A 72089-nucleotide genomic window follows, 5' to 3' on the forward strand; every position below is an offset into this window, starting at 1 on the left:
CCTATTCCTACCCTCAGTCGCTTGTAGCAGCGGGAGTAATCCAGATATTACTACCGGAGAGGACCTCCTTTCTAAATTCTTGCCTCTCTTCCTTATTCTTCCTTCGGAATCTCATCCCTTTCCCTTCTTCTGTAGCTAATTCCAATGTGTACGCCCCTTTGTGAATAGCCTGCACTGTCTCCGAGATATCCTTGATCCTGACACCAGGGAGGCAACACACTATTCTGATTTCACGCTATCGGTCAGAGAGACGTCTGTCTGTGCCGCTGACAAAGAGATGCAAGTTTTGTAATTTGTAATAGGAGGACCTTCGAAATCGCCACTATTTCCATCTAAAATGACAAAGGCAGCTGATGTCAGGGAACACCGCCTTGAAGTCGGACAAGTTCCCCTTGAAAGCACTCACCATGCTGACTTGGAAATAATCTTTGAGGAGATTCCTGAAGAAGGGCTTATGCCCGAAACGTCGATTCTCCTGTTCCCGGGATGCTGCCTGACCTGCTGCGCTTTTCCAGCAACACATTTCCAGCTCTGACTTGGAAATAAAACCGCTTTCTTTAACTGTCACGGGATCAAGACCCTGGAACTCCGTGTTCATGGCATTGTGGGCAGCACATGGACAACAGCTGTTCCAGAAGGTGGCTCAACACCGCCTTCTCAAAGGGATGGAGAATAAATGCTCGGCTCAGCCAGCGACATCCACGTTCCAGTCGTGAATAAACAAAAACAGCTGGGGTCTCTCGTTGTGGCATACAATATATCACAACGTTTCTGTCTGCAGCATACCTGACACTAAAATCTATCATCCACGACAAACTAAATCGAGTCCCAGAGATGTTGTTGCACACCCGGTCTGACTTTTGCATGGGCGTCCTGACCCAGAAATAAGCTCTGACACTGTGGTACAAGACTCTCTCCATCAGTTATTTTCTCCTTCGTAAGAATGGTCCACTTATTCCATCTCTCTGTATGTTACTTTGGGCAAGGAGTTAATATTTGTGGATGAGGGGTCAGCAGGATTAAATACCACAGTTAACATATGATCAGACGTGATGTTATCGAATGGGGGAGCACCGGGGATGGGCCCAGTGGCCGCCAGCTTCTCCGCCCCCTGATCAGATTGTGAGAGAGCCGGAGGGAGAAGTTATTAATATGACCCGGGAATGAACTCCATTGGAGCGTCATAAAGGAGCAATTCCCAGCTTAAAACCTTCTCTGCCCTTTCCCCCACAGCCCCAGTTCATTTGGTCAAACTGGGAGAAAAGGGAATTCGGGAAATGACCAATTAATGTTTGTTTCTGGGAATTTTTTGGAAAACATCGCATGCGCAAAGCCTCATCGCACGTTCGCCTCCGCCAATGCTGATTGTTACTGACCCTCCCCCAGCGCTGCCATTGAGGAGCATTTACTCAGTGAGTGCAGGAGGTTTGTTTGAAACAGACCGCAATGGAGAGATCAGCGCCCAGGGAAGCGAGGGAACAGCAGGCTCCTTCCAGCAGCACATCGGGATGGGAGCCTGGGACACAGAGGGGGCTCCGAGACCGGGATTGATTCGGGGTGAGTTCAGGGAGAACCGGGGGCTGTTTGTAAGAGGCCGAGCGGAGCAGGAACTGCTCCCGGAACTTGGAGTGAGCGGGCTGGGGGGAAGAGAGAGGCCTTTCTCGGGCTGTGTGTGGGCCTGCTGAGGGAGACAGAGCGGGAGGAAGCTGCTGTGGAACATTCTTGAGGTTTGCAATCCCCTAAACACGGATGGAAATTCATTGTTTGGCTTCTGTTTCACGCTGTTTATTGCGAATAGACATTGAAATAAAGGACAGTAGAAACAAATGTGATAATCCTGTGTAGGATAAATATAGCAGGCACAGGATAAACGTCTCCAGGTATGTGAAATCGTGCCCAGTATTTGTTTTTCAACAGTTAATGTATTGGGAGCTGGACACTGAACTGTGTAATCATTCCATTTGTGGAGATGTCCATACGTTGGTGAGTTTATTTTATCAAAGTGAAATGTTTTCGAATTTGGGAAACAGAAAAATACTGGAGGGAGCTCAGGGCTCGAGTGGAACCAGGATCTGCACTGTTCATCTTGCCCTGTTCCAAAACAAAGAATTATAATGATCATGACCTGAATATTGCATTGATAATTCGATGTCTTCCTACTCAGCTGCTAGTGATGTACAGGAGCTCTCTCTTTTGTCTTTCTCCAGGCAAATATTTGATGGATCAATCCGAGAGTGACTGGCTGCTTCTCACACCCAGCAGGTATGTTCCCACTGTCAGAGAGGAGAAGGTCCTTTCCACAGTCATAGTGGATTGAGTCAGACACATATTGAGCTCCATTTCCAGAAGTACACATTCAATCCAAGAGTTAAACACAACTGACAATATATAAATCTATATTATTTCACCCTTTTCTCAGTGCTTACCACCTCAGTGACAGTAAATTTCATTATTCAAAGCCAATTACCATTCATAAGATTAGAAGCAGGTTAGACTGTATGCTTATAATAAATATACATTTATGAGCTGCATTAAATTCATATGTAGATTTAGCATTTTTTAAAAGTTACAATCAATTAGAACAAACCAATGATGGTGTTACATGGTTATAACAAATATATATATATGAAGTGTATATTTGAGCACAGATATAGAAGCAATGTTGGACATTTGAGTAATTGAGCAGGACAAAATTCTTCTTTTGATAAACAGTTGTCCTGTACAAAGACAATAATCAAACAATGTAAATTTCAAATGAACTTCTTGGTCAAGCCTTATCTACAGAGGATGCTTCTAGAGAGAATACTTAATGCTCATTCACATATGTACATACACATCTGTGTCTGTCTCTGTCTCTCTCATTCTCACTCTCAGCCTAGTGTTGATGTAAACACACTTTATGCATGCTCCCATTCTGGTTGAGTGCCTCAGTAATGCAGAAGCATTTCCATACTTTTTTTTAATGTATGAAACACTGATAAGACTTAAAACCACCTCATAAAGTGTATCAGAACTGGAATCACACAGAGACATACAGACAATGTTGGTGTGATCTCGACCAGTAGCACTCTTTAAAGTGATACAGATTGGCAGCACAACAGAAAATTCACTCTCACTCAGCCAGTTAATGGTAAAAGGGAGAAAAAAAATGCAATTTAGGCCCACAACTACTTCCAGATATGGACAGTCATAAATTGACTGTCCACATTAGTAATCGCTTCAGAAGAAGTTCATATTCGATGTTACATTATTGCAGTGCCCAGCAGCAATTGCCAAAGACTACTGCACGCACAAAATGTAAAAGGAAAGCTGAGATTGAATACAATAAAATTCAGATTCTTGGCAAACATAAGTATTGAACCAACATTAATCCCTCAATCACACAGGTTTATCAAATATTGAACAGGTTTATCCTACACCCTGCTGAAAAAACACAACTGAACATAGAGAATGGCATCCATATACTCGACTTGTCACTGTTGCACACAGAGCAAAACTGGCACTCGAGGTATTCAAAGGTTACTAACTGCAGAACTAATCTCAAATTGGTATTTACACCGAGACACTGGCAGTGAGTGAATGAAGATTAGAATCCCAACAATTAGTGGAAACTAGTATGGAGAACAGATCAAGAATAGAATGTCCCAGTGCAGACACAACAGGCTGAATGGCTGTACCAATTCTGTGATTGAGTCATAAATCACAAAATGCATAAGAGATTAAGGCCCAATCTCAACACCCTAAACACTATTATCAGATTGAATCTCAGTCACATTTTTTTTTTCTAATTCATTCATGGGATGGGAGCATCACTGACTCGGCCAGGATTTATTGCCCATCCCTAACTACCCATGCAGCCTCATTGATGTGGGTCTGGAGTCACATGCAGGACAGACAAGGGAAGGATGGCAGTTTCCTTCATTCAAGGACATTACTGAACCAGATGAGTTTTTCTGGCAATCAACAATAGATTCATGGACGTCATTAGACTCTTAGAATATTATTGGCTGCCAGAGAATTGAGCAACTTTGCTATATAAGAGTTGAACATGACTGGAACTCATTGAGAACTTCACTCTCACAGTCACACAGAAGAAACTGGCATGTATAGATCAATTCCTAAATTCTCACATGGACACAGCAGAAATTGACATGTATACATCAAGTCCTAAACTCTCGTATGGACACAACCAAAGCTGACAGACATTGATTGATATCTGCTCTCACAATATTCACATTGTGGCAACTAAAAGGGAGAGAACAATAATCACGCGCACACACATATGACAGGTACAGGTTGATAACTAGACTAACACATTCGCATAGCAAAACCTGATAGGTACAGTATGATAAATGAATTTGCACATTTATAAACAAGAAGCTGATAGATACAGATTAATAACTGCACTCTCATTTGCACAGAGCAGAATCTGACAGGGACAGGTTGGTAAATTTCAGAGAAAGATTGATAACTACCCTCTCATATTCATAAAGCAGAAACTGACAGGAAGAGATTGATTATGCTCCCAATTTCAAATCACATAAATTGACTACACTTTGATAACATCACTCACATATTCACAGAGAAGAAACTGACAGGCAGAGATTGATAACAAAACAAAAATTAGTGGAAAATTCACAGGTCTGGCAGTGTTTCAGGTCTAGTGACCATTCCTCAGAACTGATGGTGGCAAGGAAAATGCACACAATGTGGTCTCCTCTATGTTGAGGAAACTGAGTGTAGATTGGATGTCCACAGTGCAGAGCACCTACATTCTGCCCAGACAAAAAGACCCTGAGCTTCCAGTTGCCTGCCACTTCAACACACCACCCTGTTCCCTGGCCAAGATCTCTGTCTCAGGCTTGCTGTAGTGCTCCAGTGAAGCTCAGTGCAAGCTGGAAGAACAGCATCTCATTTTCTGCTTGGGATCTCGACAGCCTTCTGGACTCAATATTGAGTTCAATAACTACAGGGCTTGATCTCTCCCAATGCATTACCTAAACACCCACATATCCGGCCTCGTTAACATTTAGTCTGCTATTATACGCTACCAATTGTTAGCCACGAACAGGCCCTGTTAATAGGCTACCCACCCACTTAGTCTAACAGTAAGATTAGATTACTTGCATTGTGGAAAGCGGCCCTTCGGCCCAACAAGTCCACACTGACCCTCCGAAGAGCAACCCACCCAGGCCCATTTCCCTACATTTGCCCTTTCACTTAACACTACGTTGCATGGCCAATTCACCTAATCTGCACATTTTTGGACTGTGGGAGGAAACCGGAGCGCCCGGAGGAAACCCACGTAGACACAGGGAGAATGTGCAAACTCCACACAGACAATTGCCTGAGGTGAGAATTGAACCCGGGTCCCTGATTCTGTGAGGCAGTAGTGCTAAACACTGTGCCATCATGTCACCCCACTCCTCTGTCTGACTGACTGTTCTTCTCTTTCTTTGGACTCTATCTCCATCTGTCTTTTACTCGTCACCCTTCCACCCAGCTTATCTTCTGTATAAAAACTAATATTTTCCTACCTATCACCATAAAATACAGAAGTCTGAATACATCACCCAACAAACTCAAGACAGCTTCTTCGCTGTCATCAGACTTTTGAATGGACTGCTCGAATTTTAAGGTGAAAGTGGGTACTGTAGATGCTGGAGATTAGTATCCAGATTACAGTGGTGCTGGAAAAGCACAGCAGGTCATGCAGCATCCGAGGAGCAGGAAAATTGACTTTTTGGACATTCCTGATGAATGGCTTTTGGCCGAAATGTAGATTTTCCTGCTCCTCAGATGCTGCCTGACCTGCTGTTCTTTTCCAACACCACGCTAATCTGGCTCAAGTTTTAACGTTAACTTCTCTCTCTTTGCAGCTTTAAAACTGTATTGCAGATTCTGTTCTATTACCCTGATGCATTTTGTATGATATTATCTGCCTGTAAAGCACACAAAACAATGCTTTCCATTGTATCTCAGTGCATGTGACAAAAAGTAAATCAAATCAAATCAAATGGATAATTACACTCACATATTCATATAGCAGAAGCTGAGAGGTACAGGCTGATAACTACAGTCACACAAACTGACAGGAAAAGATGAATAAATACACTCAAACACTGACATTAGAGCCTGACAGGGAATGATTGTTCATTAAACTCTCACATTCACAAAGCAGAGACTGATAGCGACAGGTGAAAACTCAGCTCACACATTCACATAGTAGAAACTGAAGGATTGACAATTACAGAAACATATTCACCAAGCAGAAACTGACAGCTACAGATTGACAACTATTTTTATGTATTTACACAGCAGAGTCTGAAAGATACAGATTGACAGTTACACTCACTTTGACAAAGAGGAAAATGACAGGTAGAGAATGATAACTGTAGTCCCACATTCACATCGCTGAAACTGACAGCTACAGTTTGATTAATACATCCACATTCACAGAGCAGAAGCTGATGGGTACTGCTCAATAACTGTATTCACTTTGACAGGTAAGAAACTGACAGGGACCCATTACTATCTATACTATCATGTTGATATCGTAAGAACAGATTGACAATGACACTCTGGTGTCAAATAGCAAAGCCTGACTGGGACTGTTTGATAATTGCACTCACATACTAATATCGCTTAACAGGTAGAGATGAATATCTGCATTTTCACAGATTAAACTGATGGGTTTAACTTGATGACTGCATTTAATATGCATACAGCAGAAACTGACAGGTAGAGACTAATATCGAAACTCACGTTCTCATAGTTGCAACTGACACATTCAGGTTGATATCTACATTCTCAGAGACACAGGAGAAACTATTAGGGACAGATTGGTAAAGCAAACACACATGTTCGCAGGGCAGAAACTGACAGATATATATAGATAACTAAGCTCACATATCCGCATCAGACAAACACATAGAGACTGATCATATTTATTTAAAATGTATGAAATGTATTTATGAACCAGCCCCTGGCAGTTTCCTCTATGTGGATACACGAGTTCAGTTACCAATCTGCATCTGTCAGTTTATGCTATGTGAATGTATGAGTGTAGTTATCAGTCTGTCCCTATTTGTCTCTGTGGTGAGAAAATGTAAATATATTTACCAGAGAGTGACAGGGACAGATTGATAACTGTATTCACTCGCATATTTGCACAGATTATATGGATTGATAATTACAGTTTGATAATTACACTCAGATATTCACAGAACAGCATTTAACAGGTTCATCTTGATAATTGTCTTCACACATTCACTGAGCAGGAACAGACAGCTTTGGATAGACAAGGAAACTTTCATATCCAGACACGCACTTGCATTAGATTATCCCATTTGTAGAGGAGTTGGTTAGTATCTGGTTCTCAGCGAATTGGGACAGATTGTTTTGATACAGTCACCACAGAGCAGCTCAGGCCAAGAATAGAATCAGCCCTGTGGTCCTGTTGGAATTGCTGTCTGGAAGGAAGAACAGCCAAATGATTATTAAATTATTCCATTGACTTAATGTTGATTTACTGATGATGTCTCTTCTGTCTCCCTCCAGACAATTACTTGAAGGACCAAGACAGTGTAATACGTCCTCGATACAAATCCAAGTGTGATCAGTTCCTTCTAACAAACAGCAGGTATGTTACTGCAGTCAGACTGAAGAACCTCCTTTCCACAGTCACAGAGCAGATTGAATTAAACACACATTGACTCAATTTCCAGAGATAAATTTTCAAAGCAAGAGTCAACTACCTCGGAGGAATTACAATTTTTTTTCTCTCTCTCCATTCTTTACGTACATCACCACATTTGCCAATAATTGTTATAAATCACAGCCATAGAGTTATAGAGATGTAGAGCACAGAAACAGACCATTCGGTCTGACCCATCTATGCCAATCAGATATTCAAAACTAATCACGTCCCATTAGCCAACACTAGTGGCTTTTGCCAGCACTTGGGCCACATCCCTCTAAATTGTTCCTATTCATGTCGCATCCACATGCCTTTTAAATATTGGAATTGTTCCAGCCTCCACCACTTCCTCTAGCTACGCATTCCACACACACAAACCGCTTTCTGCATGAAAACGTTGCCCCTTAGGTCCCTTTTAAAACTTTCCCCTCTCTCCTGAAACCTGTGCCCTCTGGATCTGGACTCCCCCACCTCAGAGAAAATGCCTTGTCTATTTAGCCTATCCATGATCTTCCTGATTTTATAAAGGTCAGAATTTTATAAAGGTTATAAAATACTATAAGGTCGCCCCTCAGCCTCGAACACTCCAGAGAAAACAGCTCCAGCCTCTTCAGCTTGTCTCTTTCGCTCAAAAACTCCAACCCTGGAAACAATCTTGTAAATCTTTTCTGAATGTTTCATGTTTCACAACATCCTTCCGATAGGAAGGAGACCAGAATTGCACACAATATTCCAAAAGTGGCTAAACCAATTACCTGTACAGCTGCAACATGACATCCGAACCTCGAAACTCTGTGCTCGGACCAATAAAGAACAGCATATTAAATGTCTCCTTCATTATCCTATCGACCAGAGACTCCACTTTCAAGGAACAATGAACCTGCACTCCATGGTCTCTTTGTTTATTAATACTGCCCAGGAGCTTACCATTAAGTATATAACTCCTGCCTTGATTTGCCTTTCCAAAATGCAGCACCTAGCATTTATCTGAATTAAACTCCATCTGCCACTGCTCAGCCTATTGGCCCCTCTGATCATGATCCTTTTGTACTCGGTGGGAACCTTCTTTGCTGTCCATTACACCGCCAGTTTTGGTGTAATTGCAAACCTTTATGTTCATATTCAAATCATTTATATAAATGACGAAAAGCAGTGAACCCAGCACCGATCTTTGTGGCTCACGACTGATCACAGGTCTCCAGTCTGAAAGGTAACCCTCTGCTATCACCCTCTGTCTTCCACGTTCAAATCAATTCTGTGTCCAAATTGCTCGTTCTCTGCGATTTTCATGTGATCTAACCTTGCTAACCAGTCTACAATGAGGAAACCTGTCAAACATCTTACTGAAGTCCTTATAGATCACGTCCACCGCTCTACCCTCATCAATCATAGAGTCAAAGAGATGTACAGCAGGGAAACAGACCCTTTGGTCCAATTCGTCTATGCAGACTCGATGAACCAATCCAATCTAGTTCCACCTGCCAGCACCCGGCCAATATCGCTCGACACGCTTCCTATTGATATATGTATTCAGATGCTTTTTCAAAGTTGCAATTGTACCAGCCTCCACCACCACTTCTGGCAGTTCATTCCATTTACGTACCACGCTCTGCATGAAAAACTTGCCACTTGGGTCTTTTTATTTCTTTTCCATCTCACTGTAAACCTATGCCCTCTAGTTCTGGACTCCCCACACCAGAGAACATGCCTTGTCTATTTATCCTATCCATGCTCCTCATGATTTTATAACCCTCGATAAGTTCACCCCTCAGCCTCCAATGCTGCAGGGAAAACAGCCCCAGCCTATTCAACTTTCCTTCTAGATCAAATCCTCTAACCCTGGCAACATCCTTGTAAATCTTTTCTGAATCCTTTCAAGTTTCACAACACCCTCCTGATAGGAAGGAGACCAGAATTGTACGAAATGTTCGAAAAGTGGTCGAACCAATGTCCAGTATGGCCTCAACATGCACTCAATATTCTGATCAATAAAGGAAAGCATACCAAACACCGCCTTCACTATTCTATCCACCTGCGACTCTACTTTGAAGGAAACTGCACCTGCACTCCAAGGTCTCTTTGTTCAGCAAAACTCCCTCGCACCTTACCATTAAGTGTATAAGTCCTGCTAAGATGTGCTTTCCCAAAATGCAGCACCTCGCATTTATCTGAATTAAACTCCATCTGCCACTCCTCAGCCCATTGGCCCATCTGATCAAGATCTCATTGTAATCTGAGGTAACCTCCTTCGTTGTCCACTCCTCTTCTAATTTTGGTGTCATCTACACAATTACTTACTATACCTCCTATGGTCACATCCAAATCATTTATACAAATGACAAAAAGTAGTGGATACAGCACCGATCCTTGTGACAGTCCACTGGTCACAGTCCTCCAGTCTTAAAAACAACCCTCCACTAACACCCTCTGTCTTCTACCTTCGAGCCAGTTCTGTTTCCAAATGGCTAGTTCTCCCTGTATTCCATGAGATCTAACTTTGCTAACCAGTTTTTTCTTCAAAAAACTCAATCAAGTTTGTGTAACATGGTTTCCCTTGCCCAAGACCATGTTCACTGTCCCGAATCAGATCTTGACTGTCAAAATACTTGTAAGTTCCGTCTCTCAAGATTCCCTCCAATATCTTGCCCAACACCAATGGCAGGCTCACCAGCCTATAGTTCCCTGGCTTTTCCTTATCACCTTTCTTAAATAGTAGCACCACGTTAGCCAGCCTCTAGTCTTCTGGCACTTCACCTGTGACTATCAATGATACAAATATCTTGACAAGGGACATGCCAAACACTTCCGTAACCTCCCACAGAGTTCTACAGTACACCTGATCAGTTCCTGGGGAATTATTCACCTTTATGTGTTTCAAGACATCCAGTAATACTACTTTTGTAATATGGACATTTTTAAGATGTCACCATCTATTTCCCCCCATTGAATATCTTCCGTGTCCTTCTCACAGTATACACTGATGCAAAATACTCATTTGGTATCTTCCCCCATCTTCTTCGGCTCCACACAAAGGCCGTCTTGCTGATCTTTGAGGGGCCCTAATCTCTCCCTAGTTATCCTTTTGTCCTTAATGTATTCATAAAATTCCTTGGGAATCTCCTTAAAACTATTTGCCAAAATTCTCATGCCCCCTTTTTGCCCTCCTGATTTCCCTCTTGATTATACTCCTACTGTCTTTTCCTCTTTTAAGGATTCACTCGATCTCTGCTGTCTATATCTGACATATGTTTCCGTCTTTCTCTTCACCAAAACCTCAATGTCTCCATCATCCAGCATTCCCTACACTTCCAGACTTGCTGTTCACCCTAACAGGAACAGACTGTCTCTGGACTCGTTATCTCATTTTTGAAGGTTTCCTATTTTCCAGCCTTCAGTTTACCAGCGAGCTGCCAATCAGCTTTTGAAAGTTCTTGTCTAACATTGTCAAGCCCATTGATATTTTACAAGATTTTCCAAGGGGTTTAGACTGAATTCTTATCTGAAATAGATGCCTGGGAGAGGTGTTAAATCTACAATTAATATGACATTTTTAAAGTTAAAATCAAGATGGAAAAGAAAATCAGACCGTAACATCATTTCAAAAACCATATATAACATAGATGTTAAATACAGAGATAGAAGGAAACCAGACAAAAGTCACCAATTTACAGGATGAACCAGTGTTATTAAGTTTGCGCAGGACAGAGTTAAACCTTTAATGAAGTTTTGTCACATACAGAGACATGGCAATTAAATAATGTGAATTCCAAACACCCATTGTGTGCCAAAGCCTGACAAATAAAACTGAACATGCTATGGGCTGGAAACAAATGTAGAAATTGCTGGAAACGTTCAGCACATCTGGCAGCATCTGTTGATAGAAGGTAGAGTTAATGTATTGGGGCCAGTGACTATTATTCAGAACTGAGTTTCTCCAGGAATTTCTAATGTTCCTGACAGTGGAAAATAATTACTGCACATGCACACAGCAACTGACTGATTCAGAATTTGTTCAAAATACAAACATTATAACTGCAGAGCAGGACTAACTGTTATGGAGTTCCTTATACACTGCAGGCAACAGGAAATGATCCAATCGAGATGAATATCACTTTCACATGGAGTCACTGTGGTCTGCAGCAGTCAGAGACATCCAGCTAACAATTCTACTCCCATTCAGACAGCATTCCATTTCTATCAATGTGTCATGGTGGCAGAGGAGCTGCCATCCCCACCTTTAGCACAACATCAACTCCATACCATTTTCTCAAATAATCGATGTGATCATATAATCGTGATTTGAAACGATGGAGTGGGAAAGATTTAGTGAGATAATAGAACATAAACATGACAGCACAGTATACTATTCCATTTTCATCCATATGTTTATCCAATGACCATTTAAATGCCTGTAAAATTGGCGAGTCCACTACAGTTGCAGACAGAACATACCATGCCTCTACTACTACTCTGAGTAAAGAAACTACTCTGACATTTGTCTTATATTTATCATCCCTCAATTTAAAGCGATGTCCCCTTTTGCCAGCCATCACCATCGGAGGAATAAGGCCATCACTGTCCACACTATCTAACCCTCTGATTATTTTATGTGTCTCTTTTAAGTCACCTCTCAAATTTCTTCTCTCTAATGGAGCCAGATGTCCCTCAGCCTTTCCTCATAAGACATTCCCTCCAGACCAGGTGACATCCCAGTAAATCACCTCTGAACCCTTTCCAAAGCTTCCACATCCTTCCTGTGTTGCGGTGACTAGAAGTGGACGCAATTTTCCAAGAGTGGCCACACCAGAGTTTTGTAGAGCTACAGCATGACCTCATGGGTCCAAAACTCAATCCCTCTCCCAATAAAAGCTAACACATCATATGCCTTCTTAACAACCCTATCAATCTGGGTGGCAACTTTCAGGGATCTACGCACATGTACACAGATGTCTCTCTGCTCATCTACACTGCCAAGAACCTTACCATTAGCCCAGTACTCTTTATTCCTATTGCTCCTTCCAAAGTGAATCATCTCACACTTTTCCACATTAAACTCCATTTGCCACTTCTCAGCCCAGTTCTGTAGCTTACCCCTGTCCCTCTGTAATCTGCAATATCCTTTGGCACCATCCACAACTCCACTGACCTTAGTGTCATCCACAAGTTTACTAACCCATCCTTCTGCGCCCTCACTCACGTCAGCAGTGGACCCAAAACAGATCCTTGTGGTATACCACTAGTAACTGACCTCCAGGATGAACATTTCCCATCAACTACCACTCTCTGTCTTCTTTCAGCTAGCCAATTTCTGAACCAAATCACCCTCAATCCCATGCCTCCATATTTTGTGCAATAGCCTGCCATGAGGAACCTGACTGAAAACACCTTATGAAACAGTTTACTGAAATCCATATACATCGCATCAACTGCTTTACCCTCTTCCCATCTGTTTGGTCACCTTCTCAAAGAACTCAATGAGGTTTGTGAGGCATGACCTACATTTCACAAAATCATTTTGACTATTCCTAATCAACTTATTCCTATCGAGATGATAAATCCTGTCTCTTCTAGACTTTTCCAACACTTTACTCACAACCAAAGTAAGGCTCACTGATCTATAATTACCAGGGTGGTCTCTACTCCCCTTCTTGAACAATGGGACAACATTTGCTATCTTCTAGTCTTCTGGCACTATTCCTGTAGACAATGACATCAAAGATCAAAGCCAAAGGCTCTTCAATCTCCTCCCTGGCTTCCCAGAGAATCTTAGGATAAATCCCATCTGGCCCAGGGGATTATCTATTTTCACACTTCCCAGAATTGCTAACACCACCTGCTTGTGAACCTATATTCCATCTAGTTTAGTAGCCTGTAACTCGGTATTCTCCACAACAACATTGTCTTTTTTCCAGTGTGAATACCAATGAAAAATATGCATTTACCACTTCTCCTATCTCTTCGGACTGCACACACAACTTTCCACTCCTGTCCTGGATTGGACCGGAAGTTATTCTAGTCATTCTTTTATTCCTGATATAGCTATAGAAAGTTTTAGGGTTTTCCTTGATCCTATCTGCCAAAGACTTCTCTTGTCCCCTCCTGGCTCTTCTTATTTCTCTCTTTAGGTCTTTCCTGGCTAGCTTGTAACTCTCAAGCGCTTTAGCTGCGCCTTCCCATCTCATTCTAACATAAGCCGCCTTCTTCCTCTTGACAAGCGATCAACTTCCTTCGTAAATCAAGGATCCCTCACTTGTCCACTTCCTCCACGGCTGACACGTATATGCTAATCAAGGACACGCAGTAGCTGTTCCTTGAATAAGCTCCACATTTCAATTGTGCCATCCCCTGCAGTTTCCTTTCCCATCCTATGCGTCATAAATCTTGCCTACTCACACCATAGTTGCCGTTTCCCCCAGTTATAAATCTTGCCCTGCGGTGTATACCGATCTCCCTTTCCTTCGCTAAAGTAAACATAACCGAATTGTGGTCACTCTCACCGAAGTGCTCACCTACCTCCAAATCTAACACCTGGCCGGGTTCATTACCCAGTACCAAATCCATTGTTGCCTCGCCCCTGGTTGGCCTGTCTACATACTGTGCCAGGAAACCCTTCTGCACACATTGGACATTGAATCTGAAGTATTTAAAGTATAATATTTCCAGTCAATATTTTGAAAAGTTGAAGTCTCCCATAACAACTACCCTGTTACACTCACTCTTATCCAGAATCATCTTTACAATCCTTTCCTCTACATCTCTGGAACTATTCTGAGGCCTATAGAAAACTCCCAATAGAGTGACCTCACTTTCCTGTTTCTAACCTCAACTCTTACTACCTCATTAGACGAGTCCTCATACATCCTTTTTATCATTGTAATATTGTCCTTGCCATACCTCGCCCTCTTTTACCATCTTCTCTGTTCATACTGAAACATCTAAATCCCAGAACCTACGACAACCATTCCTGTCCCTGCTTGATCCATGTGTCTGAAATGGCCACAACATCAAAGTCCCAGGTACCAACCCATGCTTCAAGTTCACCCAACTTATTCCGGATGCTCCTGGCGTTGCAGTAGACACACTTCAAACCACCTTCCTGTTTGCCGGTGCACTCCTGTGACACTGAAACCATATTTCTGACCTCCCTACTCTCAACCTCTGGACACAGAAACTACAATTTAGGTTCCCATTCCCCTACTGAATTTGTTTAAACCCTCCCAAAGAGCATTAGCAAACTTCCCCCAGGATATTGGTACCCCTCTGCTTCAGGTGTAGACCATCATTGTTTGTAGAAGTCCCACCTACCCCAGAGTGAGCCACAATTAACCAGGTATCCAAAACTCTCCCTCCCACTCCATCCCTTTAGTCACGTGTTCAACTCCTCTCTCTCCCTATTCTTCACTTCGCTAGCATGTGGCACAGGCAACAAACCAGAGATAACAACTCTGTTTGTTCTAGCTCCAAGCTTCCATCCTAGCTCCCTGACTTTCTGCCTTAAATCCACATCCCTTGTCCTACCTATGTTGTTAGTGTCTATGTGGACCATGACTTGGGACAGCTCCCCCTCCTCTTCAAGGATCCCAAAAACACGATCTGAGACATCATGAACCCTGGCACCTGGGAGGGAACACTCCAACCATGAGTCTCTCTCTTTCCCACAGAACATCCTATCTGTCCATTTAACTATGGAGAACCCAATGACTAATGCGATGTTCCTCCCCCCCCCCCTTCACATTTGAGCAGCAGGGACAGATTCTGTGCCAGAGACCTGTATCCTGTGGCTTACCACTGGTAAGTGTACCCCCACCCCCGAGCTGCTCATTTTATCTTTTTGCGAGAAGAATTCAATTTAGTTTGGATACATGTGAGGTGTTAGATTTTGATGAGACAAACCAGGAGTGGACCTTTAAGCTTGATGGTGGGGTCTTGGGGATTGTTTCTGAACAAAGAGACAGAGGGGTGCTGGTGCATATTTCCTTGAAAGTCGAGTCACAGGTATTAAGGGCGGTGAAAAGGCATTGGGCATGCTTGCCTTCATTGGTCAGAACATTGAGTGTAGGAGTTGGGATGTCATGTGGTGGCTGTACAAGATGTCAGTGATGCCACTTTTGCAAGATTGTGTACAATGCTCATCACCCTTCTCCAGGAAGAATGTTGTTAAACTTGAGATGGTGCAGAAAACATTTACAAGGATTTTATAGTTATAGAGTCATACAGCAGAAAAACAGACCCTTCAGTCCACCATGTCCATGATGTCCAACAAGCACCAATCTGTATTCATGCCATTTACCTGCACTTGGCCCATAGCCGACTATGCCCTGGTTTCTTAAGGGCATATCCAGATGCTGCTTAAATGTTGTGAAAGTATTCCATCACACTGTCGGGCAGCATATTACAAACTTTACATCAAAATATTTTTCTCAGATATCCTCTAAACTGTTTTCCCCTCCACTTCAACTTTTGCCCTCTGGTCTTAGAGACATCTGCCAAGGGGAGAAAGGTTCTCGCAATCTACTCTGTCTGCATCTTTCACAATTTAGTATATCTCAGTCAGATCCTCCCTCAACCTTCTCTGCTCCAAGGAAACCAAACCCAGCTCATACAGTCTCCCCTTTTCAGGAGACTTTCCAACTCACTGCATCCTCTCCAGCTCATCCCATCCTTCTAATTGTGTGGCAGTCAGAATTGCACACAGTAGTTGATCTGTTTTAGAAAGTTGTAATAAGACTTCCTTGCTCTTATATTCAACAGCTCCGGTACTGAAGGAAAGCATTCTGTATGCCTTCTTCAGCAGCCTGTCTGCCTGTGCTGACACCTTCTGTGATCTATAGACTTGTACACCAAAGTCCATTTGTTCCTCCGTACTCCCTCGGGACCAATCCTTCATTGTGTAATTCTTTCCCTTATTAGACCGCCCAAAATTCATTACCTCACATTTATCAGGATTAAATTCCATCTGTCATTGCAGTGCCCAATGTCCTCATGCCTGAGACCATCCCCCTCACTGTCAACAACATTACCAACTTTCATGTCATAGAGCAAAGAACAATACAGCACAGGAACAGGCCCTTTGCACTCCAAGGCTGTACTGAAACATATAATATTTCCACACGAAAAATTCATCTGCAGGCTTACTAATTATACTTTCTACATTCACATCCAATTGTTAATATGTACATAACAAGCAGCAAGGGTCCAAGCACTGATCCCTGTGGTACACCACTGGTCACAGGCTTCCAGTCACAAACACAACCCTCCACCATTATAGTTTGCATCCTGGCTGCAAGCTCATTTCACCTCCAGTTTGCTTAAGACTCCAAGAGCCGAGTTTGAACCAGTCTTTTATATGGGACTTTGTCAGAGGCGAGAGGGGTCGTCTGTACCTGGCCAGAATAGAGTGGCCCATGTCTGTTAACACAAACTGACCTTTTAAGAATTAAACAGCAGGATGTGAAACACAATGGCAGGCAGAAACTATTCCAAGCAGCCTGCTTACACAGTAAGGCAGAATGATACCATTCAATAAGCACTGTGAGGACAGTAAAAAGGACCCAGCCTGTTCCCATTCAAAACAGTTCTGACAAGCAGACTGAAGGTCCAATAAGTGAGTAACTCCAGCCACATTAAATGAAAGGGTAATATTCCCAGTTAATGAACAGACACCAGGTGCTAGTTACAGTTCATTAATGTCCTAAAACAGCTCAAGTTATCTTATAGTATGTAGTTTCTTGAAATAAGTTGGAATATTAAGAATTAGGTTCTCGTAAAGAGACATAGCATCATCTCCGTAGTTTCCAGCCTAAAAAGTAGGTGCATAATACTAAAGTATAAAGGGGAAAAGAAGCATTTAAACCTGGAAGTGAAGGTTAGTTAGCTTTAGGTAATAACTTCTCTTACACCCAGAATCAAGCTCACAGCCCATTAATCACAAAGTGCTAATAGTTGGAATATCTAAATTACTTTACATTTTGTAATTGAGTTTTTACAACAAATTAAAATTACAAGTCTGTGGCAAGTAAGTCAAAACAAACTGTCCTTTTGTTTTTCTTCATATATTTCCCCACTGTCTGAATTATATCAGAGGAGCAATTGATCTTGATAAAATGGAATACGATGAATAACCACATCAAGCTGTCCTGAGAGAGATAAGCTAAACTGAGAGAAACCCGAAGGTGTTTAGAAAATAACTTTGGAATGAGAATGAATAGGATGCATAGAAAGACTGCAAGGCCTAGAGATTACGGTGTCTTCTAAACTCTGACAGGTCAGGGGATCCTGGGGCTGTCCATAGAAATTCCCATCATTGATTAGGTGTCTCATTGAATAGGGTATGTAAAATAAGAGGGAAGAACATCATAATCAAGTTGTATGTGATTTATAAGCAATATTGCTTTTTATTTTAAAAAAAAGTGTGTCATGGACCTCTCTTAGGAGGTCAGTCTCGGGGGAAGATCATTTGGCCCTCTCCCTGCACTAACCCGTTTCTGTTTGAATAAGCACCTACCACTTGCCTGAATGCTGCCTGCCTGCCTGCTGAGTCTTTCCTCCCCGGTCAGGAGTTATGCTTCGACAAAGGCCTTACAGAAGTCCATGTAAACCACGTCAACTGCACTACTCTCATCAGGATGTTCCATTGCCAGAACTGGAGGTTTTGAGTTAGGAGGAGAGGCTGAACAGGCTGTTGCTTTGTTCCATGGACTGTTAGAGAATGAAGTGTGTCCTTTGTACAGGTTGACAAAATCATGAGAGGCATGATATGGTCATATCCAAGGTCTTTTACCGAATGTGGGTGAGTGCAAAAATAGAGGGCACAGGTTTGAATTGTGGAAAAAAGATTTATAAAGGACCTATGGGGTTACTTTATCACATAGAGGGTGGCGGTTGTATGGAATGAGCTACCAGAGGAAATGGAGGTGGTGAGTACAATTACAACCTTTTATAGGCACCTGAATATATACAAGAATAGGAAGAGTTTAGAGGGATATGCATCAAATGCTGGCAAGTGGGACTAGACATGATGTGGAGGTGATAGTGTTGAACTGGTGTGGATAAAGTTAAGAATCACACAATACCAGTTTCTCAGATAACAACAGGTTTATTTGGAACCAATAGCTTTTCAGAGTGCTGCTCCTTCATTGCTCTGAAAGCTATTGCTTCAACATAAACCTGTTGTATATTAACCTGGTGTTGTGAGATCTCTAACTTAAATGGGATGAGATCAGCAATAACAGCTTGGACCAAAGGATCTGTTTCTGTGCTATATAACTGTATGACTCTCTGAAGGCCACACCTTCATATCATTACTCCTAATTAGACATTGCACTATTGGAGTTGCAAAGGTCCATTGCTTTTCCCTCTTTGACTCTGAAGAACAGCACAGATCCTTTCTGAGACAATACGTTGTGGTTTTACTTACCAGTGAATCTTACAGACACAAACAGTCAAAGAAAATAAGGTCTTTCCCATTCACTTCAGGAAACATGAACTGAAAATGCTCTCCTTTGCTAATTGGCTGTCCACTTTACAGCAAGCATTTAAACTGCTCAGAACTGAAAATGTGTTGCTGGAAAAGCGCAGCAGGTCAGGCAGCATCCAGGGAACAGGAGAATCGACGTTTCGGGCATAAGCCCTTCTTCAGGAAACGTCGATTCTCCTGTTCCCTGGATGCTGCCTGACCTGCTGCGCTTTTCCAGCAACACATTTTCAGTTCTGATCGCCAGCATCTGCAGTCCTCACTTTCTCCATTTAAACTGCTCAGTAACACAACGCAGGAGGATTGAAGCAGGATCAAGTGAGTGTCGGCATCCTTCCTGTATCATAACAACTATTCTGTTCAAAAATGTTTTTTATACATAAAATCAGTGCATGTACACAATAGCCCGAGTAGTTAACATTAAATTTTAGTTGCCAAGATTTTCACTGGACAACATGGCTCTAATCTGTTGACCGTCTGTCATATCTGAGCAGAGTTTTGAAGGACAATGAGCTATATCCAAAGTCCCATTGAATAGCACAGACTGACATGTAGAAAGTACTTTGAGTACACAAACCGTACAAGTAAATGGAAGAAACAAGATTAGTTCTGTACTCACAGATGAACAAACAGTTGCAGATTGCTCCAGTTATTGTCCTTATTTGTGTTATGAAGGACTTGAAGGAAACTGAGATAATTTCTGGACACAACAAAGAGTGAGATGGTGCCAATACACAACGGGTACAGAATAACTTGCAACGTACAGAAATACTGTCAGGTTAGTAGGTCTATAGGCAAAAAATAGAAAAGTCATGACCTTAAAGATGTCACAGTTGGGAGAACTAGCATTTCATTAAACAAGTTATCCAGGACAGTGTGAGAGTGAAGTATATCCATCCCAGTTTACAAGTGAACTTCCTATAGCTTTTAAATGCCTGGTATCAACTTAGTCGAAAATTAAATTCTAATTGTTTATTAGAAAATACTGAACCTATTGCATGTTCACAACGTATTCCACTTTAGTAGGGAAAGAAGTAAATAAGAATTCAGACTAATTATTCATCCAATTATCTCACCATGGCTTAAACTCACTGTCTGACTCTCTGACTGTATGTAATTCATGTATCTTTTTATCCAGACTGGAGGAATTAAATAGCAGCCAAGCATCAGATTGAAACAAATATTGCAATTTAATTTGTTTCCACAAAAAGAAAGTAGAAAAAAATTTCAGACAAAATCACCGAATAAATACTTTGTTTTCAAGTAGTCCAAAGGAAAATTAAACATTGACATGAAAAGGTACACATTCAGACAGATACCCAGAAATTATTGGACACAGAATGAAGAAACTCTCATACTGGTCTTGTTATACACATGTAAGCAATAAATTCAATATACACATTCAGACCAGAGACTGACCAATCCAGAAAATAGCTTCCATTCAAAGGTACTGTTTATGATTGTAAGTTGTGGAAATTATCCAACCTGCTGTAGAGTGCCAGAGACTGACAATGGTATAAAAAGTCTCACTTTAATTTACAGTACAGAGTTCCTCCAGTACAGGTAGAGGACATTTGGCCCACAGACCTGCAATAACTTGCCAAAGCACATCGCCCCCAGATATAGACCCCTACCCCCATAACCACATCTTTAACATAGTTAACCCACTTAGTCTGAACATTGCTGAATATTACAGGGCAATTTACCATGGATAATCCAGCTAACCTGCTTGTTTGGACTGTGGAAGGATACTGGAATACCTAGAGGAAACTGTTATGAAGACGTGAGTATAACTACCTTTAAGCCAGTTAAACTTCTGAATAGCACCAAGTGTTCTGAAAAAAAAGTAACATTTGGTCAAACAACTCAAGTAGCTGCTTGCCTGGAGACAAAAACAAAATTGAATTCAACCAATTGGTTTAAATTATATCCCGAAAATATCAAATTCCAATCCAGTTTGAATTGAGTATATTGACAATCTTATAAGCCAATGACACAGTCCAAAGCTCTGGAGTTGTAAATAGTTGTTAGTTAATCACTCTCTGTTATACTTTAATAAATAAAGCTGTTAATCTTTTACTAGTTCTTCGCCTATTGAATTTTCACAGATTACTGCATGGGATAAATCTTTTCTGTGTTGCTGGTTTTAAATTAGTAAAGAGGTTTGTTGTAACAAAACCAATGCAGACATTGGGAGCAGATCTGTGTGCAGTTTGCACATGAGCCAAGGCTGGAATTGAAACTGGGTCCCTGGCACTAGTGTGCCACCATGCTACCCTGACATGGATGGCAAATGATAAAATGTTTTGCATGTTGAGCAACAGAGATTTGAAGTAAAATGAGCTCCTGCAGTTTCTGGCAAGTGTCATGTTAAACAGAGACAAATATTGTAAGTACACTCATTTATTCACAGAGCACACACTGAAAGGTATAGATACTTTCAAATGCACTCATTCATTCATGTAGTTGAAACTCAGATGCAGAATGAAAACTGCACATAAACATTCACATTGTTTTAAATCTATACCTGCCAGTTTCTGCAATGTTCTCATTCATTAAAAAAAAACTGACAGGTACACTTTGATAGCACTCACATATTCTCAGAGCTGAGTACACACAGGCAGATAAAAATGTCACAGAATTCTCATTTTTTTGTCTTCTGCTTTGAGACATTTAAACTGACAAAATCCTGAAATAAATTCATAACTGTAGTGTATACTCTGCAATTGCATGACAGAAATGGGAGGCAACCTTCACCTTTAGCTTTATTTCTAGCTTACTGTGTGTGCTCACAGATCACATACTGACAGATTCAATCACAAGTCACCGTGACAGAACAGGGATGGAGTTAAAAAAAACATTCATTTCATCTGAAAGTTAGAAATGTTGAGATATTTGCTCTCTCACATGCCATTGATTGACAGAAACTGAGTAAAAACAAGTTTAGAAACAACAAACTGGCAGTTACAGAATGAAATATGGAGTCAGTTGCAAAGTATAAAATTGTTAGGATACAATGCAACTATCCATTGGCGAGAAACTGACATAAACAGTGTAACATCAGCAGTAAAATTGTTATTGCCAATTTCTGCAATGTACAAGATATTGCCTCTTGCCAAATGCTGCAGTTATAAATACAAACTTACTGTCAAATCGCAAAAGTTGATTGTAAGGATTTGCTGTGGAGGGGAGGGAGTCCTACCTGAGACTGTCTAAAGTGGTGTTTGGTCACACTCAAAATTGAAGATACTAAATGAGACACATTCTTACGTTAATGACTGACACCTACAGAGTAAGAAACAACAGGTTACACTTCAGAAGGTTTGAGTTACAGTCCAGTTACATACTGACATGTAAGGACTGTGAAATAGAGTAAACAAAAACCTCTCAGAAATGGATAGGCACAGATTGGAGGAACATTTCCAAGTGGCAGGCAAATGTTGTAAAGTTTTACCGCTTCCATCAGTGTTTGACAGATACAGAGTTAAACCTGTCCTGAAGTAACACTAATTGACTATTACACAGAGGACCAGAGCCTCAATGGACAATTGTTGAATTCATGCTCAATGTCTAAGATAGATGTAAAGTTAAAGTGAGACATATATAGCATGCTAACGGTTGCTGGTTAACAGGCATTCATATGAGAAGGACAATTGCTCTAAATCCCTGCGTGAAAGTTCAATACTCCTAAATAAAAAGAGCAGCAACGTGGTTCTGCTACACTGTAGTTACTTGCAAAGCAAACAGTTATATATCAGTCTCTCGGCCCACAGTTAGCAATCAAGTTCTCAGAAATATATTAATCCCACAGTCAAGACAGACATTTTCAACCCGTGACTCAAGAAAAGTTTTAAATAGGGACTTTTTTTTCATCTCTCTCCAACTCCGTGCAGTTGAGAACGAATTCCATCAATCCCAAACCTAGAAAACATTCGCAGTCTTAGAATCCCTACAGTGTAGAATTAGGCACTTCGGCCCAACAAGTCCACACCGACCCTCCGAAGAGTAATCCACCCAGAACCATTCCCCATTATTCTGCATTTACCCCTGATTAATGCACCTAACCGACACATCCCGGAACATTATGGGCAGTTAGCATGACCAATTCAATTCCCTGCACGTCTTTGAATTGTGAGAGGAAAACTGAGTACCCGGAGGAAACCCACTCAGACACTGGGAGTATGTGCAAAATCCACACACACAGTCGCCCGAAACTGGAATCGAACCAGGGTCCCTGGCGCGGTGAGGCAGTAGTGCTAACCACTGAGAAAAGTGGCAAACTCAGTGTTAATTCCAGCCCATAGACAGGACCAGAAACAGACCTGCGGAGCTAGAAACACACCCTTCCACTCCCACATCAGCACAACAAGGAACAAAAGGAAACCGAGCCAATACCACAGTCACTTTCTGTGTTCCAGACACAAAACAAATCTCCCTCGGTCAGACTGACAGGAACAGGATCACCATCCACTTCACATTTCGTTGTAGATTCTGACAGATCCACATTGGGTCCCACACAAACCGAAAGCGCAGCAAGCCTCCAAGAAGGGCGCGAAGAAAATCATGAAGAAGTCGCCAACGAAGGCTGGCAAGAAGAGGAGGCGGTGCAGGAAAGAAAGTTATGCCATTTACATCTACAAAGTGATAAAGCAGGTTCACCCCGACACCGGCATCTCCTCCAAGGCCATGAGCATCACGAACTCGTTCGTCGGCGATATTTTTGAGCGCATCGCGGGGGAGGCTTCCCGCCTGGCCCATTACAACAAGCGCAGCACCATCAGCTCCCGGGAGATCCAGACCGCCGTGCGGCTGCTGCTGCCCGGGGAGCTGGCCAAGCACGCCGTGTCGGAGGGCACAAAGGCGGTGACCAAGTACACCAGCTCCAAGTGAGGGACCGCATTGCACTGAAACAAACATATCCACAACTCAAAGGCTCTTATAAAAAAAACACCCACAACTTCCCAGAGAGAGCTGAATGTTTGTGTTAGTTTACATATGATTCCCCATCAAATAATTTTACTCCTAGTGCTATATTTGTTTATATAAGAGCTTTGCAAATTAATGAGGTACGGTGGGGGGAAGATTGCAGAAACAGCCTCTTCCCTGTCCGTAGAGAGTGGGCAGATTAAACGTCGGTGAATCATTTTTCATCTTGTTTGTCTAAAGTTGCTAAATCCCTAGTAAAATTTTAATACTTATTTTCACACCTTGCAAAGAACCACCTAATGAAGGAGTAGCACTCCGATAGCTAGTGCTTCCAAATTAGCTTGTTGGAGTATGACCTGGTGTTGTGTGATTTTTAACTTGGCAAACAATACATACTTGTCCGCATCTTTCATCTGATTTAAAAAAAATTGCAATGCGCGGGTTTAATCCGATTTTTCAGAATGCAAAAAGCAAAGCACTTTCTGCTGTCGGTGAGAGGCTTTCAAAGGGAACCGAGAGAACGCCAAAACAGCTGCCGGGTTGAAATGTGGTGATTTTGCTGAATCTGAGAGCGACAGCAATAAGGGAGGACAGCTTTAAAATATCGTCTAAACACCGTGTTCGCCATCGATACTGTGCCGGAAGAATGTTGTGTGCTGCTTTATCAGCTATTGAAATGTGAAGTGAGAAGTCAAGTGCGGACTGCAGTGTTTGGCGTGTTTCTTTTCAGCTTTTTTAGGTATAGAAAATTCGAGATCAGAAATGGACGGATACAGGTCGCCAAATGAGGGAGAGACAGATCGAGTGAAGTATACATTTGTAAACTAAAAGTAAATTAAGATACGAGTATTTTATAAAAACTTCCTCTGTATTTTGTACTTCATTTTTCAATATAAAAGACACTCCTTTGTTTGTAAATTGGCGGTATTTTCAAATTGGAAAGAAGGCGGTTGATGATTTGGCGCTGGTACTTTCCGCCTTCCTCCCCGTGCCCTCTCCGGATTGGGGAATGAGGCAGATATCTGATTGGGAATTGAAACAACATTAGGCGGGGCTGGACAATGGGACCAATCCGAAATGGCCGCCCCACCATTCCTCCCGAAGGTATAAGAGGCCGCAATGTGGGCGGAGTGCAGCATTCTCTGTGAAAGTGCTTGTGAGATTGTGACCATGTCCGGAAGAGGAAAGGGCGGTGGGAAAGCTCGCGCCAAGGCGAAGTCTCGGTCGTCCCGGGCTGGCCTGCAGTTCCCGGTGGGCCGTGTTCACAGGCTCCTGAGAAAGGGTAACTATGCTGAGCGTGTGGGTGCCGGAGCGCCGGTCTATCTGGCTGCGGTGCTGGAGTATCTGACGGCTGAGATCCTGGAGCTGGCCGGCAACGCGGCCCGGGACAACAAGAAGACCCGCATCATCCCCAGGCACCTGCAGCTGGCCGTGCGCAACGACGAGGAGCTCAACAAGCTGTTGGGAGGGGTGACCATCGCTCAGGGCGGGGTGCTGCCTAATATCCAGGCCGTGCTGCTGCCCAAGAAAACCGCCGCTGCTGCATCTGCTAAAAAGTGAAGAGTATTCTTGAATCTGACAACCCAAAGGCTCTTTTAAGAGCCACTCACAGCATCTGTGAAAGGAGTTACACTGTCATCTCTGCCGGATTTATTTTACTTTTAATGTGGAGAAGCTTGAACTTTGAACCTGAGATCAGTCAATTACTAGCGCCTTATTATTGAATACTTGTGAATGGAGATATTGATGTTGGACTATGGTGTAAAAAGTTAAAAATCACGCAACACCAGCTTATAACCCAACACTTTAATTTCTATGCACTAGCTTTCGGTGCTTTCATCACGTTCGTAGAATATAAGATCGTAAGACACAATTTTTCGCAAAAGTTTAGTGTGTGATGTAACTCAAATCATATTCAAAAAGACCATGGTGGTTTCAGTTTTTGTAAATCGCAGAACATCTAAAAGTTACATTCTTAAGTGAACTTGAACAACTGGTGTCAGGAACCTGAACAACAACACGTTGGTTCAGATAATGCCTTTAAGGTGTAAGCTGCCCTGAGTGAGACTATCTGTGCCACAATGGTCAGACTGATTCAAATCTTTTAAAAAATGGATTTACAGAATCTCACTTGGATTCATACAGCTTTTGAGCGAAGTACACACAGACACTCACGGAGAACCCTCTCTCATACGCTCACATATACTGTCCCTCACTCAGGCATGCACCCTCTCACAGACATACGCGTATACTCCTTTACACTCGCACACGCACTCATAAACCCCCCCCGGCAAAAACGCACATGGTGAATTTGTGCTTGCCGAACGAGAAATATCCCCGATCGGGTTTGACTTTGGTTTCATATTCCTTTCAACTGCATCAGGAAGAGCTGAATTGACTCAGTGCAATAAGTAAACAATCGATATAGCGGCCCCTATCTCTCTGCGCTTTGTTCACTAGTGTGTTCATAGACTGGCTTTCTTCTCTGTCCCCAGAGAGAGCATATTGAGTACCCGTGAGTGATTTTTTTCAGCTGTAAAAGGAGGGACGGGGTAAAGTGAATTGTATAAACTACACTTCTGTAATCGATAGACAAATCAACGCATAAGTACCTACGAATTCTCCTCTGTAAAAGTTCTATTGTACATGTTAGTGGGCTTTTCAAATTTGAAAATGAGCCGTTGACCTTTTGGCGCCAATTCTAACCCATCCCCATCAGTTAAATTCTGGAATCTATTATAACAAAATCTGCGATCATCGGAGATCTCAGTAATTGGAACTAGACTGCCGCTGCCTGTGACTTTCTTGTTTAACTGACTCCCCATTAATGCTTTACTCAGCTCATGTGCACTTCCTAAAATACGATACCCATGTCCGCAAGTAACAATTGGATGTCTTGGCGCCAAATCTTTGCCATCCCCCAACGACAAGCCATATGAATACCGAGACAGAGAATGAGATTCGCGGGAATTTATAATCTACTACCACAATGTGATGTTAAATTTATATTTCACAATCTGTCGTAATAAATTCTGCGAACACGGGAGATCTCATTAAATGACTTCACTGCCCATGTCAATATCGCTCATATTGACATGGGCAGTGTACTCCGTAACCCATCGACTCCTGCTCCCTCTGGCTGGTTTAGTGGCTCTGAAAAGAGCCGTTGTGTTTTTCTCTTACTCTCGGGGTGAATGTGTAGGGCCGGCTATGCTCCGTTTAGGCGCGCTCCCCGCGGATCCGGCGGGCCAGCTGGATGTCTTTGGGCATGATGGTGACCCGCTTGGCGTGGATGGCACACAGGTTGGTGTCCTCAAACAGCCCCACCAGGTAAGCCTCGCTGGCCTCCTGCAGGGCCATCACCGCCGAGCTCTGGAAGCGCAGGTCGGTCTTGAAATCCTGAGCGATCTCTCGCACCAGGCGCTGGAAGGGCAGTTTGCGGATCAGCAGCTCGGTGGATTTCTGGTAGCGGCGGATCTCCCGCAGAGCCACCGTGCCGGGCCTGTAGCGATGAGGCTTCTTCACTCCGCCCGTGGCCGGAGCGCTCTTGCGGGCCGCTTTGGTCGCCAGCTGCTTGCGGGGAGCTTTCCCTCCGGTGGATTTGCGCGCTGTCTGCTTGGTCCGAGCCATTCTCCTCAACTCGCAGTTACACACATACACAGGCTGCTGCTGTCAATGCTGAGGCTGCTGCGGTGTTCCCTGTTTAAGGGAACGGAGATCCCGCCCTAGAGCTGGGATTGGATACAGCCCTGTCCCTCAGCCCACAAAGAAACAGCTCCAGAAGGCACAGAAAAGGCAGGAAAATTGTTGGAGGCGGATTGGTTCACTGGAAATGACAGTTGGTCAGTTTCAAAATGCCCGCCGAATTCACCCTCTCAAACCCTGAAATCAAATAACAGACTAAGATATATTACGCCACTCGTTCGCAACTTATACTTTATAGTAATCGATTAAAGCTTAGTTAGCTATCAGCGCGGACAAAAGGGGGGATTATTGCCTTATGTCTGTTACAGGCAGGAGGAAAGGCGGGGTTTAAAATAGCCCAGTCAAACTGAACAGCCGAACGTCTACCCACCGTGAATCAATCTAAACAACGCTGCCGCTGTTGAAATTGTACCACGATAAAATAACAGAAGCTCACCGAATCGATATTTTATTTCAACCAGATTATAATCAGCCGAAACACAACTTAATGGCCGCCTGAACGGTCTGTAACAGGCACATGGACAGAGCAGGCTATGAAAACATACGCTGTGTCCCAGCATCACAACTCATGTAAGTATCGTTTCTGAAAGGGTCAATGAAAGACAAATACCGCAATAGTACCGCATCAGTGTCTGGGCAAAATGACAAATAACACGTTATAGAATCGTTAAAATATCCCCTCCCTATGTGCTGCCTTCCCCGTCCTCAGGTCTCCGCTCTCTATCGGAGGATTTGGGTGGCTCTGAAAAGAGCCTTTGGGTTCGCTGGAAAAGGGTCGCTTTCTCCTCAGCCGCCGAATCCATAGAGAGTGCGGCCCTGGCGTTTCAGAGCGTACACCACATCCATGGCGGTGACTGTCTTGCGCTTGGCGTGCTCAGTGTAGGTGACCGCATCCCTGATCACATTCTCCAGGAAAACCTTCAGCACCCCGCGGGTCTCCTCGTAGATCAAGCCCGAGATGCGCTTAACCCCGCCACGGCGAGCCAGGCGCCGGATGGCTGGTTTCGTGATGCCCTGGATGTTATCACGGAGCACTTTGCGGTGCCGCTTCGCTCCGCCTTTTCCCAGGCCTTTGCCTCCTTTACCTCTTCCAGACATCACGCTTTTTCACTCCAATCGCTGCCGAATGAGAGCCGAGCTGCCTCCCCTTCCTTTTTTATACAGCCCGGTCCGACCTGGCTGAGAAAGAGCTGACAGAGAGCGAGAGGCGGGTCCGGAGAGGAAACTGAGTGACAGACAGAGCAGGGAAATGGCTTTGATCATCCAGATCCGCCTCCAGCTCATCCCGCCCCAACTGTGTCTGGGACCGAACCTTTTCTCCCCAAGATTTGGAGATGCCGGTGTTGAACTGGGGTGTACAAAGTTAAAAATCACACAATACCAGGTTATAGTCCAACAGGTTTATTTGGAAGCACACGAGCTTTCTGAGCGACGCTCCTTCATCAGGTGATAGTCCTGTCCAGAGGAGCGCATGCGTGCGGCCCTCCCCCAGCGCTGCCATTGAGGAGCATTTACTCAGTGAGTGCAAGAGGTTTGTTTGAAACAGACCGCAATGGAGAGATCAGCGCCCAGGGAAGCGAGGGAACAGCAGGCTCCTTCCAGCAGCACATCGGGATGGGAGCCTGAGACACAAAGGGGGCTCCGAGACCGAGATTGATTCGGGGTGAGTTCAGGGAGAACCGGGGGCTGTTTGTAAGAGGCCGAGCGGAGCAGGAACTGGTCCCGGAAGTTGGAGTGAGCGGGCTGGGGGGGGGAAGAGAGAGGCCTTTCTCGGGCTGTGTGTGGGCCTGCTGTGGGAGGCAGAGCGGGAAGAAGCTGCTGTGGGACATTCTTGTGGTTTACAATCCTCTGAACCGAATGAAATTTCATTCTGTTTCCCACTGTTTGTTGAAAGTGTGCAATCAATAGTGGAACCGCAGACTCACTGTAGGAATGTGATACTCCTCTAAAAGGACAAACACATGGGTCTTGGTAAAACCATTAGATATCGCGCCGTTTTTCCTCTCTCCAGGTTAGATTAGGAGTTGGATATTGAACTGTATTAGCATCCCGGTGGTGAGTAGTCCCATTCATGGAGCTGTGCAGTAGTTGCTCAGTTTCTAGGTCTCACTCAATTGGTATCGAATCATATGAAAAAACAAACACAATCTCCAGACAAGATGCAGCGCGGCACAATTCCTGTCCTGTTGGTGAGCACAAGGAATCATTGAGTCATAGAGATGTACAGCATGGACACAGACCTTGCGGTCCAACTCGTCCATGCTGATCAGGTATCCTAACCAAACCTAGTCCCATTTGCTAGCACTTGGCCCATGTCCATCTAAACCATTCCTATTCATATCCATAACCAGATGCCTTTTAAATGTTGTAATTGTACCAGCCTCCACCACTTCTCCATGCCCCTTGTGATTTTATGAACCTGTAGAAAAGGTCCCTCTCCAGGGAAAACACATCCAACCTATTCAGCCTCTACCTATAGCTCAAATCCTCCGCAATGAAGCACATTTACATGGAGTTTATCTGTGACTGAGAAGGACAGAATTAATCCTTTACTGTATAGTTTTCAGACACAGATGACAATTAAATTTGAATTCCAAACAATCTGCAAAAGTCTGAGTTTTTCTCACTCCTAAATGACCTCCTCATGGTAACTCATGCGCTATTCGACACCTCCCTCTATAACCCACTGGCAATATGACTCGATAAACTTCTGCATATTTCCCATCAGCCTGAATATGAGAAGATGCAGGGATAGATTCACATTCTTCTGTGCATGCCTTTTGATACAATTGCTTTAAATTTGCTTAAGATTTAAGCTAAACATATCTGCTTTATCATCTGTTCCCGGTTTGTCTCAACCATCCGATCCAACAGGGTCTCTGCTAATTTCACTTCAACTTTCGTATTGTCCTCTTTGATCTCTTCTGTTTCAACTGGTGACTGCGACTTTGTCACCACACAGTCAGGAATAATCCTAGGATATATGTCCAGCAATAATTCAGTTGCCTGAGTTTCTATTGGCTTTGCAACAACAGTAGCCAGCACTCCTACTGGTGATTCAACAATATTATTAGCAATTGTATTCCCGGAGCTGAGAGTATGTCCAATACTCCTACCACAATTTCTCCACTCTTCACTGGATAATCTAACCTCACTTCTCACAATTAAGCATTTCTTGTCTCAACATGAATTCCCGGTACTAGAACCTTTTTCTGGCAATAATCCTTCGGAGGTGCATATCTCCTCATCTTTCAGCATCACAGATTTAGAGGATCGTTGTATCTCTTAATATTGTAACCACTTTACCTGCTCCTCCTGGCCTATGCGAGTAAACTTTACCTTCAGTGGTGGAAGGTAAAGAAGATCTGGCTCCTCCAACCAGCTTGTACATTCTGGTGCAGCTTTTGAACGTCCATTGTGCTATTTGTTACCACTCCAACAAAATTCACTGGCTTACCCTATTTCCTACATCTGGTTTCCTAGTGTTTTTCCTAACCCACCAACACTGATTTATGTAGCCTACTGTATTGCAGTGAAAATACCAGAGCTTTTTAACTTCTCTTTCCCCTTCAAGGGTTTCTTTTTTTACCCTGTGGTAAGTCATACTTATGATCTTCACAGAGATCTATTCCTTTCCATGTGAGGATTTTTCTTCTCCTCAACTTCTATCCCTCATGGATTGAAATTGGTTTTGGAAGCCAATCTTTGACTTATGGACCAACTCATAACCATCAGCCATTTCGGCTGCCAATCTTGCCATTATAGCTCTCTGCTCTTCTACATGAGTTCATTAATTCAGGAAGTGCCAATTTCCAAAGTTCAAACTCTCTTTCTTTCTTCCTTTACTTTCTCTCCTTTACTCTCTCTCCTCACTCTCTCTTCTGTATTTAATCATAATTCAAAAGATTTCATTTCTGTTGCCCTTTCCTTGTGTTTTGCCTCTAACTCAAGTTGCTGAATTTTCCATTGAATGTTAGCCATCTCTAAAGATTCTGATAGTGTTTCCAACAAATTTAAATGCTGAGCTACTGCTGTAATTATCTCTCCTTTCCTCATGTAAGGACACAGCCTCAATCCCAGCTTGTCTGCTATTTCCAGCATCTTACCCTTAATCACCTTTTGTAAAAGCCCCAAAATCACTTTTTCCACCCCCACAGAAAACTCTTGTTGACTGAAATAGTTATTGCTCTCCCAAACACTGTTTAAACCAACTGAATTCAAAACCCAGAACAAAATACACTAACACCCACCACTCGCTGCCTCAGAGTCCAACAACCCTCATCCCAAATCAGAACTATAGAACAAATCCTGCATAGAGCCCCCAAAATAGTATAGACCATGCCAGATCCCCTCAGAACATTTCAAGTAGCCTGGACCCTAACTTTGCTAGTTGTTTTAAGCAGGTGTAATGCAGAAGTGATGTAGCTGGTCAAACCATGTTGTTTTAAACAAAACAGAATTGATTTACAAGATTATCAAATGAAACACAAACAAATGCTCCTATGTCTCATAACAGAACAGAATGCGACATAAGTTAACACATCCGAAAACCCAACAGATTATACAAACTTAACGATGTTGTTCCCAACACTTGCAATAATCCCCACAAACACCCTTTGGCACACAAAGGTAAAATCAAAGACACGATCTTACAGGAAAGATGTCAGAGAGAGAGAGAGAGAGAGAGAGAGAGAGAGAGTACTAGCATGGACCTGCTTTGGGTTCAACAACTTTTTCACTGTTGACTGCTTTCAGTCAACAGCCAGACTGTCAAAAACCAAATCAAACCAGAGAAAAGCTGAGCTGGGAAAACTGAGCCATTCCCCTTTCATTGTTCAAGTGTTCTTTTTAAAAATTTGGAAGCCTTTTGATTAAAGCATTACCTGTTAGCTATAATCAAAATGGCCCTAAAACTTTTTGGAGCCTGTGTCTTTTACAAGATTGGTAAAGGAGCAGCATCATCACAGCAAACTGGTCCAAAAAGTAAAAGTTGTGGGATACATGGTAATGTGGTGAGTTGGATGCAAAGTTGGCTTAGTTACAGGAAAGAAATGATAATGTTGATGGCTGCTCTTGTGAATGGAAAGTTGTTTCAAGTGGTGCTCTGCATGGCTCAGTGTTGGGATCTCTGCTGTTTGTTTTATACATTAATGACTTGGACTTGAATGTGGTGGATAAATTTGTGAAATTTGCAGGTGACACAAAAATTGGCCACATTGTGGATAGCGTCGTGGATAGCGTCGAGGATAGCTGTAAGCTCCAAATCTATCATAGATGGTTTAGTGGAGTGGGCAGAAAAGTGGCAGATGAAGTTCAGCTCTGATAAGTGTGAGGGAATGCATTTTGGGAAGTCAAACAGTAAATGGGAATATAGTGAGAGATCTTGGTGTGCAAGTACACAGGTCCCTAAAGATAGATGGGGTTGTAAAGAATGCATGTGGAATGCTCTTTTTCATGGGAAGAGGAATGGAATACAAAAGTAGGGATATAATAATGAAACTGTATAAGGCATTGGTGGCTACAGCTGGAGTATTGTGTGCAGTCAGGTCCCCACATCACAGGAAGGACGCCATTGCTCTGGAGAGAGTGCAGAGCAGATTTACTGGATTGTTTCCAGGGCTGGTGAATTGTAGCTATCAGGAGAGGTTGGGGTTATATTCCTTGGAACAAAGGTGCCATGATAAAGGAATACTAAATAGCGATCTACTAATGAAGGAGAAGAACGCCGAAAGCTGGTACTTCCAAATAAACCTGTTGAACTATAACCTGGTGTTGTACGATTTTTCACTAAATAGTGAGAGGGAGAGGTGAGAGGAACCTGTTTCCTTTGGCAGAGAGTTCAAACACCAGGGATCATTGATTCAAACTATGTAGCTATAGAATTAGATGATATGTGAGGAAAAATGTGTTTTATGCAGAGTGGTGGGTATCTGGAATTCGCTGCCTAATTTGGTGGTCATGATTTTTAAAGAGGAGAGACTTAAACAATTTGGGTCTTTTTCAATATATAATTTCAGTTACATCACTCTGGAAACTTTTGCTATAAATTCTGTGTCTTACAATCTTACGCTCCATAATCACCTGATGAAGGAGCAGTGCTCTGAAAGCTTGTGCTTCCAAGTAAACCTGTTGGACTATAACCTGGTGTTGTGTGATTTTAACTTTGATTTGGTGGCGCAGGCAAAGACCCTAAACTATTTTAAACAAAAATCCATGGAACTGCACGTCAAGTTCTGTAAACTGCAAGGCTATGGGCTGTGACAGGAAGGTGGGATGAGAAAGGGCATCTAGGTGTTTTTGGGTTGGCATGGACAAGATGGGCTGAATAGCCCCCTCTGTGCTGTATTATTTTTATGATTCGATAATTATTAATTGGACCCTGCCAGTCTCTGCTGTGTGAATGTGTAAACATATTGACCATATAATGAATGTTACAGTTTGATAACTACACTCTCACATTCACCAAGGCGGAACTGGCAGGTACACATCAATAACTGAACTCACATACCCACTTACATCAGGTAGTCTCATTCACGGAGCTGTGTGGATGTTGTTTAGTTTCTGGATCTCATTCAATTGGTCTTAGAATGTTAAGAAAAAATGCACAAGGAGTAGCTCTGGGTAGGAGTGGAATCAGACCCGTGGTTCTGTTTAATTTGCTGGCTTTAAATAAAAAATCATAATGATCATTAACTGAATGGTACATTGATGTTACCAATCATAGCTGATGTTGAATTACAGGAGGTACCTCCTCTGTCTTCCTCCAGGCAAGTCCTCAAAGGACCAAGACAATGTAATATTCCCTCGGTACAGAGCCAAATCTGACCAGCTGCTTCGAACATACAGTAGGTATGTTACTGTGATCAGAGTGAAGAACATCCTTTCCACAGTCAGAGTGGATTGAGTCAGACTCATATTGAGCTCCATTTCCAGATATCTTCAAAGTCAAACACCACCAATGAAATGGAAGTTTCTATCTATTTAATCTATATTCTAAAGTTTCAATCAACTTGAATGAATCCTCATCCGAAATATACACTGCATTAAATCTCAACATAGACCAGTACAGCACACAACTGGGTCCTTCAGCCCACGATGTTGTGCCGCCAAATGAAATTAATCCCTTCTGCCTGCCCTTGGTCCATAACCCTCCATTTCTTACATATTCATTTGCTTACCTAAAAGTCCTTTCAATACCCTTATCGTATCAGCCTCCATCTGCACCCCTGACAGTGCGTTCCACTCCGACCACTCTCTATGTTTAAAAGAAACTGCCCCATCTGTCTCCTTTGAACTTTCCCCCTCTCACCTTATATGCATGCCTCTTATCTTTAGACATTTCAACTCCTGGAAAAAGATTCTGAGCATCAACCTTAACCATGCATCTCAATTATAGAGACTTGTGGATATGAGTCCACTACTCTGGACAAACAGGCAGAAAACCAGCCACCAGGATACATATATATCAACTAGCCACAAAATGACATGACCCACTCTCACTCGTATCCTTACATACAGATGAGGAAGGACACCACTTTGACTGCGACAACACATCCATCCTAGGACAAGCCAAGCACAGACATGAACGAGAATTCCTAGAAGCATGGCATTCCAACCGGAACTCCATCAACAAACACTGATTTGGATCCCATTTAGCACCCCCGAGAAAAAGAACAGGAAATGACATCACCACAGGAAACTACAGAAACGTGACTCAGGAATGGACAGGACTGACAGTTTAATGTTCCAGGATACAAATGCTACAGGAAGGTGAGAGAGGAGGGGGAGTGGTGTTTTGATAAGGAATAGCATTACAGCTGTACTTCGGGAGGATATTCCTGGAAATACATCCGGGGAAGTTATTTGGGTGGAACTGAGAAATTTGAAAGGTTGATCACCTTATTGGGATTGTATAAAAGACCCCCTAATAGTCAGAGGGAAATTAAGAGACGAACTTGTAAGGAGACCTCAGCTATCTGTAAGAAATAATAAGGTGGTTATGGTAGGGGTTTTTAACTTTCTAAACATAGACTGGGACTGCCATAGTGTTAAGGGTCTAGATGGAGAGGAATTTAAGTGTGCGCGAGAAACATTTCTGATTCAGTATGTGGATGTACCTACTAGAGCTGTTAAAAAGTGAAGAATGTTCTTGAATCTGACAACTCAAAGGCTCTTTTAAGAGCCACTCACAGAGTCTGAGAGAAGAGCTGAGCTCTGTCAGATTGCTTATTTTCTTTTTAATGTGGAGAGCCCTGGCATTTGTACCCGACATCGAGGAATTCCCATCTCCTTTTTATTGGAAACCGTTACTGTCTGTGGGAGCAGAGGATGAATATATCATAAAATACAATTGTAAAAGTGTTTGAGGCAACCTCACCCTTGAGGTTGTGTGGACCAACTGTAGGAATGTGATACTGTTGTGAAAGAACGTACCACTGGGGTCTTGGTAAAAACATTAGAAATAGCGCCGGTTTCCTCTTTCCAACAGGTAGTTGGAGAGTTGGATATTGAACTGTGGAAGTATCCTGGTGGTTGAGTACTTCCATTCATGGTGCTGGTCAGTTGTTGCTCAGTTTCTGGATCTTACTCAATTGGTATCACACATCAGGAGCTTCCAAAAACTCCGTTGGACTATAACCTGGCGTAGTGTGATTTTTAACATTGTGCACCTCAGTCCAACACCAGCATCTCCAAATCAATTGGTATCAAATCACATGAAAAAAAATACAATCCCCAGACAAGGAGCAGCTCAGGGCAACAATGGAATCAGATCCGTGGTTCTGGTTAAGTTGTTGGCTTTAAAGAAAAAGACAACGCATGTTCTAATGAAGTTGCAATGAATGGGACATTGATCACCCTCAGTATTGCCAGACTAGCCTCATGTTGATTTACAGGTGGTGTCCCTGTGTCTTCCTCCAGAAAAACACCTGAGGGACTAAGACACTAATACTTCCTCAGTTCAAAGCACAGAGTGACCAGCTGCCTCTAACAAACAGCAGGTATGTAGCCCATTGACGTTTACACACCAGTGTTGGAGAGAGATAAACTGAATCTTCATCCAAAATAGACACTCCAGAACAGCATTAAAATCTGCAGCATTATTAAGGGCATTTTCTAAGTTACAATGAAGACAGGCCACATTGTTGCATTGTTTCAACAACCATCCGTAAAGTAGGGGTTAAGTGCAGAGATGGAAGGAAACTGTGCTCACCGACAGGGCAAGAGTTACCAAAGAGTCGTTGAGTCATAGAGACGTATAGCATGGAAACAGACCCTTCGGTCCAACTTGGCCATGCTGACCAGATATCTTAATCTAATCTGGTCCCATTTGCCAGCACTTAGCCCATCTCTCTCTAAACCCTTCCTATTCATATTGTTAAAGTACAGATTTGAGACGACCGAGGGAATCCCTTGTGGATTCTGACCTATAAGCCTCTCTTGGTTAGTCCTGGAGATCATGCTCTTTGGTAGTCTGGAATAAAAACCTCTTACAAACAGTTTAGTTTAATTTTAGCCTTCCCCTTTATTTACAAATAGCATCACTGTTATAACGTAACATTGACACCTATAAGCCAGGCTGGCTGAGGTTCTAAAACCTTAGAAAAGTAGGACACCAGCTCTTCCTTTAAGAGCCCTCGCAGATTACTCCACACTTCTGTCTCAAACAGGCTTCCTTTTTACAAAACTTTACAAAAAACACTGCATGTTCTTATTAGACAGACAGTGGAAAGGCAATAATTTATAAGGAAGAGAAGTTAATTAACAAGTCTGTATGCGCTTAACTGATGACTCCTGTAGGCCTTCAACCATCCATCGGAGGGAAAACAGATCCAGCCGAGTCACTGTCAGCCGTGAGGTAAGTTCCTTTTATAAAGAGGTATCAGTCTAAACTAAGTGGGAGAGGTCATAAGGTAACCTTGCACAGCTTGCACGTCAGATATCATTGCTTTACAAAATGGCATCTTAGCGAGGAGGTCAAACTGACCATAAAATGGCTTCCTGACAGATTGTGTCAGAATCTCTTCAATGTTCGGTTTATAACAATTTTTAAGTTAGGAGCAAACTCCTGCTTTTTATCTTAAATACAAAATCATTCTGTATCTGAGGCTGAAAGGTTAAATTTGAAATGATTCATTAGGCTCAAATTAACATGCTTTCTTTTCAGGGTTGTGTTTCAAATTCAAAGACGACATAAGATCTGACGAGTTAGAATTGACAGTGGGGCAGTCATGGTGTATAAGAACACCAAGTAAGTTAAAGCTTCACCAATGTTACATTTTAGAGTTTGTATTTGATAATCAGCAATGGCTACTCAAAATCATCATAAAGTCCCAAAATGCAAATAAATTCAAAACATTCATATATCTCACTCACTCACTCACTCACTCACTCACTCACTCACTCACTCACTCACTCACTCACTCACTCACTCACTCACTCACTCACTCACTCACTCACTCACTCACTCACTCACTCACTCACTCACACACACAATAAGAATCTATTATAATTGATAGGACCTGACCATTTATTACAAGGCTTTTGACATGTTTCTGAGATCACAATCAAACACTGTCATTAATTTAGGAGAAAGTGAAGACTGCAGATGCTGGAGATCAGAGCTGAAAATGTGTTGCTGGAAAAGCGCAGGAGGTCAGGCAGCATCCAAGGAGCAGGAGAATTGACATTTCAGGCATGAGAATCGACATTTTCAACTGTCATTAATTTCACAAGTTAACATCTGTGAATGTTATCACTCTGTGTCCTTTTTACATAGATTCATTGATGTTAAGGCAAATGTTCTTAATTGCTTTAGAGCATCCTGTTATCACGGATGTTTCTTATCTGCTGCACATCCGAGGTCCCCCCTTTTGTGGCCTGATACCCCCCTTGCCTGCTCTGTTTATTTTCTTGTGTTCTATAATTCAACATTACATTTCGACTAAGTATTTAAGGACAAGTTTTAAGGCTTTCTCATTATACCCACCCAGATGCCTTTTAAATGTTGTAATTGTCCCAGGCTCCACCATCCCTCCATGCGCCTTATGATTTTATAAACTTCTATAATGTCACTCTCCAGGGAAAACAGTTCCAGCCTGTTCAGCCTCTGCCTACAGCTCAAATTCTCCAACCGGGATGAAGCATATTTACCAGGAGTTTATCTGTGACTGAGAAGGACAGGATTCATCCTTGACTGAATAGTTGTCACATATAGAGATGACAATTAAATAATGTGAATTTCAAACAATCTATGCAGGTAGCTCATGTGCTACTCGCAACACGTCCTTTCTATAACCCACTGGCAATACAACTTGATAAACTTCTGCCTATTTCTCACCTGCCTGAATATGTGATGTTCTCCATTTCCTCATTAACACTTCATTTTTAAGATAATAACAATCAGGGATAGACTTGAATTTGTTTTGTGTATGCCTTTTGATACAATTGCTTTAAATTTTCATCTTTCTGCTGTAACTCAGTTAATTTACCTGAGCTAAAGATGTCTGCTTTGTCGTCTATCTGTTTCTGGTTTGTCTCAACTATCTGATCAAACAGGGTCTCTGCTAATTTCCCTTCAACTTTCTTATCTGTACTCTTTGATCTTTTCTGTTTCAACTGGTATCTTTGTGACCTCGTTACCACACAGGAAACATCCCAGGATGTGTGTCCTGCAATAGTTGAGTTGCCTCAATTTCCATTGGCGTATCAATCACAGTCGGCAGCACTCCTACCGGTGAATTAGCAACATCATTAGCAACGACCAATTATATTCCCAGAGCTGAAAGTTTGTCCAGTACTCCTACTATGACTTCTCCCCTCTTCACTCTAACCTCACTTCTTACAATTGAGCATTTCTTGTCTTAATGTGAATTCCCGTTACTCGTACCTTTTCTGGCAATAGTCCTTCAGAGGTACATATATCCTCATCTTTTAGCATTGCAGATTGAGAGGATTCTTGTATGTGTGAATATTGTCACCTCTTTACCTGCTGCTCCTGTCAATGTGAGTCTATGTGAGTCTTGTGAGTCAACTTTACCTTCACCGTGTATGGTTTAAGAAGATCTGGCACTTCTTCCATAAACAACCTCCGACCAGCTTGTACATTCTGGTGCAGCTTTCTCGTCTCCACAGTGCTCTCTGTTACCACTCCAACAAAATTCTCTGGCTTATCCTGTTTTCCTACATCTGGCTTCTCAGTGCTTTTCCTAACCAGCTAATACTGATTCCATGGCCTACTTTATTGGAAACACCAGAGCTTTTTCACTTCTCTTTCCCCTTCAAGGGTTTCCTTTTTACCATGTAGTAAATCATCCTTATGATCTTCACCGAGATCTACTTTTTCCTTTCCACACGAGAATTTCTCTTATCCACAATTTTTATCCCTCATGGATTGAAATTGATTTTGGCAACCCAATTTCAATTTATTGATCAACTCAATCATCAGCCATTTCTGATGCCAGTCTTGCTGGTTTAACTCTCTGCTCTTCCACATGAGTTCTCATTAATTCAGGAAGCAAATTTTTGAACTCCTGTCTAAGTGCCAATTTCTAAAGTTCAAACTCCCACTTTCTTCCTTTCCTCTCTCTCCTTTTCTCTCTCTTCCCCCTCTCTTCTGCTTTTAATCGTAATTCAAACTATTTTGTTTCTGTTGCCCTTTCCTTGACTTTTGCCTCTAAATCGAGTTGCTTCATTTTCAATTGAATGTTAGCCATCTCTAAAGTTTCTGATGGCATTTCCAGCAAATTTAAACATTGAGCTATTACTGTAGCTATCGCCCTTTTCCTCATGGAAGGAGGCAGTTGAGCTCCAGCTTGTCTGCTAATTCCAGCAACTTCGGCTTCATCACTTTTTGCAAAAATCTGAAGTGACTTCTTCCACCCCCAGAAAACTCTTGATGACTCAAAGAGCCATTGCTATCCCAAACACTGTTTCCTGATGAAGGGCTGATGCCCAAAACATTGATTCTCCTACTCCCCAGATGCTACCTAACCTGCTGTGCTTTTCCAGCACCACACTCTAGTCTCTGATCTCCAGCATCTGCAGCCCTCACTTTCTCCAAGCACTGTTAAAACCAATTAAATTCAATGCTCGGAACAAAGGACACTAAGATTTACCACTTGCTGCCTGTGAGTCCAAAAAACCAAATCCCAAATCAGAACTACAGGATAAATTCTGCAAACAACCCCCAGTCTGTTATGGAAAAGGCCAGACCCCCTCCAAACATTTCAAGAAAGTAGCCCGGACCCTAACTTTGCTAGTTTTTTTTAACAGGTGTAACGAAGATATTCCTGGAGGGATGCAGCTGGTCAAACCAGTAGTTTTAAACAAAACAGTTTGATTTACAAAATTGCTGAATGATACACAAACAAAAGAGAGCAGAATACTAAATAACTTAAAAATATGGAAACCCAACAGGTTATACCAACTTAATGATGGTGTTCCCAACATTTACAACAATCCCCAGAGAACATAGAACATAGAAGAATACAGCGCAGTACAGGCCCTTTGGCCCTCGATGTTGCGCCGATCCAAGCCCACCTAACCTATACTAACCCACTATCCTCCATATACCTATCCAATGCCCGCTTAAATGCCCATAAAGAGGGAGAGTCCACCACTGCTACTGGCAGGGCATTCCATGAACTTACGACTCGCTGAGTGAAGACCCATAAATACCCTTTGGCACAAAAGGTAAAATCAAACACAGGGCCTTACAGGAGAGAAGTCAGAGAGAGAGAGTACCAGCATGGACTGTCTCCTTTGGGTTCAGCAGCTTTTTTAGCTGCCCGACTGCTTTCAGTCAATAGCCAGACAGCCAAAAACTGAATCAAACCAGAGAAAAGCTGAGCTGGGAAAACTGGACCACTCCTCTTTCATTGTACAAGTGTTCTTTTTCAAAATATGGAAGCCTTTTGCCTGAGGCATTTTCTGTTAGCTATAATCAAAATGGCCCTCAAACCCATCAACTTCGACTTTTCCGAGCCTGTGTCTTTTACAAGCTTGTTAAAGGAACAGCAGCATCACATCAGACTGGTCGAAGAAGCAAAATCCCATGGATATCGGGCAATGTGTTGAATTGACTAGTCACAGGAAATAAAGGATAATGGTCAATGGCAGTCATTGTGAATGGAAAGTTGTTTTAAGTGCTGCTCTGCATAGCTCAGTGTTGGGACCTCTGCTGTTGGTTGTATACATTAATGATTTGGACTTGAATGTGGTGGGCAGATTTGTGAAATTTTCAGACAACAGAAAAATTGGCCGTATAGAGGATAGCTGTAAGCTCCAAAACTATATAGATTGTTTGGTGGAGTGGGCAGGAAAGTGGCAGATGGAGTTCAGCTCTAAGTTTCGGGGAATGCATTTTGGGAAGTCAGACAATAAATGGAAATAGACAACAAATGGGAATATACTGAGGGGAGAAAGTGAGGACTGCAGATGCTGGGGATCAGAGCTTAAAAATGTGTTGCTGGAAAAGCACAGCAGGTCAGGCAGCATCAAAGGAGAAGGAGAATCGACATTTCAGGCATAAGCCCTTCTTCAGGAATTTCCTGAAGTTGTGGTTGCCATATTACATTAAAGACATGGAGGATTCAGAGAGGATGCAGAAGAAGTTTGCCCGAATGTTGTCTAGAGGGTATGAGCTATAATGAGAAGCTAGAAGAACCTGGGTAGGTTTCTTCTGAGCAGCAGAGGCTGAAGGCTGACTTAATAGAAGACTGTAACATTTTTAGAAGAGTTGTAGCTCAGGTTGAGGGTCTGGATCCAGGTTTTCTCACTGAGCTGGGAGTTCCGTTTTCAGATGTTTCATCACCATACTAGGTAACATCATCAGTGAGCCTCAGGATGAAGCACTGGTGGTATGGGCCACTTTATATTCATGTGTGTAAGTTTCTTTGGGTTGGTGATGTCATTTCCTGCTCATTTTCTCTGGGGGTGGTAAATTGGATCCAAGTCAATGTGCTTGTTGATGGAGTTCCGATTGGAATACCATGCTTCTGGGAATTCTTGTGTGTCTCTCTGTTTGGTCTTTCCTAGGATGGATGTGTTGTCCCTCCTCATCTGTATGTAAGGATACTAGTGAGAGTGGTCATGTCTTTTTGTGGCTAGCTATGGCTAGGTTTCTGTCTGTTTATCTAATGTAGTGGACACATAAATAGAAAGCAGGCCACACCACCAGTGCTTCACCTGGAGGCTCATTGATAATGGTACCTAGTATGGTGATAAAACATCTGAAAATGGAGCTCCCAGCTCAGTGAGAAAACCTGGATCCAGACCTCAACCTGAGCTACAACTCTTCTCAAAATGTTACAGTCTTCTATTAGGTCAGCCTTCAGCCTCTGCTGCTCAGAAGAAACCTACCCAGGTTTTTCTAGCTTCTCTTTATAGCTCATACCCTCTAGACAACATTCAGGCAAACCTCTTCTGCATCCTCTCTGAATCCTCCACATCCTTCTTGTAATGTGGCAACCACACTGAAAAATCACGCAACATCAGATTATAGTCCAGCAGGTTCATTTGGAAGTACTAGCTTTCAGAGTGCTGCTCCTTCATCAGGTAGCTGTGAAACAGGATCATGAGGCACAGAATTTATAGCGAAACATTAGTGTCATACAACTGAAATGATATATTGAACAAATCTGAATTGTAAAGTCTTTCATCCTTTAGAATGGGTTGCGGGTTTCAGTTCATTAATATATACATCCCATAACTTCTTTTACGTCACATTCTCACGATGACTTCGGGTTTTATTTAAAAAAGGGTGACATCTCAGCTCAGATAATGTATTAAAGGTGTGAGGTTAGAGTCTGTCTGTATCCCAATCTTGAGTCACACTGGTTCTATTGCCAAAGTAGAAATATATGGATTGACTGCCTGCAGATTGTGCTCTTTTTGAGCAAAATAGAATGTATCTGCAAATATAATTCTGCAAATGCAAATTCACCCCATAGACTTGAGTGAATGAGAGTGCATATGCGAATATGTTTGTGAGTGTGTGTGCACGCTTGATAAAGTTTGTGTATATGAGTGTGATGGTGTCAGCCTGTGAGAGGGTGTGTGCATAGGTGTGAGTGTGTGGGGGTGTATGTATGTATGTATGTATGAGGGGAAGTGTGTGGATGAGAGAAGGTCTGCATGCATGTGTGAGAGTGAGAGTGTGTAGTGTAACAGGAATGAAAGCTGAAAATGTGTTGCTGGAAAAGCGCAGCAGGTCAGGCAGCATCTAAAGAGCAGGAGAATCGACACTTCGTGCATGAGCCCTGTAATAGGAACCCAAGGTCCCGATTTGAGGCTGTCCTCATGGGTTCTGAACTTTACTAAGGATACTTTTCACATTACAATAGAGGTTAACAAATAGACGATGCTGTTATTTTGAACAACCATATATGAAGTAGATAGCTGAAATGTTTTCTTCAATATTTGAACTCACTATCAGTAACTGAGAAGGACAGAATTAATGTTTTGTCACAAAACAAAGCATGACCCTAACCAAAGTTATATAAAGCTGCAATGTGGCATTCTGACCTTTGTACTCAATGCCCCAACCAATAAGGCAAGCTTGCCAAACACCTCCTTCTGGATACCACCCTATCTACTTGCATGGCCACTTTCAGGGAGCTAGAGACTTGAACCCCAAGATCCTTCTGTACATCAATGACTTTCAGAGTCCAACCATTTACTGTATACGTTTCCTTAAAATTTGATTTCCCAAAGTCCAGTATCTTACAGTTTGCCAGATTAAACTCAATCTGCCATATTTTCAGGCCATATCCTGCTGTATCCTTTGACAAGTTTCTACACTACCCACAAGTCCACCAATCTTTATATCATCTGCATTTGGTAACAATAATTTTAATGTTACAATCAAGGTGACGAATAGCTGATATGATTACTTTGGGCAACCATATGTAAAATAGAGTACAAATTTATATTGAAGGAAACTTTACAGCTCTCAGAAATTCAGAGCAACAGAATTAATCTTTTGTCATGTATATAGAGACAGCAATCAAATAATATGAATTCCATATGCACATTCCCTATCAAAGCCTGACACAGAATGATTAGTGTGTAGGTACGTAACCAAATGTTACCCAGTGGAGAAAAAAAAGCCAAAATTGGTGGGTTTGAGGAACTGCTCATTTTATTTTCAAGCAGCGTTGAACAGTGTTGGTTATTCCATAAATTGAATTTGGCAGTTTACGTATTCTGCAATGCATGACAAAAAATGAAAGTCCTTTTCCTTTCCTCCTCCTCCCTACTAGCGTAACACAAGAGTACTGTTAATGGTGCATCATCACACTACGGGGCAGGGTAATGTTCTGTCTACATCAGAAAATAGAAGTGAATTTGCCAATTGTCTTTTCCGTACAAGGAACATTATGGACAGTCAGCTCCAATGCAGTTGAATGGTTTGTCACTTAGTTGCAAGTGGATTCAGTTTACATTGATTGTTAGTTCAGCAGTGTTCAGAAAAGTACATCACTATGCACTGAAACAAAAACTAATGACGTTCTGAAGATGAACATTTTATATCATTACTGCTTGTTAGATTCTGCACGATACAAGATTCCTCCCTTGACTCTGAAGAACAGCACAGAATCCTCTCTGTTGCAGTATGTTACATTTTCACTTGCACGTAATTCCTACAAGCACTAACAATTAAAGAACTTTGGCTGTTTCCCATTCACTACAGGAGAAATGAACTGATATATAGACTGGCAGCACAACAGTAAACTCACTTGCTCTCAGCCACTGGATGCTGAAAGGAGAAGATTAAAATTTGGCCTCAATTATTTCCAGATATGAATTGACTCTCAACATCACTTATCACAGCTGAGGATATGCAGCGCCTAGCAATGCCTGATAAAGTCTACTATACAGGCATACACACACAATGTAACAATAATCTGAGACTGAAATGCAATGCAAATGAGCATTATTGAAAAGAGTTTTTTACAGAGTTTATGCTACACTCAGACACAAACCCAAACTGAATGTAAGTGAATGAGATCCTGTACATGGCTAATGAACTCTTTCTCAAGCTTGAGGATCCTCCCTTAAGAAAAGTGCCCAGAACTGAACACAAATATGATCTGACCAATGATCTTTGATTGAGATTGTGGGAAACATATCAAAACTAGCACTATAGTTATTAAAAGTAAGATGACAGCAGAACTGATGTCAAATTGTCCTTTCCATTTAGATGCTGACAATGAGTCGATGAAGTTCACATTCCAACAATTACTGCAGAACTGATGTATAAAAGAATGTCCCAGTAGAGGCATAATAGGCTGAATGGTCTGCTTCTAAGCTGTACCATATCAGTGACTCTGATTTTGATGAGTAAGGAGAGGACATGCTGTTGTGTTGCATATTGGTATGAAAAATATCAGACAGAAATGGACTGACATGCAGAATAAAGCGCTTCCCATAAAAAACATCAACAATGTCTGGAGACAAATTGAAATTAAATGTCTCAGTGATACCACAGATCCCAGACTCTCTCCCCAAACAGGAAATGTGTGACCATAATTCAGAATGGTTCTCAGAATAGAACAGTTTCCCTTCCACCATCGCCCTTTCTGCCCTCTCACCCACCCACCCCCACAGACTGACAGTCAACTTAGAAATTACAAAATGTAGGAAAGATTAAGATCCAGTCTCAACACCCTCATAACAACCACCACAGAATGTATTACACAGACATAGAGAATATTACTGGTTTCCACTTTGATACACAAGAATAGAACCTGACAAATACATGCTGATAACTACACACATATTCATGTCAGAGAAACAGACAAACGAATGATGACGACAGTTACTGTGACGCAAATGTGTGACTAAGATTCTCCATCAGTCAATTTCTGTTAACTTAAGTCATACATTCACATTGCAGTAACTGTTGGGGACAGATTAATAACTACACTCTCACTCACAAAGATAAAAACAGAATGAAAACTACACTCCCAGTTTCACACAGCAAAAACTGACAAGTACAGTCTGATAACAACACTCAGAGTCATAGAGATGTACAGCATGGAAACAGACCCTTCGGTCCAACCCACCAATGCCGACCAGATATCCCAACCCAATCTAGTCCCATCTACCAGCACCCGGCCCATTAATCACTGCAACATTCACTGATTCCTCACATTCTCTGCTCGTCTTCAAGTTAGCCCCTCCCTTTATGCCTCTCTTTCTCTGCTGATTTTCCTAATTTGCACCTATCTTACTGTCATTCCACGTGCTGATGTTTCTGATGTTCTCTTACTTTACAATTAATAACAACAGTGTTTCCCATCCTCCAGTGCAACTTGTCACTCCTGGAGCTAGCGGAGCAAATGGGGGTGGGTCCTCCTCTTTTATTTCGAGACAGGAATCCCATGCCTGATTATCTCCCTCATTGTACTTAGAACTGTGCCTGTTAAACCTCCCAAGCCGACATCACCAACAGTTCCCATTTTATTTCAATCGAGGGGGGTATGAACGTAACATTATGTCTTGCTGTGCAGAGATCTCACTCTCTACTTTCTCTGTGTCTAAAACATTATGATCCTCTGTAGCACTGCTCATAGTGTGACTTACATATTGCATTGACAGCAATCTTCAACCATTGCATTACTTTTCCACTATCTCGTTCTCCTCATTTTTTTAGATGCCTCCTCATACATTTTTCTATAATTTTCTGCACTGTATCTCGGACTGATTCATGTGGGTGAAATGTATCTTTTTTTTCGGCAAGCTTGTTTATCTCCTTTCAAAGTCATCTATCTTGGCTCAAAAGCTTTAACTTCTCCTGTTGGTTCTTTACCCAAATTCCAGCAAGTAACTAACTGCTACTGACTTCTTCAACTTTAAATGTTTCACTCTTTATGCTATTCTTATCTAAACTTCAAAACGCATCCCCTTGGGTTCAGTTCTGGTGTTGTAGTCGTCCATGAGTAAGTTGACAAATGGCCCCTTGGGCATTATTTTTTAACTAAAGTAAAATGGACGAACAGATAGACAATAGGCAATAGACATTAGGTGCAGGAGTAGGCCCTTAGAGCCAGCACCACCATTCATTATGATCATGGCTGATCATCCTCAATAAGTATCCTGTTCCTGTCTTATCCCCATAACCCTTAATTCCACTATCCTTAGGAGCTCTACCCAACTCTTTCTTCAAAGTATCCAGAGACTTGGCCTCCACAGTCTATTGGGGCAGAGCATTCCACACACCCACCACTCTCTGGGTGAAGAAGTTTCTCCTCAACTCTGTTCTAAGTGACCTACCCTTTTTTATTAAACCGTGTCCTCTCGGTCGGGACTCACCCATCAGTGGAAACATGCTTCCTGCCTCCAGAGTGTCCAATTCTTTAGTAATTTTATATGTCTTGATCAGATCCCCTCAGTCTTTGAAACTCAATGTTTACAAGCCCAGTCACTCCAATCTTTCAGCGTAAGATAGTCCCGCCATTCCGGGAATTGACCTCGTGAACCTACACTGCACTCCCTCAATAGCCAGAATGTCTTTCCTCAAATTTGGAGAACAAAACTGGGCACAATATTCCAGGTACGATCTCACCAGGGCCCTGTACAGCTGCAGAAGGACCTCTTTGCTCCTGTACTCTATTCCTCTTGTTACGAAGGCCAGCTATTTGCATTCTTCACTACCTGCTGTACCTGCATGCTTGCTTTCATTGACTGATGTACAAGAACACCTAGATCTCGTTGTACTGCCGCTTTACCTAACTTGACTCCATTTAGATAGTAATCTGCCTTCCTGTTCTTGCCACCAAAGTGGATAACCACACATTTATCCATATTAAATTGCATCTGCCATGCATCCGCCCACTCACATAGCCTAGCCAGGTCACCCTGTATTCTCCTAACATCCTCCTCACATTTCACCCTGACACCCAGCTTTGTGTCATCAGCAAATTTGCTAATATTACTTTTCATACCTTCATCTATATCACTAATGTACATTGTAAAAAGCTGTGGTCCCAGCACTGATCCCTGCAGCACACCACTGGTCACCGCCTGCCATTTCTGAAAGGGAGCAGTTTCTCACTGCTCTTGGTTTCCTGTCAGCCAACCAATTTTCAATCCATGTCAGTATTTTGCCCTAATTTTGCATGTGCCCTAATTTTGCTCACATTACATGCAGCAGATGCTCACAACTAGAATTGTAACCCTCATGTAGACATGCTCTAAAAGCTGAGATTGGCCACAGGAAGAAACATTTCGAAAGTTAATCAGATTTCTCTAAACAGACACTTCTAAACGCAAGCATTTCATTAGGGGACATTTTTGTAAGGCCTAAATTAGCCACGTTCCCAAGTTTGTATTTAGTAAAAAGTAGAAGGAAAATTCTGATCCTTGAGTATTGAACTGCTCAGGTAAATGCAGAATTAAAAAGGCAAGCAACAAGTTAGTGTGAAAGGGTTAGTTGAATTCCTTGAGCAAATACTTATAGGCAGTAAAGAGACCCGACATATTATGAGGGGAGAGGCGTAATAAATTTTGTAACTATGACATCCAAAAACAAACAATTGCCAACATAAAAGGTTGTAAAAAGAGAAGTCACGATGGGGAGAGATAAACGATTGAAACTTAAATGCAGATATCGATAATTTGAACAAATTCTAATGATAAAGGGAAGAGTGGCAGAGACAGAATAAGATGTGGTTATGTTTGTGAATTCCAAACAAGTTCATTGTTATGGCTTGATAAAGTTATAAAGTGACTAATTTTCGCCCTCAGTGGAATTCAAATATTTGTCTTTCAATAAGAAAATATAATTAGTAATGGAAATTGTTTAGAGTGAAAACAGTAAAGATTTAATTAAAAATGCAACCTTAGTTCAAAATCCACTTACAGCATGGAAATAACAGGGATAGTAAACTGCAGCTGAAAGTCAGAGGAACTGTTGTTTGAATTCTCAGGCTGAAGTGAGTGAGAGAATTTTTTCAGGTGTGTCACCGTAACTTTCTATTAGAGTCGATTTTAAAGACATATAACAATTGGTACAGATTATTATTCTTCCTAATCTACCAAACGAAAGTTAATGTAGAATTTCGAAAGAGTTCTTAGTCAAAAGTAACTATTTAAGTTATTGGTCAATGATGCGATGCAGCTGGCAAATATCAGGGAAGGAACAAAACTGTCAGAAACATTGTAAAATCCAAAAACAGATGAGGGAGGTATTAGGTTGACATCATCAGACTATGGGAGGACCGAAGGCTGCCCATAGAGTTGCCTACAATTGAATATGTGTTTATTAGATTGGGTGTATAGTATAAGGAAATGTGGCTCACAATGACTTCGATGACATAATTGATAAAATGAGAAGGGTTTAAAATTTCGTACTTCATTGGTAAAATGTTTGTACAGACACTGGTATCCCATCCTTTATTTACATGGGCACAGTATACGCACTGTGGCTAGTCATCTTAGATTCATTCCTCTAATCTGAGGGGATTACAAATCCCCTATTTATATTTTTCTTTTTCAGAGTCAGTCCCCTGAACTGAAGAAATTCTAAAGCTCGTGTGTGTGTGTGTGTGAGAGAGAGAGAGAGAGAGAGACTCATTCTTTTATGTCAACACTGCCCTTATTTTGGGCCTTTTTTGTTACTGGTTCCCTTGTCACATGGGTGTTTTCCTGATGGTGGAAATATTGAGTAAAGTGTTTTGCGCAGCGTCTTCACTGAATCCCTTCAGTTTCACATCGACAACATGTTGCACAAGCACAACTGTAATGCGTATTTTTCCCGTTGCAGTCTTGTGCTCTGTCACTTCTTTTCATCAATTGGTCAATTGCACTCACTTTTTTTTCTTTTCTGTTGTTCTCAGGAAAGCTCTTCCACTTATTTTCATGAATTATTCCTGATTTTCCTCTTCTATGACACAGGATTTCTGAAATGGTCCCAGAGAGACAAAACTCCTAAAATACATATTAGCATCCTTAATCTGTTCCTCTCATTGCTGTGTTTTGGAGCCGTTCAGAACCACAGAATTCTCTTACTATGCTCTGAGGTATATTGTGATATGTGCAACTGCTCAGTATATGTTTCAACAGACTCGTTCTTCTTTAGTTCTTGTCACTGGTTTTGGATGAATTCTAATGTCCCCATGTATTTACTTACCAATTTCGTAATGCTGTCTGTCATGACACTCAAGCTGCTTTCCAAATTTTCCTTTTCAAAATCTTCCAGGCATGTGACTGCATCACTGCTACTCTACCTTACCCCATCTGCATCTACCCACCTTCACTGCATCTCAATGCATAATTTGGATGAATTTGTTGTTCGCAGGAAAATAACCGTCTAATGTAGACTGACCACTTATCCAAATTCATGGATTGTATTTTATAGCTTAATTATTTTACTTAAGTCTAGATTCAAATGAATGACAAGCCATACTCCTTTCTCAATAACATGATGCACTTTAACTGATCAGTCATTTTAATGCAATGCTGCATTTGCAATTTTGAGTACCAGTTTAAAAAAAGTTCTCCTCACAAACTAATTCCCGTTTTTATTTCCCTTGCACTCAGTTAATGTGATAGCTGTTGTGATCCTTTCACAGGGAAAATGTGGTCTCTCCAAATGTGTTTTGCGTTACTTGGTGGACATGACAGTGGCAGACCTTCTGGTCATTTTCCTAGGCCTGACACAGGCATATTCCACAGACTTTCCACGAAGAGTTTTATCACCTGCGGTACTCCATCGGTGTGTGTAATATTCATGCAGTCCTAAACTATGCAGCCACTGATTATTCTGTCTGGTTCACTGTGGCTTTTACTTTTGATTGACTTGTGACAATTTGTTGTCAGAAGTTGAAATGTTAATATTGCACTGAGAAAACTGCAGCTGTGGTACTGGGAACAGTGACTGCTGTGAGTTGTACAAACAATGTTTTCTGGTATTTCAAGCTCACAGATCAATATATTTTGTTGAACATCATTCTATTTTGCCTTATAACGTCCGCCAATGAAACATCACATTTATGGATCATGATTGGTTTCCTACATCACCTTCTAACACCCGGGGTTCCATTCATTCTGATTCTGCTGCTGAATACTTTTATTGTCAGACACATTATCAGGACCAGCAGAGCCCAGAGAAGACTATCGGCTCGTGGCAACATCGAGAGTCCCAAAGATCCACAGATGACAAATCGAAGGAAATCAGTTCTTTTAATGTTTACAATCTCCTCAAATTTCATCATTTTAGGATCTATATTTATGGTGTATTCCATATGGAGAAGAATGTTGTACTTTAGAAATGTGAAAATTTATCTAGACGACATTGTTCAGGTATTGGGTTCCATGCTGCAGCTACTGAGCTGCTGCATGAATACTTTTATTTATGCACTGACCCAGACCAGCTTCAGAGAGCAGCTGAAAATGTTGTTTATTTGTCCATTTACCTCAGATATTTCCAGATAATTAAATAATAGTTTCAGCTGTAAGGGACCCTCGCAACATTCTCTCAGTGGACCGAAAGTTATGTCAGAAGTGATGTCCTGCGTCCTTCGACCCTTGTTAAATACTACTGTGAGAAAGGAGCAGGAATATTGCAGATAGTCTTGTAAGTAGGGTAAATGTAACATGACGCAGAGTGGTGTAAGTCCCTTCCCTTTAAACAAGGATGAACACAGTATAAGCACGCATGCAAGTTGAAAGAGTTTCTGAGCAACACATATCAAACAAGATTTTATCCTTGGGTTCACAGAAAAATATCTTTTATTATTATTTGGATTAGCTAACATTTTAATTCGTTGTCAAATTCTCTTTAACTCACTCTGAACTGTTGCCGTCATTTTATTTTGTGCTCTGAACCTACCTTTGCTCTGTGATATAACTTTGTTCTCGAAAAAGAAATGAATCTCTCGACATTCCTTGCATTCATTTTTTTTCTTAAAAATACTAGAATCATTAAAACTTGACATTGAGCTTTCACAATTAGTGGTAGATGCAAATTTTGCACGCCCTCTTCATTTGCTCTCTTAGTGTTTCTGCTGTTGCCCGGGTGCTGAGTGTGGGGCTGCTGCAGTGCTTACCATGGAAATTCATCAGATCTAAGGTTGGCTTTCTCCAGCTTTTTTTTCTCTGTCTCTCACTTCATGTTCCTATTCCTTAAACTAACATTTGGCTATATTTTGTGTTAGCATAAACTTTAATAATTTTAACGGTAAAACCAAAAATCAAAAAGGGGCACATTACATCATAAGCCCACCAGGGCAATAAATGTAAAAAAAAGATGAACCATTACGGTTCTAGGTCTCAGTCCAGGAGCATTTGGAGTAAGGTGGATGAAGTCAGTGTGCAAACAGTTATTAATGGACATTTTTAATTGCGATCACATAGACCTGTTAAGATAGACAGACAGGGAACGTATTTGAGGTAGCATTGCTGGTTAAGGAGGATATTGCAATAGTAAGGCAAGACATCAGCCTGGGTGATGTGGAGTCTGTTTGGATGAAGCTGTGGAATGTCAAAAGGAAAAAGACATAAGTGTGAGTTGTATACAGTAGTTATTATTATGAAGACTGTATCAAATAGGAAATTAGAGTTGCACGCAGTAAAGGTACAGCAGTTATTTTAGGTGATATCCATCTACATATTGATTGAACGAAACAAACTGGTCTCAATGTGATGGAGCAGGATTTCTTGGACAGTATGAAATATGGTTTCCTCAATCAATATGTCAAGGAACCGACTGCGATTAATGATGTATTGACATGCTGAATGTGGAAAAGAATTCACTCAGTCATCCAGCCAACAAAGAAACTCTTGGGTTTACCCTGGAGACAAAGTTTTCAATGTCAAATATGTGGGAAGTGTTTGACAAGTCTTTTGGGGAGCTGACATGTCATCCTTATGTTCACACTGACCCGAGTCCATTCAGATGCTCTTTCTGTAGAACTGAGTTCTGGTGAGCAACTCTCACCACTTCTACATCAGTCACTTCACGCTGGAGAGATGTTGCTAACCTTGAAAAGTGCTGAAATATCAATGAGTTACTGAGTAATTACAGTGACTCCTTTTCGGCCTTTACATAAATGATTTGGATGTGAACATAGGAGGTATTGTTAGTAAGTTAGCAGTTGACAACAAAACTGGAAGTTTAGTGGACAGCAAAGAAGGTTACCTCAGAGTAAAATGGTTTCTTGGTGAGATGGGCCAATGGGCCGAGGATTAGCAGATGGAGTTTTTTTTGATAAATGTGCATTGCTACACTTTGCAAAGGCAAATCAGATCAGGACTTATACATTTAATGGTAAGGTCCTAGGCAGTGTTGCAGAATAAAGAGACCTTGGAGTGCAGGTTCATAGTTCCTTAAATTAGAGTTGTAGGTAAATAGGTAGTGAAAAAAGGCGTTTAGTGTGCTTTCCTTTATTTGTCAGAGTATTGAGTGTAGGAGTTGGGAGGTCAAGTTATGGCTGTACAGGACATTGATTAGGCGACTTTTGGAATATTGTGTGCAATTCTGGTCTCCTTCCTATCGGTAGGATATTGTGAAACTTGAAAGGGTTCAGAAAACATTTACAAGGACGTTGCCGTGGTTGGAGGATTTGAGCTATAGGGAGACTCTGAATGGGCTGGAGCTGTTCTCCTGAAATGTCAGAGACTGAGGGATCAACGTATAGAGGATTATGAAAAAAATGAGCGGGATGTATAGGATTTTTTTTTTCCTTGGGTTGGGGAAGTAGAGAACAATAGGGCATATCTTTAGGGTGAGGGGGAAAATATAAAAGAGGTACCTAACAGGCAATAGTTTCAATCAGAGGGTGGTGTGTGCATGGTATGAGCTGTCAGAGGAAGTTCTGGAGGATGGTACAAATGCAGCATTTAAAAGCCATCTGGATGGGTTTATGAATAGGAAAGGTTTAGAGGAATATGAGCCAAGTGTCGGTTAATAGGACTAGGTCAGCATGGACGAGTGGGTTCAAAGGGTTTGTTTCCATTCTGTACATTTCTATGAATCTATGACTCTCTTTTTGATTAGGTACAGTAATTGTCTAACAGCGTTCAGAGCTGGAGCTGCAGGTAGACTCATTGTGGAGCATCCAAGATGCTCAGAATGCTGGGGATGGCACGTTAAGCGAAGCTATCACTTGGCAGTTGAAGGTTACACAACAGAAACGGAATGTGTGACTATCCAACAAAGTAAAAGTCACAGCAAGCAATATCAGGTGGTCGCTGCGGCCATTCCTCTTTCTCACAAACACATACACCATTTCAAATAATGGGGAGGGGAAAATGAAGGGAGGTGGGCATATCAGGGGAAAGCAGCTTCAGCCAAATTCACGACAAAACAATTGCACAGAATGTGTAGAAACGAGCAGCAGGAATTTACTGACAGAGAATTCAAAGGTAAAGTGTCCAGGTAGGCGCTTCTGTCGTGCAGACGTGACTCTCAGCTAGTATATTCTCTCCCTGATGCAAAGATCAGGAATGACATGGAGTTGATGCAGGACATTTTGGAGAGGGAGGTTGAACAGCCAGTGGACGTAGTAGATACCACTGACATAGGTGAACAAAATGGATGATAACCTAAAAGCTGAACATCGGAAGTTAGGAATGAAATTGAAATGAAGGGCCTCAAATGTTGTCATCTCAGGATTTATTCACAGCGCTGTGTGTTAGCGAGAGAGGAGTGAGAGAATAGATCAGAACATATTCTGGCTGGTGAAATGCTGTACCAGGTGGGGCTAAGATTCTAAAAGTTTGCTTCAGTTTCTGGGGAATGTGGGATCCATATAAAACTGATGGGTTGCACCTAGGAAGAGATGGGACAAATATCCTCATGCATACGGTTTTGAGTGCTGTTGATGACCTATACAATTAATATGACAGGAAAATGGGAACTGAAGTGTAGGTTTCGAGTTTTAATAAACTGCTCTGCAAATGGAATGTAGAATATTAGTTATTGACTGTTAGGGAAGAATTACCAGAAGATTCATTTGATACCCAGGCGTTGACTTCCAACATCAAGGAGTTTATTAGAATTACACCAGTGGGAAGAAACCCTCTGAAATTCCAGAGCAGTCTTGACCAAACAAAGAATGCATACATTTTTATATGTTTGTTTCATTTCGCCTTTAATAATTTACAAACCAATCATACTAATCAATTATTTCTCTATTTTCAGTCAAGCTAATTATATGACTGCGAAGCTAGACACAGACAGGTTTGTGGTCAACCCCTGATGTTCCATGGTCTCATGATGTTTCACAGAGTTTCTTGTCTCCCTTCATGGGGCTTTGTACTGTGGACACTCTATTCAAGTACATTCCTGCACAGATATTTGCCAACTGCACATATTTTTGCCATCTACAGTCAGATCCCACCACCAGAGATTTATTTGCCTCCCCAGCCTCTTAACATTCTGCAGAGATTATTCCTTCTATGACTAACTCGATTGCATAACGCCCCCCACCAACCACCTTCCACTCCTGCCACCTTCTCTTGCCACCGCAAGAGCTGTACAACCTTCAGCTAAACCTCCTCCCTCACCTCCATCCAAGGTCCCAAAGGATTCTTTCTGATCTACCAGAGATTTTCCTGCACATCCAAACACCTCAACTGCTGTGTCAGTTGCTCTCGATGTGGTCTTCTCTACATTGGAGCGACTGGATGCCAACCTGTGGAGTGTTTCAGACAGCATATCTGGGAAACCCGCACCAAACAACCCCACCGTCCTATAGATAACTGCTTCAACTCCCCTTCCCACTCCGCCAAGGACATGTAATCCCTGGGCCTCCCTCACCACCAAATCCTAGCCACCTGACAACAGGAGGAAAATGCCTCATTTTCCACCTTTGGACACACATGGCATCACCATCAATTTCAGTAGTTTCCTCCTCTCTCCTCCCGCCACCTCATCCTAGGTTCAACCCTTCAAGTTGGCACTGCCCTCTTGAATTGTACTACCTGTCAATCTTCATTCTCATTAATCTGATCCTGCCTCCATTCTTACCTATCATCCATAACCCCCCCCCCTCCCGACCTGCATTACCTAACACCTTTCCAGCTACCTATGCAGCAGCCCCAACCTCTCCTATTTATCACTCAGCCCCCTTTCACCCACCTCTACATTCCTAATGAAGGGCGTATGCCTGAAATCAACGCAGAGAAAGTGAGGACTGCAGACGCTGGAGATCAGAGTCGAGAGTGTGTTGCTGAACACCACTTCTGACCCTATAATCACGTCCATTCACGTGACTATCTCGAACCCCATACCCAGCTTCAGGCCCAACCTAGTTCCTAGCTCCCAGCCCTGCCATGTCTTTACTCTTCCCCAGACCACCCCCTCAGTGAGGATGAATATTTAGTCTTCGGAAAAGGCTTTCCCTTCATACCACTATGCTCCCAGATTAATGAGTTTAACATGCGTCGTGACTTTAAACATTTCTTCCATGCCTCTGCCTCCAGGCCCACCTTTTCAATCAAGATTCCTGCCTACCCATCGAGGACCCCTTCTTTTGCCTCCACCTCACCCCATGCATCTGCACATGCTGTACAGGCCCATTACCCTACCCGGATCTCTTGATTTCTCAGTGCCACCGTGACATCGACCACCTCAACCTGTCCACACCTCTCACCCATTCTAACCTCCCGCCCTCACAACATGCATGCCTCCACTCCCTTCGTTCCAAACTAAACCACACCATCAAATCCGCACTGACCTCTACACTGTTGAAGCCAGCCAAGAATTTGCAAACAGCTCCTGCTTTTGCCCCCTCGACCACGATCTCACATCCCATCACCAAACCATTATCTCCAGACCATCCACAAACTCATCCCCTCTGGGATCTGCCATCCATAACCTCCAAACTCATCGTCCAGGAACACAGCACTGCCCGATTCTACATCCTTCCAAAGATTCACAAACCTGACTTCGCCAATTGGCACCTTGTCTCAGCCAGCTCCTGTCCCACTGAGCTTCTCTCTGCATATTTTGACACCGTGTCCTGTTCCCCCTTAGTCAAGGAACCCCCCATCTATGCTCGGGACACCATCCACACCTTTCAGCTCCTCCAAGACTTTGGTTTCCTCGTCTCTCAACTTCTCATCTTCACCATGGGCATCTATCCACCACGACGAAGGCCTCTAAGCCCTCCATTTCTTCTTCTCGCTCAATTCCAAACATACCCTTCCACTGATACCCTCAACTGCTTGGCTGAACTTGTCTTCGCCCTTAACAACTTCTCCTTCCAATCTTCCCAATTCCTCCAAACTACCTGGGTACCCATGGGCACCCACATGGATAGCAAGTATGCCTGCCTCTTTGTTGGAACGTGAAACAGAAACTTTCCACAGTTACATGGGCACTACACACCATCTGCTCCTCCGCTACATTGTTGAGTGCATCGGTGCCACCTCATACTCCCACGAGAGTGTTGAATAGTTCATCAACTTCACTAACACCTTTCCACCCGACCTCAAATTCACTTGGACCATCTCAGACACATCCCTCACCTTCCTGGATCTCCCCATCTCCATCTCTGGTGACTGATAGACACGGACATCAACTACAAGCCCACTGACTCACACAGCTACCTAGACTACACCTCTTCCCACCCTAACCCCTGTAAAAAGCTCCATCCCTTATTCAAACTCCAGCCACCTCTGCCGCATCGGTTTTCAGGATGACTGATTCCACCTTAGAAAATTCATTATGGCCTCTTTCTTCCAAGAAGATAATTTCCCTTCCCACGTGGTTGACGATGCCCTCCAATACATTTCCCCCAATTCCCACCCCTCTACCCATGAACCCCACTCATCGCAACGTAACAAGGCCAGAACCACCGTGGCTCTCACCTTCCAGCCCTCTGACCTCTCTGAACATCGCATTTTCATCTGCCACATCTGCCACCCACAAACGGACACCACCTTCAGAGATATATTTCCTTCCTCACCTCTATCTGCATTACGTAGAGACCATTCCCTCCACAACTTCCTTGCCAGATCCACACCCACACCAGCCCTCACTCCCTTTCAACAACTTCCCCTGCCACCGCAGGAAATTCGAAATCTATGCCGACGCCCGCTCACCTCCTTCCAAGGCCCCAAAAAATCCTTTAACATTCGACAGATATTTACCCGTACCTCTCCCAGTATCATCTACTGAACCATTGCACCCGATGTGTTGTTCTCTATATCGGGGAGACAGTACACCAACTTACCAATCGTTTCAGAGAACAGCTCTGGGACACCTGGACCGACCAACCCCACCTCCCCGTGGCTGAACACTTCAACTATCCCTCCCACTCCGCCAAGGACATGCAGGTCTTGGGTCTCCTCCATTGCCAAATCATTACTACCCGACGTTTGGAGCAAGTACGCCTCATCTTCCGCCTTGAGATCCTGCAACCACGCGGGATTAATGTGGATTTCGCCAGTTTTCTCATTTCCCCCCCCCTCCCTTATTCCAGTCCCAAGCCTCTAACGCAGCACCACCATGTTGACCTGTCTACCATTTATCTACTCCACCCTTCCATCTGACCTATCACCTTCTCCCCACCTTCATCTACCTATTGAATTCTCAGCTACGTTTCCCCCGAACCCACCAAGCTCCCATTTATCACTCACACCCCTCCCCGCCCCACAAGCTTCATTCCTGATAAATTCTTATGCCCAAAACGTGGATTGTCCTGTTCCTCGGATGCTGCCTGACCTGCTGTGCTTTTTCCAGCACCACACTCCCGACGTATGCCTGAAATGTCGACCCCACTGCTTCTCAAATGCTACCTGACCTGCTGTTCTATTCCAACACCATACTTTTTGGCTCTGATCTCCAGCAATGGTACGTGTATGGAATGAGCTGCCAGAGGATGTGGTGGAGGCTGGTACAATTGCAACTTTTAAGAGGCACTTGGATGGGTATATGAATAGGAAGGGTTTTGAGGGAAATTGGGCGGGTGCTGGTAGGTGGGACAAGATTGTGTTGGGATATCTGGTCGGCATGGATGGGTTGGACGGAAGGGTCTGTATCCATGCTGTTATTCTCTATGACTCTCTGACTCTATCTGCAGTCCTCAATTTCTCCTAGGCACAGTGTTAACAGGCAAGAATCCAACTAATTGGCTATCACATAAAGATCTTTTAAATTCCTTAATGAGCTCAATACAGGAAATATGAAAGAATCTTGATTTTTACTAATTGTAACATCAGGTTGAACAAAGTTACCTGGTTATGAATGGCTAAAGTTGGAATTCTTCAGCTAATGAATTGAGAGCAGTTTCTTTCTCACCATCTTTATTAGATACCTTTGCCTTTATCCTAAGATGTAAGAAGAACAGATACATTGATTATTTTCTAACTTGGGAGAAAATTCCGAAATCTGAAGTGCAAAGAGACTTGGGAGTTCTAGTTTAGGATTCTGTCAAAGTTAACTTCCAAGTTGTGTCAGTAGTTCGGGGGCAAATGCAATGACGTCATTTATTTTGAACAGACTTAAATATAAAAGTAGGGATTTACTTTTGAGCCTCTATAAGGCTATGCTCAGACCACATTTGAGTATTGTGTGCATTTTCGGACGCCATATAACAGGATGGATGTCCTAGCTCTAGAGCATGTTCAGATGAAATTCACGGGAATGGTCTCTGGGTCAATACTGGATGGAGTTTAGAAGTATTCAGGTGGGGGAGGGGGGGGGGGGGGGGCGGTCAAAGTGAAACTTCCAGAATACTAAATGGCCTGAATAGAGTGGATGTTGGAAAGATATTTCCATTGGTAGTCAAGACTAGGACTCGAGGGCACAGCCTTAGAGTAAAAGTAAGACCTTTTAGGAAAAACGTCTTCAGCCAGAGAGTGATGAATCTATGGAATTCACTGCCATAGGATATAAACAAGACTGGAACAGATACGTTATTTTTTTTGTCAAAGGGATCAAGGGTTTGGGGAGAAAGCAGGTGAACCTAGTTGAGAAATTTTCAGCCATGATAGATTGGCAGAGCAGACTCGATGGGTTGAAAGATCTAATTTATACTCCTATGTCTAATGGACCTCTGGTCTTACGGCCTTACAATGTGCTTATTCAACCCACATTCCAATATCTGCTAGTTTCTCTACCTGCCATCCAATTTCCCCTGTAATGTGATGGGGACTGCTTTTACTGCCTGAGACTCTCATAACTTTAAATTAATCTTTTCCTCTAATGCTATTAGTGTTTTTGTTTGTATACAGGTCAATCTATGACCACTTCACAATATACATCAATGACTATTTGAATGATTGTAACTAATATCTACTTACAGCATTGTGACAGATGGAATAAATAATTCAAGAGAAAATCACTAATTAAAAGTAATATGAAATGTTCTTATACATGCCTTCGCATAAATAACTGCAGCTGCAGTGCTATTATATTGGAACTTCAGAGCTACTATTGTTCTAACTTGTGAAGACTGCAGTAATCAGATATTTACCCGAGCTTTCTGATCACTTTCAGTCATATTCTGCTGCATTAACCACGAGAAGCTGTCAGGAATTTTGCGCTCCCCATTCCTTCGCAGCCCTAATAGTGATATTTTCAGTGATCTAGAAAACTAAACGAAACGGGATTAACAAGCGTCCAGGAAAGGAAATTGACGGGGTTGAACGATTTATACTTCAATGGAATGATTATTGCAAACAAAATGACAGGCAGGAGGCTGGAAGAACATTTGAATCGTGAAGAAAAGTTACACAAGAAACATCGACTCTTCCATTTCCTGATGGTGCTGATTTGCTGTATTCTTCTGGCCTTCTGTCTCCCTACTTTGAATTCTAGCATTTGCAGTAATTTTGTCTCTAACCGAGTATTGCAAACACGGCAGATGCATTAAGGGCACAGATAGACATTTAGCTATATGATGCCCTTGCTATAATGGAACTCGAGAAAAAAGAGAAGCAAAATTGACAGCTCAATATTCCTGAATATAGAGTGTTCTGTCAGAACAGTGTGGGAGACGAAAATGGGGGAGTGTAAAGAATCAATTACTGTTGGCGAATGGATGGAATGGAATCATACAGTCATAAAGATGGAGAGCACGGAAATGGACCATTCCACCCAGCTTAATCATGCCGACCAGGTAGTCTAAATAAATCTTGTCACATTTGCAAGCATTTAACACATATTGCTCTAAACCCTTCCTATTCATATATTCGTCCAGGTACCTTTTATATGTTGCAATTTCACCAGTCTCCACCACTTCCTTTGCAAGCTCATTCCAATCAAGGACTAAACTTTGCGTGAAAATGTTTACCCTTCGGCCCCTTTTGAATCTTTCTCCTCTCATCTTAAATTTATGCGTAATAGTTTTGGGCTCCCCTACGCCAAGAAAAGACCTTGTCAGTTAAGACCAATAGACTAAGACATAGGAGCAGAAATTAGGTCCATCAAGTCTTCTCCACCTTTCAATCATGGCTGATAAATTTCTCAATCCCATTCTCCCCCTTTCTCCCTACACCCCTTGATTCCCTTGATATTGAAGATCTATCAGTCTTAAATATACTCAATCACCTGGCCTCCACAGCCTTCTGTGGCAATGAATTCCATCGGTTCACCTTTCTCTGGTTGAAGCAGTTTCACCATATCCCCATTCTAAAATAAGTTCCCTTTACTATAAGGCTGTGTCCTGAGTCCTAGCCTCTGCTATCAGTAGAAACATATTCACAGCATCCAATCTGTCCAGACATTCTGTACATTAGTTTCCCCAACATCTTTCTAAACTCCGTCAATTATAGATTCAGAGTCCTCAAACATTATTCTTTTCCGTTAAGCTCTTCATTACTGGGACCATTCTCCTCTGTACATACTCCAAGGCCAGTACATCCATTGTGAGATATGGTCTTATACTGCGCACAATACTCCAAATTCGGTCCTACCAGAGCATTATAGGGCCTCTGAAGTTAATCCCTGCTTTTATGTTGAACTCCTCACAAATTAAATGCCATCATTACATTTGCCTTCCTAACTACTGACTCAATCTGCAAGTTTATGTTGAGAGAATCCTGGACGAGAACTACCACATCTTTTTATAATTTAAGCTTCTGAATTATCTCGCCATTTAGAAAATAGAGCATGCATCTATTCTTCCTATCAAAGTACACAACTTCACAGTTTCCCACCTTGTACTACATCAGCCACTTTACGCACTCTGCTAACTTGTCAAAATTGTTGTCCAAACTTGTCTCCTCCTCCTCAATGTTACGGGTCACTTTACCTGTCTTTGTATCCTTTGCAAACGAAGCCAGAATATCTTCAGTTCCTTCATCTAGATAGTTAATGTATGAAGTGGAAAGTTGTAGTCTGAACATTGAACTTTGCACAACACCACTGCTCACCCGCTGATATTCCGAATAACACCATCCATGCCCCAATTTCTGTTTTCATCCAGACAGCCAAGCTTACAGCCATGCTAGCACCTTGCCTCTTATACCAATGGCTCTCTGACACTCAGTAGTCTTCTGTGCGAAATCTTGTCCAAAGCCTTCTTGAATACTATTAAATGACATCCATTGGCTTTCCTTTGTCTTATCTGCTTGTTACTTCCTCAAAGAATTCTAGAAGACCAGGCAAGACTTCCCCTTAATGATACCATGCTTACTTTGCCCCATTTTACCTTAAGCTTTCACATTTTCAGAAATTTCATCCTTCACAATGGATTCCAGGATATTAGCCACAATTGAGGTGAGGCTAATCGGTCTTTAATGGTCGGTCTTTTCCCTTACCCACTTCCTAAACAGGGATGTCACTTTCGCGATTTTCCAGCCCTCTGGAACCCTTCCTGATTCTAGCAATTCTTGAAAGATCACCACTACTGCCTCCATTAGCTTTTCAGCTGTCTCCCTGGGAACTCTTGGCGGCAACATATCTGATCCAGAAGATTTATCCACCAGCAAATCCTTCAGATTTTCTAGCACTCTTTCCTTGTTGTTGGCCACGATACTCAACTTGCCCCCTCACTCGTTTGTTTTTTTGGGGGGTATTACTCGTCTCTTCCACCGTGAAGACTGATGTGGAGTAATTATTCAGTTCCTTAACCATTTCTTTGTTTCCCACTACTATCTCTACAGTGTCATTTTCCAGCGCCGTAGTGTCGAATTTGCATCTCTTTTGCCCTTTATATGTCTAAAGAATCACTTACAGCCTTCTTTTTTATTTAACCCACATATTTAATCGTCCCCCTCTTTGTTTCGTTTTTTGGTGCCCTCTGTTGGTCTTTGTAAGATTCCCAATCTCTGGTTTCCCACTCTCCTTTGCCACATTATATGCGTTCTCTTTTGGTTTTAGGCTATCATTGACTACCTTAGTCAGCCGTGATTGCCTCATCCTCCATCTGCCATGTTTCCTTTCCTTAGGGATGCATCCCTGCTGTATCTCCTATATTACTCGCAGAAAATCCTGCCATTGCTGTTTCACTGTCTTTACAGCTAAGCTCCTTTTCCTGTCAATTCTACACAGCTTCTCCCTCATGCCTCTGTAGTTGCCTTTAGTCAGTTGTAATACCATTACCTCTAATTACATCCTCTCTATCTCTCAAATTGCAGAGCAAATTCGATCATATTGTAACCACTGCCTCCAAAGGGTTCCTTGACCTTAAGCTGCCATATCATTGCACAATTCTAAATTCAATCTTGCCTGCTCCAGCACAAGCTGCTCCAAAAAAATCTCTTCGCCATTCCACAAATTCCTTTTCTTGCAATTCAATAACTCCGTGATTTTCCTAGTACACCAATATATTTAACTCCCCCACGATCACTGTAACTTTACCTTTTCTACACGGCTCTTCTAACTTCTGGTATATCTTGAGCCTCAGCTCCTAACTACTATTCTGAGAGCTATACATAACTACAACTATGACTTTTTTTAACCTTTGCGGTTCCTCAATTCTGCCTACACAGATTCTATATCAACTGACACGACTTCACTTCTTACAACTGATTTAATTTTATTTCTTACTAATAGAGAAAACCCACAACCTCTGCCATGTGCACTCTGCCATAATCAGGAAATGCCATGGAATCCCTCTGCTAATAAAAATTAACACATAATATGCCTTCTTAACAATCGTATCAACCTGGGTGGCAACTTTCATGGATATCTGTACATGGACACCGAGACCTCTCTACTCATTTACACTAACAAGAATCTACCCATTAGCCCAGTACTCTGCATTCCTGTTGCTCCTTCCAAGGTGAATCACTTCACACTTTTCTGTGTTAAACTGTATCTGCCATCTCTCAGCCCAGCTCTGCAGCTTATCTATGTTCCTGTGTAATTGAAAACATCCTGCTGCACTGTGCACAACTTACCGACCTTAATGTTATCCGGAAATTTACGAACGCATCTTTTTCTGCCATAAGCCATATTATTTATACAAATGACAAACAACAGTGGGCCCAAAACAGATCCTTGTGGTAGACCACTAGCAACTGAACACCAGGGTGAACATTTTTCCATCAACCATCATCCTCAGTTTTATTATAGCTAACCAATTTCTGATCCAAACAGCTAAAATTCTCACAATCCCATGCCTCCATATTTTCTGCATTAACCTGCTGTGGGGAACCTTATCAAACGCCTTACTTAAATCCATGTACACCACATCAACCGCTTTATCCTCATCCACTTGTTTGGTCACGTTCTCAAAGAAGGCAATAAGGTGTGTGGGGCACGACCTATCCTTCACACAACTTTGTTGACTATCCCGAATCAACCAATTCCTTTCTAGATGATTCTCATTTGTATATTTTCGAATGTTTTCGAACACTTTACCCACAACTGAAGTAAAGCTCACCGCTCTATAATTGGCAGGGTTGTGTCTATTCCCCTTCTTCAACAAAAGAACAACATTTGCTATCCTCCAGTCTCGTGGCACTATTCCTATAGACAATGACGAAAACAAGATCAAAGCCAAAGACTCAGCAATCTTCTCCCTGGATTCCCAGTGAATCCTAGGATATATCTCATCCGGCTCAATGGACTTATTTCCTTTTACACTTTCCAGAAATGCTAACACCTCCTGTTGTGAACCTCAATCCCATCTGGTCTACAAGCCTGTATCTCAGTATTCTCATCGACAACATTCTCTTTTTCTAGAGTGAATCCCGACGAAAAAAATTCATTTAGCGCTTCCCCTATCTGCTCTGACTCGATGAACAATTCCCACGACCGTCCTTTATTGGCCCTAAACTTACTTTATTCATTATTTTATTCCTCATACGCTTAGAGAAAGCCTTAGTGTTTTCTATGATCCTATCTGCCAACGAATCCTCACATGCCTTCCTGGCACTTCTTAACTCTCTCTTTCAGCCTTTCCTGGCTAACTGGTAAGTTTGAAGTTCCTTAATTGAGCTGAAAATGTGTTGCTGGAAAAGCGCAGCAGGTCAGGCAGCATCCAAGGAGGAGGAGAATCGACAAAGAAGGGATCATGCCCGAAACGTCGATTCTCCTGCTCCTTGGATGCTGCCTGACCTGCTGCGCTTTTCCAGCAACACATTTTCAGCTCTGATCTCCAAGCATCTGCAGTTCTCACTTTCTCCTCGAAGTTCCTTAATTGAGCCTTCACATCTTATCCTACCGTAAACTGCCTTCCTACTCTTGACAAGAGATTCAACAGCCTTGTAAACCACGGCACCTGCGCTCAAAATCTTCCTCCCTGCCTGTCAGGTACATAATTATCAAGGACCCGCAGTAGCTGTTCCTTGAATAAGCTCCACGTTTCAATTGGAACAGTCCCTTGCAGTTTCCTTCCCCATCCTATGCATCTAAAATCTTGCCTAATCGCATCATAATTTCCTTTCCCTCAGCTATAACTCTTGCCTGTAGTATATACCTACCCCTACCCATCACCCATGTAAACACAACCGAATTATGGTCGCTATAACCAAAGTGCTCACCTACCTCCAAATTTAACCCTGGCCGTGTTCATTACCCAATACTTTTCCTATCGTGGTCTCGTCCCTTGTTGGCCTGTCTACATACTGTATGAGGAAACCCTCATGCATACATTGGACAAAAACTGACTGATCTAAAGTGCTTTATCTATAGTATTCCCAGCAAATATTTGGAAAGCTTAAGACCCCCACTAGTTCCTCTTTCAGCTCACTCTGCTGGGCACTGTCATAATGATACAAAACAAAAAAGAAAAAAATCACAATCACGCGTGCATAAAAGCTTTTATCACTTTTATCGGTCTTTGTAGAACACAGTGAATATCACACACGCATAGTTTGACCTCCATACTGAGAACTCGGCACAGCAGAAAGTGTAGGAGTCTGTCTCTGTGAATTTCTCCTGCGCGACTCACAATGACCGTCACACCTTCAGGCTCACAACCCCCCCATTTCTTCCAACCTCTGGAGCCCTTGCCAGTTTAATAGAATACCCCACCTGGAATATTTCTCCTAGATCTTTCATAGTGTCCTCAGTCCGATCATCTTCCGTGCCTCATTAATGACCTTCCATCCATTATAGGGTCAGAGGTGGGGATATTCGCTGATATTTGCAAAATGTTCAGCAGTATTCATACCTCCTCAGATACTGAAGCAGATCATGTGCAAATGCAACAAGATCTGCACAATATCCAGGCTTGGGCATAGAAGTACAAAGTACCATTCACAACCGACAAATACTAGGCTATGACAATGACCAATAGGAAATAATCGACCTGCCAGCACCACGCCAACCTCCCCGGTCCTACCCGACATTCAACGATGTTAACTTCACTGAATCCCTACCATCAACATCCTAGGGGTTGCCATTAACTTGAAGCTGAATTTGACTCACGACATAAAAGCAATGACCATAATAACAGTTCAGATGCTAAAATACTGCGGCGATTAATGCACATCTTGATCCCCAAAGCCTGTCCACAATCTACAAGGAACAAGTCAGAAGTGTGAGGGAATAGTCTCCATTTGATTGGATTGGTGCAGCTACAAAAATACTCAAGCAGCTTGACACCATTCAGGACATTAGATTAGCACAATATCGACAAACATACGCTCCCTTCAGCACTGATGCGCAGTAGCAGTATGTAGTAATTACGGGATGCACTTCAGAAATTCACAAACGATCATCAGACAGGACCTTTCCATTTCAGGACGACTTCTATCGAGAAGGGAATGGGCAAAAGATATCTGGGAACACCACCTCCTGAAAGTTCCCCTCCAAGCGTCTCACCAAATATGCCATCGTTCCTTCACTGTCACTTTGTTAAAATCCAGGAATTCTTCACGAATGACATTGTTGTTCATCCATAGCAAGTAAATTGCAGCCGTTCAAGAAGGCAGATGATTGCCACCATCTCAAGGTCAACCAGGTATGCGTGATAAAGTTTGGCCACACAGCCGTACTCACATCCGACAAAAGTGAATTATAAAAAAGAACTTGTGAGATGTCAGCATTAGGAATTAATTAGCGATTAAGTGAGAGGGAAAGAATCGGTGAAGATAGAGAAAAAACAATAACATTTGGAGGGAAACTGGGTCATGTGACTGCAGAGAGAGACACAGGGAGATAGTGTGAGCATTAATGCCACTGTTTTCTTAATACAATCCTTGGACGTAGTTCTGTAAATGTAAGCTGGAGAATGGTACATTCCTTCCACATCATCAGGATTCTTGTTTCTTCCATTCATGCCTGAACACTTGTAACAACCAAACATTTTAACAGTCAGGTTTCGAGAGTGAATCAGAGCACAAGAACGGAAAATCTTTCAGGGGTGAATGTTTGGTGGAGGAAACAACCCAGGGAGGAGAACAGAGGCAGGGGAGGGGGAGACACAATGACATTCCACAGATCAGCTTCTCTGAAATCGCTGCTCCACTGTCTTCACTAAGCCTTCGTTGCTTTTCCTTCATAAGACGTGGGTGGGCCAGCAATTGTTGCCCATCCCTACGTACGTCCTTAAAAAGATGGAAAATCCTTCTCTGTTTTGCAGAGGGATCCTCAAGAAACAATCAGGGATGGAATTGCAGGAGCTTGACCATGCTTCAGTGACGGAACAGTCAATATACTTGCAAATCAGGATTGGGAGCAGCTTGGAGCGGGGTTTTGCAAGAAACTGGTGCCAATCTCTTTGATTTTGTACATTTTATTAAGAAGAAATGTAATGTTTAACTTTTCAACTCGTGAGTAAATGTGAAAATAAACCTAATTCAATTCATTTCTATTCAATTCTTATATAGCTGTACCTTTGTCATTCCAGGTGGAAGTGACCGTGGTTTTTGGAAGGTGCTGCCTGTTATCTCCCTGTTTATACTTCTGAGAGATGGTAGACGGACATGAAGTGCTGGCTGCAAACTGTGACTCTGGGAAGCTTGATGGTTGGAAACCGATTGGGGTGACAGCATATCTGCTATTTCTGACCGTTGTCCTCTGATAACGAAGTGGTACATATTGATTGCAATCTGAAAACAGATTAAATAAGACGGGATGTGAGCAATGTAGTGAAAAGCTTTATTCACAATTCAAAAGCAATCAGTTAGGGCTCATGGGAATACACGAAACCAGGACGGACCCAGAGTACGGAAACTAATTAGCTTCAGAAATGGCCTGAGGTGTTCTTTGCCGCGGTGCATATTTATTCTTTCACAATCATTGCGTGTAACGTATGCAACAATGGAAAAGAAGTAAGCAGCTCTCAGCCAACACCTCCTCACCAGCATTACATCCTCCAATTCGGCACACTGAACCGGATGTTTCGCAGCCGAAAGCGATAACTGGAAAACAAAGACAAGCAGATCATTGATGTCCACACTTTGATGATGCAACTTTCGCCTAACCTCATGACATTTATCCAAAAACTATATATATATATATATAAATGACAACAATACATTCTCACGTGAGTACCTGCGTCCACTGTGATCAAGGATTGGCCATTTGTGGCTATCAGTTGACGTGGCATAATCTTAACGGACTATCTTTAAAATGAGCTAGCGTTTTTTGTTATTGCAAAGGCGGGAAAAGCAGGGTTTGCTTAGTTGTGGGTAATGTTTACAATTGTTCATCAAATGCTTAGTGACTGGATGGTGGGAATATCGCTTGACTCGCCATCCAGGACCACCAAGCTCAGTTTCTGAAGAGCCACTAGTAATTCACACCGTGGCAGATGATGCAATTTGAATCATATTCAAATAGTCTAATGAAGGGAAGGAATACCTGCTTCACTAATTCCTTAGCGGATGGATTTCTGCTGTGGTTACCTAATTTGATTTACATGTGACTCTCGGCTCAAAATAATGTGGTTTACATCTCAATGCCCTCTGGGATGACAAGAAAAGTTGTCTTTGCTAGTGACGCCTGTGTCCCATAAACGATTATTGTACATATCAATTGATAAGTTTCGGCACTTGCCAGCCTAAAACTAATAGAATGTAAGTCGGTCTTCAGGGGAAGAATGACCACAATCTGCCCTTCTGAAAATTTGTGAAGGCTGTTTGAGGAGAGATGAACTCACTTTGAAATGCAACAGTCGGTGTTTCTTCTTTATCGGCAGTGCCTGGTTGCACCATCACCAACAGCCCAAGAACTAAGAACAGGACAGTTCTCATCCTCCATTGATTTCCTGTCGCACTAGTAGCTGCCTGGAGGATGAAAGCTCCTTATACGATATCACAGACTGTACTGAGGTTAATAATTGCAAAAACAATAACATGGACATAATCAATTTCTCTTATGAGACAATCAGTAACACACCCAGACTCATGCAGACACAGTGTCACACATACTCAGATAACACACACTCAAACACATTGATTTGGAAACACATACCGGCACCCACATTTTTCAAAACACACTGACATTTACACACAGACATGCAATGGCACACACCACGCCAAAGTTACACATGCACAGTAACACATGCACAATAACACAGCCATTCATGCACATACACACGTACACAGAGACACAGACCCACACACACACACATTCACACGTACATACAGACACAGACACACACACACGCACAGTTACCAAACACAGGCATACACACTCCCTCTCTCACACATAGTAACACACGGGTCTCATAGACACACAAGTCCGCACGTCGACAACCACACACACACAGTCACACAGCCATATGCACACCAATTCACACAATCAAAGGCATATATATCTGAACATGTTGCAGAGCATAACGTATGCCTTGTCTGCAGTAATATACTATCTACAGTGTGGGACAACTCAGGCTTGGGCACTCGGCCTTTAGCAACCTCTGTGTTGAACACTTGAAAGCACAACGAGATGATAGATCCTGTTTGGCTTTATTGTGGGACAATGCAGCCTTTGTTGAACTCTGGGAGACTTAATGGAGTCTTGTGGCCGATGAGATCCGTGTTAGAGGCAAATATTTAACAGACCAATCCCATGAGCAAAATGATAAGTGATTGTTTCTCCTCACATCCCTGAAATAAAAGTATTTGTGTTAATTGTCATCTTGCATCCCTGAGGAGATTCGTCTCCAGCCGATTCTCAGCTATTGGGTTACTCATAAAGACATAATAATAACAGGCTTGACCTTGCCATAGTACTATGTAAAACTATCTGTGAACAGTCTTTCAACTTTCCATCTTTGGGTAGCTCAGTTGGCTGGATGGCTTGTAATACAGAGTGACGTCAACAATGAGGTTTCAATTCCTTCCCCAGCCACAATAAAGACCATAAGAGGCTGGATGAAGAGTCAGCCATTTGGCACCACAAGTCTGTTCCTCTGTTATTCAGTAGGATCAAGACTGCTCTGACAATTTTCAACTCCACATTATTGCCCTTTGCCTGTCACCGTCGATTCCTGCACCAATCTATTTCAACCTTAAATATACATATGGATTTTGCATCCCTACTCCCGTCTCCAACAGCTCTCTGTGACAAGGCGTTCCAAATATTCACAAAAGTCTGAAAAAAATAATTTCTTTGTCATCTTCATCTTAAATTGATGCTTCGTTATTCTTTGATACTGGCCATGATCTCTCCTATGAGGGGAACACCCAGTCAGCATTTACGCTCTTAAGCCCATTAAGAATCCCATGTAGAATCCCATATGTTTCATTGATTAGATTAGATTAGATTACTTAGTGTGGAAACAGGCCCTTCGGCCCAACAAGTCCACACCGCCCCGCCGAAGCGCAACCCACCCATACCCCTACCTTTACCCCTTACTATGGGCAATTTAGCATGGCCAATTCACCTGACCTGCACATCTTTGGACTGTGGGAGGAAACCGGAGCACCCGGAGGAAACCCACGCCGACACAGGGAGAATGTGCAAACTCCACACAGTCAGTCGCCTAAGGC

The 72089-nt window shown here is 42.3% G+C and overlaps 5 protein-coding genes and 1 long non-coding RNA gene across 6 annotated transcripts; 4 read left to right on the forward strand and 2 right to left on the reverse strand.

Annotated features, from left to right (window-relative positions):
* The first annotated feature begins 1156 nt into the window (after positions 1-1156).
* Positions 1157-21256, forward strand: LOC148135592 (uncharacterized). The gene is made up of 4 exons (XM_087984541.1): positions 1157-1557; positions 2208-2262; positions 7561-7642; positions 20869-21256. Exons 1-3 carry the CDS (start codon positions 1359-1361, stop codon positions 7616-7618), a joined length of 312 nt encoding a protein of 103 aa, XP_087840667.1. The 5' UTR covers positions 1157-1358; the 3' UTR covers positions 7619-7642; positions 20869-21256.
* Positions 21257-23688: 2432 nt separating this feature from the next.
* On the forward strand, positions 23689-24081 carry LOC122544487 (histone H2B type 1-A-like). The gene has a single exon (XM_043683726.2). The coding sequence runs from the start codon at positions 23736-23738 to the stop codon at positions 24060-24062; it is 327 nt and encodes a 108-aa protein (XP_043539661.2). The 5' UTR covers positions 23689-23735; the 3' UTR covers positions 24063-24081.
* Positions 24082-25231: 1150 nt separating this feature from the next.
* On the forward strand, positions 25232-27044 carry LOC122544580 (histone H2A-like). The gene has a single exon (XM_087984803.1). The coding sequence runs from the start codon at positions 25269-25271 to the stop codon at positions 25656-25658; it is 390 nt and encodes a 129-aa protein (XP_087840929.1). The 5' UTR covers positions 25232-25268; the 3' UTR covers positions 25659-27044.
* A 238-nt stretch (positions 27045-27282) lies between these two features.
* Positions 27283-27872, reverse strand: LOC148135593 (histone H3). Its single transcript, XM_087984892.1, has one exon. The coding sequence runs from the start codon at positions 27726-27728 to the stop codon at positions 27318-27320; it is 411 nt and encodes a 136-aa protein (XP_087841018.1). The 5' UTR covers positions 27729-27872; the 3' UTR covers positions 27283-27317.
* A 717-nt stretch (positions 27873-28589) lies between these two features.
* LOC122544610 (histone H4) lies at positions 28590-28901 on the reverse strand. Its single transcript, XM_087984604.1, has one exon. The coding sequence runs from the start codon at positions 28899-28901 to the stop codon at positions 28590-28592; it is 312 nt and encodes a 103-aa protein (XP_087840730.1).
* Positions 28902-34611: 5710 nt separating this feature from the next.
* LOC122544667 (uncharacterized) lies at positions 34612-38041 on the forward strand. The gene is made up of 3 exons (XR_015754977.1): positions 34612-34652; positions 36698-36802; positions 37969-38041. It is a non-coding gene; the product is annotated as an uncharacterized LOC122544667 (long non-coding RNA).
* Positions 38042-72089: the final 34048 nt, after the last annotated feature.

Source organism: Chiloscyllium plagiosum, unplaced genomic scaffold, assembly GCF_037043375.1.
Source record: "Chiloscyllium plagiosum isolate Xiang-an unplaced genomic scaffold, Cpla_swu_hap1 HiC_scaffold_49, whole genome shotgun sequence".
Lineage (NCBI taxonomy): Eukaryota > Metazoa > Chordata > Chondrichthyes > Orectolobiformes > Hemiscylliidae > Chiloscyllium > Chiloscyllium plagiosum.

Excerpts from the sequence above, each read along its gene's own strand:
- LOC148135593 (XM_087984892.1), bottom strand. The coding sequence starts at position 27,728 with ATGGCTCGGACCAAGCAGACAGCGCGCAAATCCACCGGAGGGAAAGCT.
- LOC122544487 (XM_043683726.2), top strand. The coding sequence starts at position 23,736 with ATGAAGAAGTCGCCAACGAAGGCTGGCAAGAAGAGGAGGCGGTGCAGG.
- LOC148135592 (XM_087984541.1), top strand. The coding sequence starts at position 1,359 with ATGCTGATTGTTACTGACCCTCCCCCAGCGCTGCCATTGAGGAGCATT. Across the intron at positions 1,558-2,207 it reads GAGACCGGGATTGATTCGGG|GCAAATATTTGATGGATCAA; the intron begins GTGAGTTCAGGG and ends GTCTTTCTCCAG. Across the intron at positions 2,263-7,560 it reads CTGCTTCTCACACCCAGCAG|ACAATTACTTGAAGGACCAA; the intron begins GTATGTTCCCAC and ends GTCTCCCTCCAG.
- LOC122544610 (XM_087984604.1), bottom strand. The coding sequence starts at position 28,901 with ATGTCTGGAAGAGGTAAAGGAGGCAAAGGCCTGGGAAAAGGCGGAGCG.
- LOC122544580 (XM_087984803.1), top strand. The coding sequence starts at position 25,269 with ATGTCCGGAAGAGGAAAGGGCGGTGGGAAAGCTCGCGCCAAGGCGAAG.